We start from the raw sequence: 72,089 nt of genomic DNA on the forward strand, positions 1-72,089 counted from the left end.
ACCCATTTGCTTTCTGTCACCACAAGTGGACCATGGTATCTCCTTTCTTCCAGTTTATAGTGTATACAGATGAGCAGCATTTTATTTTTAAAGGAAAAGTGGGGACTTCCCTGAGGGTCCAGCAGTTAAGAATCTGCCTGCCAATGCAGAGGACATGGGTTTGATCCCTGATCCAGGAAGATTCCACATGCCACAAAGCTGAGCCCACATGCCACAACTACTGAAGCCCGCCCACCCTTAGAACCTACATTCCGCAACAAGAGAAGCCACCAAAAGGAGAAGCCCGTGCACCACAACTAGAGAGTAATTCTCACCCACTGCACCTAGAGTAAAGCCCACACACAACAACGAAGACCCAGCACAGCCAAAAATTAATGAATTAAAAATAAATAAATCTACTTTTTACCTATTAAAAAGTAACAATAAAGGGAAAGTGGTTTGGACCTCTGTTCTTATACCATAATTCTAAATCAAGTCTCTAAATAAATAAATCAAAACTCTAAATAAGTAAAGGAGGTTGACGGCAGTTAGGAGGGAATGTAGCTCTGCTCTCTGTAAGGGGAGGACGCAGAAGAGCAACAGGAGCTGTGGTACCACACACACACATCATGAAGGACCAGGGAGTCTTCACAGTATCCTGATGTTTTCAACTTTTGCCTGGCAGGCAGGGTGATGCAGCATGTAGTAAGTGACATCCTGCTCTATCTCCTGTCTCCCAGCCCATATAAAACACCAACATTCAAGAATGAATATCAGACTGTCCATATTCCCAGAAATACCAGCAGTAAGCTTCTTTTCAATGTAATGCCTATTTTCTACCAGGCTCTATTGCCCTTTCTTTTGTCTGAAAAGTTATTGATTGTTTTCTATGCCGTATGTGTTGGGAATAAAAAAGAAATAAGATACGGATCTGGAGATGAAAGTGCTGGACTCTGAAGCAGCAATAATCATCAGCTGTCATGGCTCTTTTCTCCCTAGTCTTCTTATACACCACAAATCAGTCTCTAGCTTTTGAGAACCAAATGTCACTCTTCTGAGGTACCAGAGAGAAGAAAGGTGTTCCATACAATGAAATGAAGTGAATCAAAAGTGAAGTTATCCCTCAGAGCAAGTGAAACCACACAGGAAGAATGAAATTATTCTACTAAATTATAATCCTTCTCCTAGAGGAAAAGCACTTCTAAATAAAATTAAGTATATCCTCTATTCCACCATCTTACACAAATGTGTTGGAGAATACATAAGTGACAAAGATAATATTCAAAGCTCTATAGTCCAAGATCAACCATCCTAGCAAATTCTCATATGTGACTTTTCACTTAATTTCAATCAGCAGAATAATACAGTATGTATGAGTACTGTATAGCAGAAACTAACACAACATTATAAATCAACTATACTCCAATAAAAATAAAAATCTCACTGTATTATTCAATAGTTGGGTAAGCTGAGTTGTTTATTCTAGTTTAATGGCCGACACATTCACTGGGAATATTCCTTAAGAAACAAAGATCCCAAGTTTGAGGAAGAATGAGCTATGATGTTTCCAGGTGGGTACCTTCAGGCACACCTATACTTCCCACTGTCCCTCACCTTGGCACCATCACGGTAGATCCATCTCCCAGCTGTGGCTCCAGGCAGCTGGTCTGACAGAGATAAGTGATCTTGGAATCTAACTGTCAGAGATGGAGAGCACAGTGAAGTTCAACTGCAGGAGCAAATCTAAAACAGAAGAGCACTTGGAATCACAGCTGTTTATCTTAAACCTTAGAGCCCACCAAATATAAAATTATCCAGTGAGAAAGGGAGGCAATTAATCTTTTTATGTATTTGCTTTCAATTGATGTATCAAAATTTTACCAGTGCTATTTGAGTATTCTAGTTTACTTTGAGATTCACCTCTGTTTGCTTGTAATGAAAGAAGAGTTGTAATTAAAACCTAATCTGCCTGCAAGGCAGGAGACCCTGGTTCAATTCATGTGTTGGGAAGATCCCCTGGAGAAGGGAAAGGCTACCCACTCCAGTATTTTGGCCTGGAGAATTACATAGACTGTAAAGTTCATGGGGTCACAAAGAGTCGGGCACGACTGAGCGACTTTCACATTCAGACAACATATTTTAACTTTTCCAGCTTTATTGAGGTACACGACAAATAAATATTGTATGTATTTAAGGTATACAGTGCAAAGTTTTGATATACATATCCATTGTCATAGCAAACACCCTCTTCCAACAACACAAGAGAACACTCTACACATGGACATCACTAGATGGTCAACACTGAAATTAGATTGATTTTATTCTTTGTAGCCAAAAATGGAGAAGCTCTATACAGTCAGCAAAAATAAGACCAGAAGCTGACTGTGGCTCAGATCATGAACTTCTTATTGCCAAATTCAGACTGAAATTGAAGAAAGTGGAGAAAACCACTAGACCATTCAGGTATGACCTAAATCAAATCCCTTATGACTATACAGTAGAAGTGAGAAATAGATTTAAGGGACTAGATCTGATAGACAGAATGCCTGATGAACTGTGGACAGAGGTTTGTGACATTGTACAGGAGACAGGAATCAAGACCATCCCCAAGAAAAAGAAATGCAAAAAGCAAAATGGCTGTAGGAGGAGGCCTTACAAATAGCTTTGAAAAGAAGGGAAGCAAAAAGCAAAGGAGAAAAGTAAAGATATACCCATTTGAATGCAGAGTTCCAAAGAATAGCAAGGAGAGATAAGAAAGCCTTCCTCAGTGATCAATGCAAAGAAATAGAGGAAAACAACAGAATGGAAAAGACTAGAGATCTCTTCAAGAAAATTAGAGATACCAAGGGAACATTTCATGCAAAGATGGGCTCAACAAAGGATAGAAATGGTATAGACCTAAAAACAGCAGAAGATATTAAGAAGAGGTGGCAAGAATACACAGAAAAAAATGTACAAAAAAGATCTTCACAACCCAGATGATCATGATGGTGTGAACACTCACCTAGAGCCAGACATCCTGGAATGTGAAGTCAAGTGGGCCTTAGAAAGCATCACTATGAATAAAACCTAGTGGAGGTGATAGAATTCCAGTTGAGCTATTTAAAATCCTGGAAGATGATGCTGTGAAAGTGCTACACTCAATATGCCAGCAAAGTTGGAAAACTCAGCAGTGGCCACAGGACTGGAAAAGGTCAGTTTTCATTTCAATCTCAAAGAAAGGCAATGCCAAAGAATGCTCACACTACTGCACATTTGCACTCATCTCACACGCTACTAAAGTGATGCTTAAAATTCTCCAAGCCAGGCTTCAGGAATACGTGAACTGTGAACTTCCAGATGTTCAAGCTGGTTTTAGAAAAGGCAGAGGAACCAGATATCAAATTGCCAACATCCGCTGGATCATTGAAAAAGCAAGAGAGTTCCAGAAAAACATCTACTTCTGCTTTATTGACTATGCCAAAGCCTTTGACTGTGTGGATCACAATAAACTGTGGAAAATTCTGAAAGAGATGGGAGCACCAGACCACCTGACCTGCCTCTTGAGAAATCTGTATGCAGGTCAGGAAGCAACAGTTAAAACTGGACATGGAACAACAGACTGGTTCCAAATAGGAAAAGGAGTTCGTCAAGGTTGTATATTGTCACCCTGCTAATTTCTATGCAGAGTACATCATGAGAAACACTGGGCTGGAAGAAGCACAAGCTGGAATCAGGATTGCCGGGAGAAACATCCATAACCTCAGATATGCAGATGACACCACCTTTATGGCAGAAAGTGAAGAACCAAAGAGCCTCTTGATGAAAGTGAAAGAAGAGAGTGAAAAAGTTGGCTTAAAGCTCAACGTTCAGAAAATGAAGATCATGGCATCCGGTCCCATCACTTCATGGCAAATAGATGGGGAAACAGTGGAAGCAGTGTCAGACTTTATTTTTCCAGGCTCCAAAATCACTGCAGACGGTGATTGCAGCCAGGAAATTAAAAGACGCTTACTCCTTGGGAGGGAAGTTATGACCAACCTAGATAGCACATTCAAAAGCAGAGACATTACTTTGTCAACAAAGGTCTGTCTAGTCAAGGCTATGGTTTTTCCAGCGGTCATGTACGGATGTGAGATTTGGACTATAAAGAAGGCTGAGCGCCGAAGAATTGATGCTTTTGAACTGTGGTGTTCGAGAACTCTTGGGAGTCCCTTGGACTGCAAGGAGAGCCAACCAGTCCGTTCTAAAGGACATCAGTCCTGGGTGTTCATTGGAAGGACTGATGTTGAAGCTGAAACTCCAATACTTTGGCCACCTGATGTGAAGAGCTGACTTGTCTGAAAAGACCCTGATGCTGGGAAAGATTGAGGGCAGAAGAGGGGGCCGACAGAGGATAAGTGGTTGGATGGCATCACCAACTCAATGGACATGGGTTTGGGTGGACTCCAGGAGTTAGTGATGGACAGGAAGGCCTGGCATGCTGCGGTTCATGGGGTCACAAAGAGTTGGACACGACTGAGCAACTGAACTGAACTGAATACGTTGTGAAATGATTACCACAATCAGTCTAATTGCCACATCCATTATCTGACAGCATTATGATTGTATGTGTGTGCATGTGTCACTGAGAACACTTAAGATCAGCTCTCAGCAAATTCCAAGTATATAATGCTATTCCAAGAGTGCTATTAATGGATTTATTTATTCGGTTTCTTTGGCTCTCAGTTGTGGCTCCTGAGATCTTTGTTCCTTCATGTGGGATCTTTCTTTGTGGTGCACGGACTCTTTAGTTGCATATGCTCTGGAGCTCCTGGACTCAGCTTAGTTGCTCTGCAGCATGTGGGATTTTAGTTCCCAGACCAAGGATTGAACCCATATCCCTGCACTGCAAGGCAGATTCTTAACCACTGCACCACCAGGGAAGTCCCTACAATAGAGTATTATTGACTACAGCTGCCATGCCCTACATTTAGACCTTTAGTAATCCCACTTCTAGTAATTCCCACTAAAGGAATAGAATATATCATTTCAAAGAGATATCGGCACTTGGCACGCTCATTCCAGTTTAGCCATGTCAGTCCCGGCCCATCCTCACAGCTTACTGTGCTCCTCCTTTACTTCATGACTATCCTTCCTTCTAGGTTGCTTGCCCAACTGTCTTCAAGTTCTTGCACCAGACAAAGAATAACTTCACCTAGGATGTTTAATTTTTCTCAGTTGCATAAGATCATATCCTGATAATAAATGCCTTCCTATTCTATCCTTCTATCCTCTAGCCCTGACTGCTACAATGATGCTTTAACAGCCTGTATGATAATGCTGGAAAAAAGGACTTGGGCATAATATTAAGTTAAAACCATCAATATGCAAATATTATGCAAATTTAAATTTCAGTAGTTTCAATGTAAATGGATCCAAAATTCACCAAAATAGTAACTGTGATTTTATTTGGATGAGTGGGATAATGTGTAAATTTTTGTTTTCTTTTTATCTTTCATTGTTACCACTTTTAAAAAAGTGAACATGCATTAATTTTTAATTTAATCAGCAACAAAACATAAACTAGTTTTTGTAACAATAAATCTTCAGAGCAAAAAGGGAGTCACCTAACCATGTGATTTTAGGTCCTTTTAATTCAGAGAAATACATCCTTAGGGGCTTTCTAAATGCCGATATTACAAAATACAGGAGTAGAAAGGGTTGTAAACAATTAGAGCTACATTTTCAATATGTTCTGCTAAGACTCAGCCACCACTTTCATGAATGCTAATTTGAAAAATTGGGTCATATTTCCCAGCACAAGCGTATATATATTTTCTTATGTAAAGACTTAGGTTTAAAAGTATGCTTAGTCATTCAATTGTGTCCGACTCTTTGTGACCCCATGGACTGTAGCCTACTAGGCACCTCTGTCCATGGGGATTCTCCAGGCAAGAATACTGGAGTGGGTTGTCATGCCCTCCTCCAGGGGATCTTCCTTACCCAGTGATCAAACCCAGGCCTCCCACATTGCAGGCAAATTCTTTACCATCTGAGTCACTAGGGAAGCCCTAGGTTTAAAAGATTTTTATGCAAATTCATTGAAATTGTATATTCAAAGTATAAATTTAAACTTGTAGCAAATATACACGTCTATCCAATGTCATATACTCAAACACACACACATTCAAAGAAATCCCTATTTCCAATACATAATTTCCAATTTTTAATAAATTTGATGACCTCTTAGGTATGCTTCACTTAAATGTATACATATATAAACATATATGCTTGAACTCACAATTTTTGAATTTTGAAATAGTTACCTTATTTAAGTAAAAATCCTTTATGTTTCTAGCCAGTCACCTTTTAAAAAGAACTTGCATAAAACCATGAAAAGGCATTTTTGTTTAAAGAATGCTCAAACTGCCGCACAATTGCACTCATCTCACATGCTAGTAAAGTGATGCTCAAAATTCTCCAAGCCAGGCTTCAGCAATACATCAACCGTGAACTTCCAGATGTTCAAGCTGGTTTTAGAAAAGGCAGAGGAACCAGAGATCAAATTGCCAACATCCGCTGGATCATCAAAAAAGCAAGAGAGTTCCAGAAAAACATCTACTTCTGCTTTATTGACTATGCCAAAGCCTTTGACTGTGTGGATCACAATAAACTGTGGAAAATTCTGAAAGAGATGGGAATACCAGACCACCTGACCTGCCTCTTGAGAAACCTATATGCAGATGAAACCACCCTTATGGCAGAAAGGGAAGAAGAACCAAAGAGCCTCTTGATGAAAGTGAAAGAAGAGAGTGAAAAAGTTGGCTTAAAGCTCAACATTCAGAAAACAAAGATCATGGCATCCGGTCTCATCACTTCATGGGAAATAGATGGGGAAACAGTGGAAACAGTGTCAGACTTTATTTTGGGAGGCTCCAAAATCACTGCAGATGGTGACTGCAGCCATGAAATTAAAAGATGCTTACACCTTGGGAGGAAAGTTATGATCAACCTAGATAGCATATTCAAAAGCAGAGACATTACTTTGCCAACAAAGGTCTATCTAGTTAAGGCTATGGTTTTTCCTGTGGTCATGTATGAATGTGAGAGTTGGACTGTGAAGAAGGCTGAGTGCTGAAGAATTGATGCTTTTGAACTGTGGTGTTGGAGAAGACTCTTGAGAGTCCCTTGGACTGCAAGGAGATGCAACCAGTCCATTCTGAAGGAGATCAGCCCTGGGATTTCTTTGGAAGTACTGATGCTAAAAGCTGAAACCCCAGTACTCTGGCCACCTCATGCGAAGAGTTGACTCATTGGAAAAGACTCTGATGCTGGGAGGGATTGGGGGCAGGCGGAGAAGGGGACGACAAAGGATGAGATGGCTGGATGGCAACACTGACTCAATGGACTTCTGAGTGAACTCCGGAAATTGCTGATGGACAGGGAGGCCTGGCATGCTGCGATTCATGGGGTTGCAAAGAGTCGGACACGACTGAGAGACTGAACTGAACTGAACTGAGGCTCAAAAAGATTAAGAAATGAAGTTATGATTCTCATCATACATCATTGCCACTATTATTGACTTTATAAAACATTGTCACCAGGTTATTTTCTAAAGTATGTTTCTTTGACATCTCAAAGTAGGTATGCACTTCCTTTAATGAACACACAAAAATCCTGCAACATATTAATTTTGTTGTTATGCAAATCTGCTATTATAGTTATTTGATACATGGGCATAATAGGATGATTTGGACTAATAAATAAATTATTCAATATTGTTAATGGCAATATGAATTAGTCCTTATAAATCAAAATAAATTATGCATTGGTAATTTGAGAGTATATAGACCACAATTATAGACATCTTATCAGATTACATGTATGTAACTTAAAATGATTTAACTATATTTTGTCAAGGAATTACTTTTTCAAGCAGGTGTTAGCATACTGCACTGTTAGTTTTAATGGACGAGTTTGGGAATGCTTTTTCTAAGGGAATGACTAGGATTTTGTTGTTCAGTCACTAAGTCATGTCTGATTCTTTGTGACCCCATGGACTGTAGCACATTAGGCTCATCTGTCCTTCATTATCTCCTGGATCCAGCTCAAACTCATATCCATTGAGTCAGTGATGCCACCCAACCATCTCATCCTCTGTCATTCCCTTCTCCTCCTGCCTTCAGTCTTTCCCAGCATCAGAGTCTTTTCTAATCAATCAGCTCTTCCCATCAGGTGGCCAAAGTATCGGAACTTCAGCATTAGTCCTTCCAATGAATATTCAGGATTTATTTCCTTTAGGATTGACTGGTTTGATCTCCTTTGAGTCCAGGGGACTCTCAAAAGTCTTCTCCAACCGATAAGCAAATGCAACTAAACTTGTACTAACACTTCTACTCCCAAAATAAAGATTATTTATTTTTTAAGTGGTGACAAATGCCTTTTTTAGTGACTGTCAACACATCAGTTATGCTGTTTAGATCCAGCACAGTAGTGAATCATGACTTACTTTCTCCCCCTACTAAGAGGCAGGTTGTTTTAAGCTGTTTTTAAATGTGTTCAAAGTTCACAATATATACTAATAATTATAGCTAATTTTTTTGCCTTCTTACTGTAAGCTATGTCACACACTTCCTTTTCACTATCTCATTTACAACTTAAACAACCTTACAGTGGAGGTGCTGCTATTATTCCCATTTTATGAATGAGAAAACAGAGCCTCACAGAGTCTGGTTTAGCTTAATTAACTCTTTAACAGGTATGTGTGTGCTCAGTCATGTCCAGCTCTTTGCAACCCCATAAACTGTAGCCTGCCAGGCTCCTCTGTCCATGGGATTTTCCAGGTAAGAATACTGGAGTGGGTTGCCATTTGGGTAAAGTAATTATTAGGTATTAGAGTCAACATTGAGCTCCCTTGATGGTTCAGAGGTGAATCCTCCTGCAATGCATAAGATATAGGTTCAATCCCTGGATCGGGAAGATACCCTGGCGAAGGAAATGGCAACTTACTGTAGTATTCTTGCCTGGGAAATCCCATGGACAGAGGAGTCTTGGGGGCTACAGTCCACGAAGTCACAAAGAGGCAGACACAACTGAACGACTAAATCACCACCAGCAGAGTCAAGATTAGAATCTATGCTCACTTAATAACAAAAACTGTGCTCTTATCCACCATCGAACCATCATGTTTTCTGTGCATGGAAACAAACAGATAAGAAAAAAATGCTTGCATAGATTTATTCTAATTTTGTCTGTATATTAATAGACATCAACATTAGTTACAAGTCTGGGAAGGTGACTGTTTTGTGAAGAAGGCAGGGACTTTAGAAGCAGGCTCCTCTGAATCCTCAACTCTAGCCATTTGCTATAAAATATGATACTTGCTTTCTTTTATACCCACTTACTGGTCCGTAAAACAGAGGTGATGGTAACTACTCTGAAGTTTTTGTAAGTGTTATGTAAGGCAATGTATGTATGTATAGTAGCAACCATGAAATAGGCAAAAATTAATTATTTTTCCTTGTCTATGTTTTCAACTATACATAACTTCCTTTCTATGGGAAAGGTGAATTAATATCTTAGTCACCCTTAATGTGATAGTCCAGGTTCTATCTTAAGTTCAGACATAGAATTTTTAAAATATTTATCACATGTTCACTAAACACCAGAGTAAAATTAAAATTGCATTTTTAAAAATCACAGGAAAAGCATTGACCTGAAAACCCTTTAAAGTGGCGAAGCACAGCTCAACTCTTTTGGATGTTTGTTGCAAACAATAGTAATGGTTCTGGCAAAGGGAACCTGAGGAAAAGAACCTGAGCACAGGAATTTGAGAGCAAGGTGATGTGGCAGATGGAGCACAGGGAAGGAGGAAGGAGAGAAAAGAAGCCTCTCAGTGTAGCCCTCCAAGAATTCTGGCTCTGAACCAGACCAGAAAGAACACACTCTACTCTGAGAATTTCTTTTCTTTTCTTTTTTTAACTTATTTTTTTTAATGTTTCCCATAGAGTCTCAAGACTAGCTTTTTATTCTGCCCATGTGGCTTGTGGGATCTTAGTTCCCCAACCAGGGACGGAACTTGCGCCCCTTGCATTGGCAGCGTGGAGTCTTAACCACTGGACCACCAGGGAAGCCCCTCTCTGCTCTATTCTGATATTGATGTTAATGCGTCTCTTTGTCTTATTAAGGTCCTTCCTGGACCTTAAACAGATATCATCCTCTTAGAATATCCTGCTTGACTTTCACATCAAGTTCATAGTCATAGTCAACTATTTCATCATCAACTGTAATATTAAATTTATGCAATACTAAGGTTTCCAATGTAGGAAACAAATAGTAGAATTAGAATTGATTGTTTCTAAGATGATTTTTAATGATAAGAAAATGTGTAAAAGTATAATAGTAACATTCAAACTGGAAATAGCAATATTAACTGGCTATTTGCTATTTTGAAGTTGAAAATGACTTTAGATTACTTTGGCTAATGTTAACAATTTTCAGGTATTGGATTTTTAGCAACATCATATATCCCAAGTCACATAAATTATTTAATTCTGGTTAACATCTTCCATGGTGAAAGAAACATATTTTAAGAAATAAAGCCAATATTACTATTGAAAATATTTTGGATTTCCTGAAATCATCTTAATTTTATATTAAAAATCCCTGGGTCTTATAGAAATCTTTTATCTAAGAAAAAATTTAAAACAGATATTTATGACTAGTTGACTTTGATTATAATCTTTTTAAAAAGACAGGAAGGGGAAGAAAATACATTCTAAATGTTATATGTATATTATGTATATACATATAATGAAAGGGGAAAGAATACATTCCGAATTATATGTATATATATATGTATTGTAGGTATATCCACATATGTGTGTGTTTAATGTACAAACACACGGATTTCCTGATTGAAACAATTTGAAAATCATAGTTAAAACTCTTAGAGAAAGAAATAACCATTTGTTGTGGAGAATTATAAAATCTATTAGCTTTATGATTACTTTTTATATTTAACAGGTGGATGTGAGCAATCTGCTGCCAAAGACATTTGTGATGCTCTGAAAATAGTAGACTTTGGGATTAAACAATGGCGAACCTAAGCTCTCTCCGGCCCTTAAATCTATGGGTCAGACCTTGGCTACAACACTTAACCTGTTTATCGTCCCCTCAACCCCAGTTCTCTCCTGTCCTCTATTCCCTTTCTGTCTCTCTCTCTCTCTCTCTCATATAAATTTTTATATGAGAAAAAGAAGAGAGAATAAGATAAGGTATATAAAATGCCTAACACATAAAAGGCACTAACTATATAAATATGCATAGTCAAGTACTTATAAAAATTGTCATTGGGACTTCATTTGTTCCCCAGTGACCCTGATTAAACTAGAAGAGGAAACTGAAAAGTGAAGAGGCAGAGCTCAGCATCTGACAGACATAAACTAGAGAAGAGCTGCACCTCCATCTTTCCTATTATAATTAAGCAAATTATAGATTATAGATTTATATAACAAAAGACCTGTGACTATATTAAGTGTAAATGTATGAGATACTCCAATGAGAAGAAAATGTCTGGCAGACTCATACAACAATAAAACTCAGCTCCGTGTAGCTTATAAGAAGGTTGATTAGGGACCTAGGCAATGGGAACTCTCATATACCGTTAGTAGGAGTGTAAAAGAGAACAAGGGCTTCACTGGTGGCTCAGAAGGTTTTTTTTTTTTTTTGCCTTCAGCACAGGAGATTGTTCCCCTGGAGAACGGAATGGCAACCCACTCCAGTTTTCTTGGCTGGGAAATCCCACGGACAGAGGAGCCTGGGGGGCTATAGTCCATGGAGTTGCCAAAGAGTCGGACACGGCTTAGTGACTAAACAGTAAAAGAAAACAATGAAAAATGATTTAGTGTTTTGTTTTAAAACTAAGCATAAGCCTATGCTTTGATGCAGCAATTTCCATCCCTTCATTTATACCAACAAAAGTGTGAGTATGCATTTATTCATAACAGCCAAGCACGGGGCGGGGGGGGGGGGAGGGGAACAGACAACAGACTTAGAAATCAAGATCATGCTTACCTGGGGAGTGATTAAATGGAAATGTTCCTTTCAAAATAAGTTATTGAGATATACAGTCAGTGATTCTTTTTCTGCATATCTGTTATTCTTCATTAAAACAACTTTAAAATTAGAATACAATGATTAAATTGATAGTCCTATCCAAAAATGCAGAAATAAAATAAAAATATTACAAATCAGCACATGTATTTGAGTTGCCTAGTGAGAATGGAATGGTGGTCCTTTCTATTCTATTTAGTTTTGTTTCCATGATATAAACTCTCTTGCCCAATATAATGTGACACCTTTGGACAAGAGTAAGATAAGGTTAAAGGTGCAGATAATGGCTCTATGCAACTATATATCCTTTGTGTAGAACTAAGTGGCCTTTGAAGAAATGAAGCTTTAGGCTTGGTCTTAATGGTACTATTTGTGCTAAGTCATGTCCAACTTCTTGCAACCCCATGAACTATAGCCTGCCAGGCTCCTCTGTCCATGGAATTCTCCAGACAAGAATACTGGAGTGGATTACCATGCTCTCCTGCAGGGCATCTTCCCAACCTGGAACTAAACCCACGTCTCTTAGGTCTCCTTCATTGACAGGTGTGTTCTTTACCACTAGCGCCACCTGGGAAGCCCTAATGGTACTATAAAACCAAAGAATAAAATAGGCTGTCTAATAATTACCATTCAGTGTACATCCAATCAGCAGTATTATACACATCATGTATGTATGTCTGATACACTAAAAATCCACATATAAAGCTGGACTTAGATCACAAAAACACACCATAGAGCCATGCTTTATAAGAAGAGATATTTTTGAACAATCAAACTGGGAACTCAGGCATACTTCATTCTTTGGCATTAATAACTAAAATGATACATTTTAAATGGTTAAACCAATTTTGTTTTATTAGAAGAGAGATGCTCTTAAGTATCTCTTTTAAACCTTATCTTTCCCTTAAAACCTATTTTAGCTGCTGTTTTACAGGAATAGGTCTGTCGTTTTTAATTTTAAAAGATATCTATTCACATCACACTCCATAAAAAGCCTCAGGCTTGCAGATGCTCCTGACAATGCTTAGATTATTTCACTACTGAAAACAACTAAAATGTTCATTCCTTCAAAAAAAAGCTCTGTGATCATCTGTGACGACTAATAAGGATCTCAGGATCTCACCAATACACTGTGTGAAAGTCAAAGTCACTCAGTCATGTCCAACTCTGCAACCCCATGGACTGTACAGTCCATGGAATTCTCCATCAGAATACTGATGTGGGTAGATGTTCCCTTCTCCAAGTGATCTTCCCAACCCAGGGATCTAACCCAGGTCTCCCGCATGGTAGGCAGATTCTTTACCAGCTGAGCCACCAGGGAAGCCCACTGTATAACTGGCACAAAGCACTGGTTTAGGAAGTTGTGTGTCCTGGGTGGCCTGACTGTGCGTCAAGTGCCTCTGGTCTGCTGTTCATTATGTCACCAGGCAGGAAACACTGTTGTCTTAAAACCCTGTGGAATTTACATTCATTTTTCTGGGGTTAAAATTAATCGGATGCTTGTGTGTGTGTGTATGCGCACATGCATGTGTGTGTGGCCTTGGTAAAATTATTTAAACTTATATCTTTGGACTATTCTATCTGTAAAATAAAAATAAATACCTCCAAATTCATTATTAAGATTATACAAGAGAGTTCATAAGAACTGTTTAATATGGTTTCAGTTCAGTTCAGTTGCTCAGTCGTGTCCCACTCTTTGTGACCCCGTGGACTGCAGCACACCAGGCCTCCCTGTCCATCACCAACTCCTGGAGCTTACTCAAACTCATGTCCATTGAGTCAGTGATGCCATCCAACCATCTCATCTTCTGTTGTCCCCTTCTCCTCCTGCCTTCAATCATTCCCAGCATCAAGATCTTTTCCAATGAGTCAGTTCTTCCCATCAGGTGGCCAAAGTATTGGAATTTCGGCTTCAGCATCAGTCCTTCCAATGAACATTCAGGACTGATTTCCTTTAGGATGGACTGGTTGGATCTCCTTGCTAACCAAGGGACTCTCAAGAGTCTTCTCCAACACCACAGATCAAAAGCATCAATTCTTGGGTGCTCAGCTTTCTTTATAGTCCAGTTTTCACATCCATACGCAACTACTGGAAAAACCAAAGTTTTGACTAGATGGACCTTTGTTGGCAAAGTAATGTCTCTGCTTTTTAATATGCTGTCTAGTTTGGTCATAATTTTTCTTCCAAGGAACAATATAGGGTCTACCATTTAATAAACACTAAGTATATGTTAAACTGTTATTAGTTTTATATATTAACTTATCATTCTCTATGCATTTTGTTCTCTGGTGGCTAACATGGTAAAGAATATACCTGCAATGCAGGATACCTGGATTCGATCCCTGGGTCAGTAATATAACTTGGATAAGGAAATGGATAACTACCCATTCCAGTATTCTTGCCAGAGAAATACCAGGGACAGAGCAGCCTGGTGGGCTATAGTACACGGGGTCACAAAGAGTCAGACACGACTGAGTGTCTTAGACTAACTAACACATTTTGTTATTTTGTGTTCAAAATTTGAACACATGTTCAAACAAAATTTGAACACAAAATTTGCAGTTCACTAAAATTTATACTTTATTCTGCACTTGTAGATGAATAAAATCTAAAAAAAAAATTGTGTTTCCCTATATGTCAAAAAATCTTTGATTGTTTGCTTCTTATTGTGGAATATAGAATGTAGGCAATCTCAATTGCGTCGTCTTCCTCTGAGTTGTGAGTTTTGTCCAAAAAGAGACTTAAATAGCTGGTGGATCATTTTCATTTTATTAAGCCCAATTTTAGTCTTTGTTAGGGCAAGTCTATTTTATAATTAGTCTTAAGGCATGTCCCTTATTCCAGAGCTTGGCCCTTAGTCTTTGTGGGATTTTAATTGAAAGTACAAAGTGCCTGGTGCAGTTTCTTTGCTCCAGCTAGTTTGGAATTCTGATACCTCTCTGACGTGTGTACCTCTGATATCAAGACTTACCTCTCAGCCATGCTGCAGATAGGTGATCTGTGCCAGTCCTCAGAGTGTAGTCATGTGTGTAGCCAACACAATAACAAATCTTTTGGACATGTTTTCCTTAATTGGGTGGGTGGTTCAAACAATCAATTAAGCTATGTTCCTATTGTTTGGCTAATAAGCAAATCAATATTTGCCTGCAGTATAAATCCCTACAGGACAGACACTCTATTACTCACCTCACCTTCATTCATTCATTTCTTTCTTAGGAAAGTAGCTATTATGAATTATACAGACATTAGTAATAATTATAGAATCAATTGTATTCTTAAGGATCTAACAATCCAGTGGGAGAAGCAAAAATGTATGAAACTAAAGGAAAAGGAAAAGGAATGATGATAGGAACTAATTCATAAGTGACAAATGTCTGGGAGTTGGCCATTTTATGGTTGGATAAAGATGCCAAAATTAAAATCCTTTATTTACAATTACCCTCCTGCTGCTGCTGCTGCTGCTAAGTCGCTTCAGTCGTGTCGGACTCTGTGTGACCCCAGAGACGGCAGCCCACCAGGCTCCCCCTTCCCTGGGATTCTCCAGGCGAGAACACTGGAGTGGGTTGCCATTTCCTTCTCCAATGCATGAAAGTGAAAAGTGAAAGTGAAGTCGCTCAGTCAAGTCCGACTCTTAGCGACCCCATGGACTGCAGCCTACCAGGCTCCTCTGTTCATGGGATTTTCCAGGCAAGAGTACTGGAGTGGGTGCCATTGCCTTACCCTCCTGATCCTCCTCAAAACCCCATGGCACCTCTGCCTATAGTTGACTGAACTCTTACTTTCTGACTTGCCTTTTTAGCTTTTTCCTGTGTCTTCCTTTAGAGACATGGTATAGATAGCATTTGCTACATTTGCTTACTCAGCATCTAGTTCTCTTATTTTTCGAGAACTGTAACTTCCTTTATAGTGAAAAATTGAAACATAAATTTAAATTAGCCCAAGATCTGATTTCCAAAGATGAACCAGAGCTTCTGTATTAGTTATGTTTTTGTTAATAGAATACTTTCAGTGGTGGTAAAATATATGTAACATAAACATATTTTAACCATTTTTAAGTGTACAGTTTTGTGATTTTAGGTACATTCACATTGTTTTGCAACCATCATTACCCATCACCTCCAGGCTTTTTTCATCTTCCCCAGCTGAAACTCTGAACTCATTAAAGACTGCTCCCCACCCCTGGATCCCACCAGCAGCCACCATTCTGCTTTCTGTCTCTACAAGTTTGATTACTATAGATGTCTTATTCTACAAGGAATAAGCCAGATGCAAAAGGACAAACATTGTCCTGGCATCTGGCTTATCCCTTGTAGAATAACATCTACAAGGTTTGTCCATGTCATAGCATGTGTAAAATTCCCATCCTTGTTAAGGCTGAAAAATAGTCCATTGTATGCATGTAACACATTTTGTTTACCTGCTCATCTGTTAATGGACCCCTGGATTTTGTACATGTTTTAGTTATTATAAGTAATGCTGCTAAGAACGTGGGTATACAAATACCTATTTAGTCCCAGCCTTCATTTTGGGCGGGGGGAGTGTATATTCAAATGTGGAATTGCTAGGTCATGAGCTTCCTTGTTGACTCAGATGGTAAAGAATCTGTCTGCAATGCAGGAAATTCAGGTTCAGTCCCTGGATTGGGAAGATTCCCTTGAGAAGGGAATGTCTATCCATTCCAGTATTCTTGCCTGGAGAATTTCACGAACAGAGGGGCCTGGCGAGCTACAGTCTGTGTGGTCATAGAGTAAGACATGACTTACTGACAGAACAACAGCAACAACAATGGTAATTCTGCATTTCCTCTTTTGGAAATAGCCATAGCATTTTCTGCAGTAGCTGCACCGTTTTACATTCCCATCAACAGTACTGCTGCTGCTGCTGCTAAGTCACTTCAGTTGTGTCCGACTCTGTGCGACCCCATAGATGGCAGCCCACCAGGCTCCCCCATCCCTGGGATTCTCCAGGCAAGAACACTGGAGTGGGTTGCCATTTCCTTCTCCAATGCAGGAAAGTGAAAAGTGAAAGTGAAGTCGCTCAGTTGTTTCGACTCTTAGCGACCTCATGGACTGCAGCCTACCAGGCTCCTCTGCCCATGGGATTCTCCAGGCAAGAGTACTGGAGTGGGGTACCATTGCCTTCTCCCATCAACAGTACACACAGGGTTCCAGTTACTCCAACACCCTCATCAACACTTGCTATTTTCTCTCTCTCTCTCTCTCTCTTTTTTTTTTTTGATACTAGGCATCCTCCTGGGTGAATAATCAAATTTTTTCATATAGGGAGAGACACAGTGTAATATGTGCCTCAGAATATATTTGTATAAAGTGACACATAAATACAACAAAACTCAGTAAAACTATATTGTTATTAATGTTTTGTATATATTTTAGTGTCAATATTTTGATAGATTTATGATTGGGTATTAGGTTGCTATTGTTCTTTTATATATTTGGTTTTCTTTTTCACTGAAGATATCTGGAGTCTGTCTAGCTTTAGCATGAAATAAAGTCACAGTTCCCTTTCTATTTCATGGAATCCTGGAACAAGAAGGATCTTAGAAGTTCATATGTTGGTAATTCAACTTGCTCACCTTACAAATGTGATGTTTTGAAATACCCAGGATGAGGTGGGAGCAAAACCAGGAGGCTCCTTATTCTTAGTCTCATTCTTAGGACTTTTTTCTTTCCATCTGTTAGAGGCACTTATACTGCCTCTAAGCATTCATAGTGAAAAATTAACTATAGAGGTACACAAGCTCAAGAAGAAGAAAACACATCTAACTTTGTTAACCTGTTATTTAGCAAATATCTCTATTAAGCAGAAAGAAAACCTCAATGCATAATTAGATCTTCACCTTCCTGGAATGACTAGAGTTGAGATTTGGAAAACCTACATATGCTCTCCATGTGGAGGTTGCTCGTAATAATAAACATTCAATTGATCTGAAAGGTTTCATTAAAATACTGTCTGGGGCTCATCCATAATGTTGCAACTGAGACTGAAGAATGAGTAAGCTTCCTGAAATCCATTCTATTATAACACATATTTCAGTTCATAAATCCCAGCTCCTTCTCAAAATATCCCCCAAAGGCTGCCTTTCACTTCCTCACTAAATTCACTGGAGTGACACTAAACCACCCTATTCATCTTTCACCTGCCTCACCACCAAGATGATAAATCTCCATTTCCTCCAGAGTGTTTGACACTTGGTGGCCCTCCTTCTTCTGCGATTATTATGCTTTCTGAGCCTTTTATGATTAGAACTTTTGATTATGCCCAGATCTGTGCAGCAAACCCCGCATAAAAACTTGCTTATTTTTTTAAGCTCATTATAAGTGGCCCTTGTTTTTAAAAATGAATTAAAGGGACTCATTTTGGAAGGGCAATGCCATGTTCTTTTAATGTTAACAACACACTGATCCCTTGTCCCAATCATGCCCATTTGTATTGAAAATCTGTTTTAACCCCAGGGCGGCTCCCTTGTCTTTGGGGTAAGCACATAACATTTAAGAAGCTTCATAAGGCTTCCCTCAGGATAGTCTTCACTTACCTTTGCTCTACATAAGCGCAATATAGCAATCCAGGCTCAAAACATATGGACTGAATGAAAAAGTGTGTTCCCACAGAGAACAAATGTCAACTTGAAATATAAATTAATTGTCTCATGCTTTATAAGAAAAACAAAGATTACTTAAGTCTTGAGGATCTAAGAGTACATACTGATAACAGAGCTGATAAAAAGATAAATGAGAACCAAGAACCCCAATACTATAATAGTTTCTCTCAAATACTCAACTTTTCTTATGATTTTTCACTAGTATTTTCATGTAACTTGTTTGCATTATTGCTTGATATTCTATTATACTTATAACAACTATTTTCTCTTAACCAATATGAATATCTGGGAAAAGAAAATCATACTGCTTGTTTGCAAAATGCTGGAATTCCAAAAAGCACATTTGTGACTGAATGCTTAAACTAGTATTCAAACTGACTCAAGTTGATTTGAGTATAAGCTTATATTTATACTGGGAAGTACTTTCCAAGCACTATATTGTTAAATCAAACATAATAAAATAGAAATACTTTCAAATTCTTGAACAGATCAAGTTACTTTACTTAAATAAGGTAATCTTCTTTGTCATACAAAAAAGTCTGTTGTTTGAATTTTATATATGTTGTAGGAAAAACAGTCTCTCTAGAATTGAACTTTTGGCATTATCCAATATCCAACTTTCCAGAAAACAAGCATCTTTAATATTTGAGAATAGATCTCGGACTCATTCATAATGCCCAGAGTAATCATTGCCAGATAAAGGTAAAAGACAAAACTCCCATTCTTCCTCCAAATCTCCCAATAGGGAATACACACTAAGAGTGCTCTTAAACACACAGGACATGGTTAATTACAGAACAGTATCTGTGGAGTGCCCTTGCTCATCACAGCAGGGCTCTCACAGACCAGGTAAGTGTAAGTAAGTGTAAGTCGCTCAGTAATGCCTGACTCTTTGCGACCCCATGGACTGCAGCCCACCAGGCTCTTCTGTCCATGAGATTTTCCAGGCAAGGATACTGGAGCAGGTTGCCATTTCCTTCTCCAGGGGATCTTCCTGACCCAGGGATCGAACCTGGATCTCCAGCACTGCAGGCAGATTGTTTACCAACTGAGCTACAGGGGAAGCCTTTACAGGCCAGATAAGAGAGAACAGAAACATAAGTCAACTACAGGATGTTTAAGCATGCTGTGAGACATTAAAGCATCAAAGTCAATGCACAGTCCCTGCTGTCATGGAGCTTACAGTCTTGCAGAGCTTCATCAGGTTTCCAAAGTCTACCCTATCTGGGGTTATTTTTCCCTAACACCATGATGCTGTATCAGAAACATCATTAAATAAATACCATGCCTCCTATGCCAACCTCACTTCTAGCCACAGTGAATTTGAATCATGGTCTGAAGACATGTGTATTGATAAACTTGCATCTCAATGTCATTTAATGTTTTCCCATAATTATATTGCCTTTATCACTTTTTATCCACCTAGTTATTCCTTACATGCATGTGCTAAGTTTCGACTCTTTGAAAACCTATGGACTGTAGCCCGTCATGCTCCTTTGTCCATGGGATTCTCCAGGCAAGAATACTGGAATGGGTTGCTATGTCCTACTCCATGGGATCTTAACCCAGGAATTGAAACCATGTCTCTTACATCACCTGCATTGGCAGGTAGGTTCTTTACCACTAGTGCTACCTGGGAAGCCCATATGCATAGCATTTGAATATAATGTTATTATTGCCATCATCATATTATATTTTAATTACAATAACATGTGTCTATGGAATGCAGGAGATATGGGTTCAAACCCTGGGTCGAGAAGATCCCCTGGAGAAGGAAATGGCACCCACTCCAGTATTCTTGTCTGAGAAATCCCATGGACAGAGCAGAAGCCCGGTGAGCTATAGTCCATAGGGTCGCAAGAGCTGGACATGGCCTAGCAACTAAACCACTACCATGGTCCTCCATTATTAAAACTGTCTGCTTGACCACCAACATATACTTGACTCTAAACTCTGTAAGGGAAAAGATCTTATCTGTCTTGTTCTCCTTCATAGCCCAACTATCTATCACAACGTCTGGCACAAAAGAAGCCATACTATTTTCTTTCATAAGTTTCTGTGGAAGCAAAGTCCACTGTTCAGTCCATGAAACACATCAAGAGCCTACTCTAAGTCAGTTATCCTCAGGAAACACCAGACTGGTGGGGAAGACAGAAATATGAGACACTAAGCATAATACAAGATGACAATTATTCATGACTCCCTATGGTAGAAAGATACTAAAGAAGATTAAAAGAGGTAGAAATGCGTAAAAGGTCTCAACCTAGAGAAGAGTGATCGGTCTAACCTCTTGAGTGGTGCAATCAGTCAATACTGGCAATGAAAGTTGGAAGCCTCCTTTAGGGCCTCCCTGGTGTTCTGTCAGCCTCCTTGATTGAATCCTCTTCATAAAGACTCCCTTCCACATCCTTCTACTTCTTAAACCCATTGATCATCTCTTCTTACCTCCTCCACTGTCCTCAGAGTATCTATAAGTAGTGAAGGGTATTGGTAGCATGAACACAAACTGGGTTATCAGAACCAAGATATTACAGAGCAAATCATTTATTCTTAAGAAAATATTTTCAAGAAAAACAAAAATAAAATCAGTGGGAATTGTCTTTGCTACATATTCTGCAGCCTAGAGCAAAAAAGGAAAAGGAGGAAAGTGCTTTCAAGATCAAGGAAGTAGCATGTGTGAAGACATGGAAGAAGAATTGTGCTAAAGTCTCTAAGAAGTAGTTCATAATGACTGGAATAAAACACAGAAGGATGTTAGGACACAAGCCTGGAAATGCAAGCAGATGATGGAAAAGGTGTTTAGGTTTCATTCAGTTGCCAATGGGATCCATAAAAAGGTTTAGCTAAAGCGGTGATGCCATCTGACTTGTGTTTTGAAATAACAACTCTGGTAGTGGTGTGCAGGGTGGACTGGAAGGAGCATTTGCTGGAGTCAAGGAAAGAGCCCAGAAGATTTTTGGAGGAATTCACATAAAAAATTAATACATTCCGTATCTTTACATACCCTGGTATATTGGAGGCATTCCATAATTATATTTTAGTCAAATAAGAGAAGTGGAACATGAAGTTCACCCACAACAAGGATGTATGAACTGCATTTATATAATTTAAACAATTTAAAACTCTAAAAGGTGATAAGAGTTATTCTTTGGTAAAGAGGGAGTCCAAAACTCTGTTGTGTTTGTATTCCTTTTATACGACCTCCATGCAAAGTAATATCAAATCACCAACTGCAACCCCGTTCTTCATCCACTTTGGGATCCCTGCCTATAATATCTCACCTTACATCTACAATCCCATAACGATTCAGTGTAATGTAAGAAATCTTAAATAATCTTGATATTTAAGGCTTCTACCGACTTTCATGAAGTCTCAACAAAAACATATCTGCAAAATGTCATAGAGTAAGTGTCATCGTTCCTATGGCATTGTTCTGCTTTCCTCTGTAAAATGGGAACATGGGGATTAACTAAATAAAAATTGATATAAACATATATTATCAGAATATTATAAAGCAGATGGATGAACATATGTGCTTAATTTTAATTGCCCTAAAGATAGTACCTAATAAGATGCTTAGAATCAAATGTTATCCTAAAATATCATTGAACATGTTTACATATTTCCCCATTATGTACTTAATTCTACCTTGAATTTCCTACCAATCTGTTGAGAAATTTGATAAATGGTAGCAATAGACATGTCTTCAACTCTTTAATCAGATAATCATAGAACTTCATATTCAAATCCCACCGCATTTCCAATGCAGAAATCTCTGTTTTGCTGACAAAATCATCAGGGTTCTGCTTGGAAGAAGGAAATAGGGACTCACTCTTCCGTGAGGCTACCTGATATTGACCCAGTGCTCTACTGAGTAGCTTGCACGACCAGTCCTCTCACTGCCTTCTGAAGCAACACGGGCTGCAACTCCTACACCACAGTTCTTCAGATATTTAAATATCGCTCTTACGTTTTCCCTCAGTCTGGAAATTGCAACAGTAGTTCAGGGGTGAGTTAACAAGGGTGTGCACCAGAGTGCCTCCTGGGAGGATGGAAATGAGCCATCAGAAAGAATGAACAATTTGTGTTCCCTTCTGGGTTGGAGAGGTGAAGGAGGGTAAAGATAATCCCAGAGGAGAGTTTCAATTGTGAGTGAGCAAATATATATGTGTGTGTGTGTGTGTGTGTGTGTGTGTGTATCAGTTCAGTTCATTTCAGTCACTCAGTCATGTCCAACTCTTTGCGACCCCATTAATTGCAGCACGCCAGGCCTCCCTGTCCATCACCAACTCCCGGAGTTCACTCAGACTCACATCCATAAAGTCAGTGATGCCATCCAGCCATCTCATCCTCTGTCATCCCCTTCTCCTCCTGCCCCCAATCCCTCCCAGCATCAAAGTCTTTTCCAATGAGTCAACTCTTCCCATGAGGTGGCCAGAGTACTGGAGTTTCAGCTTTAGCATCATTCCTTCCAATGAACACCCAAGACTGATCTTCTTTAGAATGGACTGGTTGGATCTCTTTGCAGTCCAAGGGACTCTCAAGAGTCTTCTCCAACACCACAGTTCAAAAGCATCAATTCTTTGACACTCAGCTTTCCTCACAGTCCAACTATCACATTCATACATGACCACTGGAAAAACCATAACCTTGACTAGACGAACCTTTGTTGGCAAAGTAATGTCTCTGCTTTTGAATATTCTACCTAGGTTGGTCATAACTTTCCTCCCAAGGAGTAAGTGTCTTTTAATTTCATGGCTGCAGTCACCATCTGCAGTGATTTTGGAGCCCCAAAAAATAAAGTCTGACACTGTTTCCACTGTTTCCCCATCTATTTCCCATGAAGTGATGGGACCAGATGCTATGATCTTCGTTTTCTGAATGTTGAGCTTTAAGCCAACTTTTCACTCTCCTCTTTCACTTTCATCAAGAGGCTCTTTAGTTCTTCTTCACTTTCTGCCATGAGGGTGGTGTCATCTGCATATCTGAGGTTATTGATATTTCTCCCGGCAATCTTGATTTCAGCTTGTGCTTCTTCCAGCCCAGCGTTTCTCATGATGTACTCTGCACAGAAGTTAAATAAGCAGGGTGACAATATACAGCCTTGATGTACTCCTTTTCCTATTTGGAACCAGTCCGTTGTTCCATGTTCAGTTCTAACTGTAGCTTCCTGACCTGCATATAGGTTTCTCAAGAGGCGGGTCAGGTGGTCTGGTACTCCCATCTCTTTCAGAATTTTCCGCAGTTTATTATGATCCACACGGTCAAAGGCTTTGATGTAATCAATAAAGCAGAAATAGATGTTTTTCTGGAACTCTCTTGCTTTTTCAGTGATCCAGCGGATGTTGGCAATTTGATCTCTGGTTCCTCTGCCTTTTCTAAAACCAGCTTGAACATCTGGAAGTTCATGGTTCACATATTGCTGAAGCCTGGCTTGGAGAATTTTGAACATCACTTTACTAGTGTGTGAGATGAGTGCAATTGTGCAGTAGTTTGAGCATTCTTTGGCATTGCCTTTTTTTGGGATTGGAATGAAAACTAACATTTTCCAGTCCTGTGGCCACTGCTGAGTTTTCCAAATTTTCAGGCATATTGTGTGTAACACTTTCACAGCATCATCTTTCAGGATTTGAAATAGCTCAACTGGCATTCCATCACCTCTACTAGCTTTGTTCGAAGTGATGCTTTCTAAGGCCCACTTGACTTCACACTCCAGGATGACTGGCTCTAGGTGAGTGATCTCATCATCATGATTATCTTGGTCATGAAGATCTTTTTTGTACAGTTCTTCTGTGTATTCTTGCCACGTCTTCTTAATATCTTCTGCTCCTGTTAGGTCCATGCCATTTCTGTCCTTTATCGAGCTCATCTTTGCATGAAATATTCCCTTGGTATCTCTAATTTTCTTGAAGAGATCTCTAGTCTTTCCCGTTCTGTTGTTTTCCTCTATTTCCTTGCACTGATCACTGAGGAAGGCTTTCTTATCTCTTCTTGCTAATCTTTGGAACTCTGCATTCAGATGCTTATATCTTTCCTTTTCTCCTTTGCTTTTTATTTCTCTTCTTTTCACAGCTATTTATAAGGCCTCACCAGATAGCCATTTTGCTTTTTTGCATTTCTTTTAGAGATATAAACTTGGAAGCAAGATAGCATGATGGAAAATCCTCTGTCTTAGGAGACAGTACAGAGTATCCCATGAAACTTATCCTTCCCATGATGGAACTGGTTGAGAAGTGGAATTATTCTTGAAGTAGAAATTATTCTTCTACAGATTGCATAGTCACTTGGGTATGTGTTGTACTCAATATATCTGAACTGCTGTTTCTTGTGTGACTCGAGTCATATGTTCTATGCTGTTCTAAAACCATACTCTGTGGTTTTTTGGAAGCCATGGTGTATGGCAAAATTACCAGTCTCTTGGGACAAGAAACCACAAGTTCCTCAGCAGAGCAGAAAAGCAAAGCACCTGAGCTTGTGTTCTCATTTTAAAAAATTAGTTAATAGACTTTGACTCAAAGTCTACACTATATAAATTCTGAAACATGCTTGATTTGCAATTTCTGAGGCCCTAGAGAACCATCATGTTTTCCTGCCTAGGTGGTTTCACATATTACACTAATCAGCCTCCTAGGGCCATTATAATTAGGCAAAATGAGTTGGTACATTTCTTTCCTGTTCTCGTCCCCTGGAGTCATTTTACTTTGAAGTTTATTGTCTTGCTCTAGCATTAATATTTAAATTATAAATACAAAATTCCTAGGAGAATTCATTAAGAAATGTCTACAAAGTACTTTTAAAAACCTGTGATAAATGCACTCCACAGCACAGAGTGAGGAGAGAGGCACCGGAAGTCAGCAAGATTAGCTGAACCAGGGCTGATGATCAGAAGAGTGACAAGCATAAAAGAAAAAGTTACACTAGTTGTTGTTTAGCTGCTAAGTCATGTCTGACTCTTCGACCCATGTACAGTAGCCTGCCAGGCTCCTCTGTCCATGGGATTTCCCAGTCAAGAATACTGGAGTGGGTTGCCATTTCCTTCTCCAGGGAATCTTCCTGACCCAGAGATTGAACCCACATCTCCTGCACTGGCAGATGGATTCTTTAGCATTGAGCCACCAGGGAAGCCCAATTAAGCCAGCAGTACTTTATAAATGCATCTAATAATGATCTTTGCCAAAATTCCAGCTTGAAACCCCGTGACTATCTCCTCTGAACCCTCCTTAATACATTATAAGACTCTTCAGTAACTTTCTGGGTCTCCCATCTCACTTCTTGCCACTGCATAAACATTGTGCTGGAGCGAAGTTAACCTTGTGGTCCAATGTCCCTTGTTCTCCAGGCTTCTTAAGCTACGCTACACCCACTCTCCTCACGCTCCTCCCACGCCCATTTTGGACCTGCTATCAGACGCTCCTCCTTTAGATCTCAGGTTATATTTTTTCTTGATAAAGTTTCTCTTTGCATTTCTTTATATTCAGTTCAGTTCAGTTCAGTCACTCAGTCATGTCCAAATCTTTGCGACCCCAAGAATCGCAGCATGCCAGGCCTCCCTGTCCATCACCAACTCCCAGAGTTCACTCAGACTCACATCCATCGAGTCGGTGATGCCATCCAGCCATCTCATCCTCTGTCATCCCCTTCTCCTCCTGCCCCCAATCCCTCCCAGCATCAGAGTCTTTTCCAATGAGTCAACTCTTCGCATGAGGTGGCCAGAGTACTGGGGTTTCAGCTTTAGCATCATTCCTTCCAAAGAAATCCCAGGGCTGATCTCCTTCAGAATGGACTGGTTGCATCTCCTTGCAGTCCAAGGGACTCTCAAGAGTCTTCTCCAACACCACAGTTCAAAAGCATCAATTCTTCGGCACTCAGCTTTCTTCACAGTCCAACTCTCTAATCCATACATGACCACAGGAAAAACCATAGCCTTGACTAGACGAACATTTGTTGGCAAAGTAATGTCTCTGCTTTTGAATATGCTATCTAGGTTGGTCATAACTTTTCTTCCAAGGAGTAAGCGTCTTTTAATTTCATGGCTGCAGTCATCATCTGCAATGATTTTGGAGCCCAAAAAAATAAAGTCTGACACTGTTTCCACTGTTTCCCCATCTATTTCCCATGAAGTGATGGGACCAGATGCCATGATCTTCTTTTTCTGAATGTTGAGCTTTAAGCCAACTTTTTCACTCTCCACTTTCACTTTCATCAAGAGGCTTTTTAGTTCCTCTTCACTTGCTGCCATAAGGATGGTGTCATCTGCATATCTGAGGTTATTGATATTTCTCCCGGCAATCTTGATTCCAGCTTGTGCTTCTTCCAGCCCAGCATTTCTCATGATGTACTCTGCATATAAGTTAAATAAGCAGGGTGACAATATACAGCCTTGACGTACTCCTTTTCTTTATATTAGACTAGCTATTTTTCTGTTCTAATGCTTCTAATATAATAGTCATGTCCGACTCTCTGTGACCCCAGAGACGGCAGCCCACCAGGCTCCCCCGTCCTTGGGATTCTCCAGGCAAGAACACTGGAGTGGGTTGCCATTGCCTTCTCCAATGCATGAAAGTGAAAATGAAGTCGCTCAGTCTTGTCCAACTCTTAGCGACCCCAGGGACTGCAGCCCACCAGGCTCCTCCATCCATGGAATTTTCCAGGCAAGAGTACTGGAGTGGGGTGCCATTGCCTTAGAGCTCCATGCTGCCATTTCTGTTTAAATTGTCTGCCTCTTACCTATGCTAGACTGGAAGCCTTGAAAAGTTCTCTCTCCATCTTTATATCCTAAGAATTTATCCTACTGCCTGGCAAAAAGTGAGGTTCCAGTAAATATGTGGTACATGAACAAATGAGTGAACCAGTAAGTGAATAAATGAATTGCTAGCAGAATGGCATTTAAAAAAAAATCAATCTGTGCCTTAGAAAGAAAACACAAATGTACACACTCACTTAAATATTTTCTTGACAGTTGCAAGACATCTCTCTGCCATTAGAAATTAAGATTTATTCCTATGTAGGAACTAATTTATGTAAATAGTGTCCAATTCTGACATTCACTATTGAAATAGTCGGATCATGAAAAACATCAGCCAACTAATCAACACTTATGGAGATTCTATTAAATGCTTAACTCTGTGAACTAAACATTTTCTGGCTCTAAGCTGGTGAGAGTGAACAGTTGAGCATTCCTAGTGATGTCTTATGGCACCCCACTCCAGTACTCTTGCCTGGAAAATCCCATGGACGGAACAGCCTGGTGGGCTGCATCCATGGGGTCGCTAAGAGTCAGACACGACTGAGCGACTTCACTTTCACTTTTCACTTTCATGCGTTGGAGAAGGAAATGGCAACCCACTCCAGTGTTCTTGCCTGGAGAATCCCAGGGACAGGGGAGCCTGGTGGGCTGCCATCTATGGGGTCGCACAGAGTCGGACACAACTGAAGTGACTTAGCAGTAGTAGCAGCAGTGCTTCTAAAACTACTTGTATATCATTAAGCATGGCATCCACATATGTACATGTGAAAAATGATTCAGATACACATCTATGAAGACAGTGTACAGTATACATGCTTCAGAGTTCACGGGATCTATACAGTTACTCCACCAGGGTCTGTTTCTAGCTGTTAGGGAATGACTGTACTGTATTAAGCTCAATTTGATATCCCAATTGAATTATTTAAGGAGATCAGAGAAGGTGCCCCAAATTGCAGGACATTTAAATTGATCCTTGAATAATAAGAGTTTTTTATTCTCTATCCCTTCTTTCATAATTTTTAGGTATTCTAAAATTTGATTGTACAAATGCTTCCTATTATTTGGTTTCTTTAAATGTCTCTCTTGTTTTGTTTTTGTTGTTGCTTCTGTTGTTGTTGTTGTTTTTCTTAGCTGGAATTGTTTAAAAGTATTTTCAGAATTTCACTTTTTAATGATGCTCCAATCTCTGTTCCCACACAAAAATCATATTTGTGTGTATCTTTCTACAGTAAGTCGTCTGTAATATGCCAACTTTTTGGTTGTTTGCTTAGTTAATTTCTTCTCTTCTTTCAAAGCCATCCTCAAAATATGCCTCCCCTGACTTCCTAGTCTCCAACTAGGTCAAACAGCCCATTAAGTGCAGGTACTTTCCTCCTAGCATTTATCAGTATTAGAACCAAATGTGTAATGGAATAAATTTTGGTTGTTTTCTGTCATGACCTCTACTGTCTTCCCAGCACCAAATATGCTTGTTTGCATAGAGCAGGCATGCAAAAGATAATTATTGGAGCAGTGAACAGATATAAGACTGAATAAGGGGAAAGCTATTCATCCACTAAGAAGTATATCTTTTAGTGAAAAGATTACAAAGTCATTTTAGAAAACTGCAACATTTTTGTTAATAAAAACAAAAATTAAATGTTAAAATATCCACAAAATGTTAAAAATGATTATTTCCAAGGGATAAAATTAAAGGGGATATGTGAAGAAAGCTGAGCGCCAAAGAATTGATGTTTTTGAGATGTGGTGTTGGAGAAGACTCTTGAAAGTCCCTTGGACTGCAAGGAGATCCAACCAGTCCATTCTGAAGGAGATCAGCCCTGGGATTTCTTTGGAAGGAATGATGCTAAAGCTGAAACTCCAGTACTTTGGCCACCTCATGCAAAGAGCTGACTCATTGGAAAAGACTCTGATGCTGGGAGGGATTGGGGGCAGGAGGAGAAGGGGATGACAGAGGATGAGATGGCTGGATGGCATCACCGACTCGATGGACATGGGTTTGGGTGAACTCTGGGAGTTGGTGATGGACAGGGAGGCCTAGCGTGCTGCGATTCATGGGGTCGCAAAGAGTCGGACACGACTGAGAGACTGAACTGAACTTATTTTTAAAATCTTAATTCCATATATGTTTCTACAGTTAACATTTATTACTTCAGAATTAAAATAAAGTGCTTCAATCTGGTTGGTTTTTATATGTATTTTTAGAAACCCTTTTCCTTTTTGGTCCTATCTATTACTTGGGCTTCCCTGATGGCTCAGTTGGTAAAGAATCCACCTGTAATGATATTACTTACTTAATATGTGAAATATCCTCTCCCTAAACTGGCATACTACTGTCTTATAGTTGTATAAGCAAACTCCAGGAGATAATGAAGGACAGGGGAACCTGGTGTGCTGCAGTCCATGGGTTCGAAGAGGCGGACAGGACTTAGCAACTGAACAAAAACAAGTTGTAAGGCTTTACAATTTTCCAAGCTTTCTTACCTATTTTAGCTTATATGACCTTCAAAAGAACTCCATAATATATGCAGACAGGCTTTGTTCCCATTCTGCAGAGGATTCTGTCATCACACTTTCATACCTATGTTTGATAATCTCTTGTTTTTCTACTACTCTATTCTCCAAGATCTTTATCACTAAAAATGTAATTACTTGTAATATCTAAATTTAAAAAGGCAGATACCTATGCTGTTTCATCTACTCCTTGAGGAATGAAGTCATCAAAAAAGTGAGTCAAGGTTTTATTCTTTGGTCCATCTTAACCACTTTACAAGAACTAGAGAACTGAAATTTCCAAGACTATTAACTTTTTCATTTATTCAATAAATACTTACTAAGCAATTACAGTACATTAGGCACTACAGTTATAAGGGTAAAATGTTTCCTCTGGCTTCATGGAATCTGCAACTTAAAGGAAGATAAACACACAAGGAAATACATGATAAACTTCTTAAAAAGCTAAAGTGGAAAAGAAAACATGCAATGAAAGAAAATAGTAAGAAGGGCTCCACTCAGTTGAAATGGTGAGTTAACAGGCTTTCTGAAGTGTGAATGAGAATTTTCCAGGTGAAGTGTGGGGAGGAAGAGGGTTTTGGTCAGAGGGAACAGAATGTGCAAACACCCTGAGGCAAGGAAGAGCTTGGACCCTCTGAGGATGTGCGGAAAGGAATTGCTGGAGCAGAGAACTTCAGAGCAAGAGTGTCCCAAGATGAAGAAGGTGAGATCAAATACAGCCCTTCCCTTCTCATTAAATGAGATTTATTACATTCACAGGAATCAGCTTATGATTTCTCAGTCTTCATTATACTGAATCAATTTTTATCATGGTGTTGATTTTTAGTTGCTGTCTGCCCTACTCTTTTTTTTTTATTTTAATTGGAGGCTAATTACTTTACAATATTGTGGTGGTTTTTGCCATACATTGACATGAATCAGCCATGAGTGTACACATGTCCCCCATCCTGAAGCCCCCTCCCACATCTCTCCCCATCCCATCCCTCAGGGTTGTCCCAGTGCACCGGCTTTGAGTGCCCTATTTCATGAATTGAACTTGGACTGGTCATCTGTTTCACATATCATAATATACATGTTTAAGTACTATTCTTTCAAATCATCCCACCCTTGCCTTCTCCCACAGAGTCCAAAAGTCTGTTCTTTCTATCTGTGTCTCTTTTGCTGTCTCACATATAGGGTCATCATTACCATCTTTCTAAATTCCACATATATGCGTTAGTATACTGTATTGGTGTTTTTCTTTCTGGCTTACTTCACTCTGTATAATAGGCTCCACTTTCATCCACCTCATTAGAGTTAATTCAAATGTGTTCTTTTTAATAGCTGAGTAGTATTCCATTGTGTATATGTACCACAGCTTTCTTATCCATTCATCTGCCAATGGACATCTAGGTTGCTTCCATGTCCTGGCTATTGTAAACAGTGCTGCAACGAACATTGGGGTACACATGTCTCTTTCAATTCTGGTTTCCTCGGTGTGTATGCTCAGCAGTGGTATTGCTGGGTAATATGGCAGTTCTATTTCCAGTTTTTTAAGGAATCTCCACACTGTTCTCCATAGTGGCTGTACTAGTCCAACTCTTTTTTGATCCAATAGACTGACTGCAGTCTGCTAGGCTCCTCAGTCCATGGGATTTCCCAGGCAAGAATACTGGAGTGGTTACCATTTCCTTCTCCAAGGGATCTTCTCAACCCAGGGGTCTAATCCACCTGGATTGGCAGGTGTATTCTCTACCAATGAGACACCAGGGAAGCCCAGTCTTTACTGTAGGTCCTTTCTATCAATTCCCAATAATAACTTCAAGACATGAGTTACCTTCTTACATTTAAAAAAAAAAGAACCTCACTTTGTTTATTATGCTCATTTTGTGCACTGCACAGAAGAAATTGAATGTCACTGTGATGTAGGATAGTACTTCTTAATTAGCAAATTTTTGCTATTTTTACATAATTATTATTTACCTTTAATTTTTACAAATTCTTAGAACCTTATATATATGATTCGATATAGAAAGCTGGTGATAAGTAACTTCCTAATTAACATGCAAACAGTTTATTTATGAAATAATAGAAATGAAAACTTAAACTACCATAGAAATTCCACAAAGAATCCTGCAGCAGATTTTTGAAATACAAGAAATATTAATCAATGATTTGTTGTAAGTTTAGATTTTCTTTTATTGGAATTGTATTACATATTGTCAATATGACTTTTCCAACTACAGCCAAAGGTGTAAGCATGTTTCCCTCTTGGCTCAGACAGGGCCATATATGTGCAAAATTTATGGCTCATAAGAGAGTGTAGCTCATCAAGATGATAGATCTAGATGAAGGAATCATTTCTATATAATGCAATCCGAGTAAGACATGAGGTTTCAAAGGGAGGGAATGCAGAGGCCACCTAACCTAGGGGAAAAGAAACCTCTTACTGTTCACTCAGGAAAGAAGAAACAAGGATGGAGAGAGGTACAAATGCAATCACAGAAATGAGGGTATCACTGGCTGCTAGTGTGAAGGTTGACCATCAAGACAACAGTGATACGCTGAAGAGAACAGTCAATACTGCTGCAGTCAGTGTAGGCACTTTTTTGTTGTTAATGGAGGAATTAACTGAAAAATTCTCATTAGATTGGATTTAAAGACAATATTTTGTGATCTTATAAACATAATTTTCCAGGGAAAAAAACCAAAATTTAGATATATGTATATTTGAGTATTTATTTAACTTGATCAGTTCTATAACTGATATATCTTACACGTGTTAGCTCCATCGTGTCTTCTGAAATTCTGATTATGAACATTTCTGTGACAGTGGAAACTTACTTGCACACACTAGAAAAGTAGAACTCTGTGTCATAAAGGTGAACTTTTAATAAACCTATACTTTTTAACACTTTACTTTTCTACTCTCAATTCAGGAAAGACAAACATTTCCAGTAACTTTGAACATATTAATCATGCCTTAAATTAGAGGTCTCGATACAGTCTGCTTAACATCGCTTTGCCTTTTGAGTTTGGTATTTTAACTAACAAGACATTTTCTCGTGAATCCTAGTGTGTTAGCTATGTACACAAAACCCTCAGATCATTAGCTTAGTTGGTTCAGTTGATTAGAGAACACATTTCTAATGCAAATAAGGTCATTAAATCCCCCAGAAGCCAGTTACCTTTGTCCTTAGGGCACAGTCTACACTGAAAATAATAGCCAGTTTTCTTATCATGCGTACCTTTAGCCTCAAGGTAAACCAGATGAGAAAATGAGGATGACAGAGCTCAAATCTATATGCAGTGAAAAAAGCAACTCTGTTCATTCTTCTAACAATGTATGGAAATGCTATCTTCTTGTAGGGAAAAAATAAGCAATTTTTGATGTGACAGTCTCTTGTAATTGAATCAATGATCATCATTGCTTCTGCGTGTATACTTACAAATCTACAAAAGTATCTTTGTGCAGAAGAAGGCTAGAAAAGTGAGAAAGACATTACATTAGGGAAAGGGATATACTGAGATTGGAATAGAGGGAACTTAGAAATCATCTCTTTTCATTTTACAAAAAGGAAGACTGAGGACTGGAAAGAATGAAGGAGTGACTTATCCACTGTCATTAGGATTATAGGGGAAAAAAACTCTGAGTATCAGAGATGGTTAATTTTATATATCAAGTTGGCTGAGCCACCGTACACAGATATGTGGATAAACATTCTTCTGAGCGCTTCTGTAAGGGTGTATTTGGATGAATCTCTTGCAGTAGGGAATGGCAACCCACGCCAAAATTCTTTCTTGGGAAATTCTATGGACTGGAGAGGCTAGCAGGCTACAGTCCATGGGGCTGCAAAGAGTCAGACAAGACTGAGTGACTGAGCACAGAAAATGATGCACATACAGCATTTAAACTAGTGGGATTGGTGTAAAACATAAAGCAGATTGCCTTGCACATCATGTAATCAGACAAAAGCGGAGTGGGAGACAGTTGGTCAAGTTAAAGACTGGCCCCATACATTCTAAGAGCTCTTAGGAAGCTGAGGCAGTCTAGAGAGTCATCTTCAGTTTTTCCGTTTTTTAGAAAAAGTCCTCTTTTTGAGACAGAACTCTTTCAAAGCCTAGCGCTGCTTTCCAGCTTTGTGATTTCAGCTGTTTCTAGTGCATTATTTGATAGCAAAATCTTCATATACCCAGGATTTTCTTTCCTTAATTTTAGGAAAAAACAGGTTTCTCTCATTGCTGCTCCCCGTCTCTCCTTGAGGAAATGAGGCATGATTACTGAAGTGCTTCTGGAAGAATTGCATCATCTTGCATGTAGAAGTCCTTTGGGTGAAATTCACTAAGATGTATGCAAGAGAAAGCTCACTTTCCAAAATGTGCCTTGTTTTTTTTTTAATGATTCTCATTTAGCATCAGTTATCCTATTAGCCACAGATGTTCATTCCGCATTATATACATGCCATATCAAGAAACAACGCCTAGCAACTTGCTCTCTGGTTTTGCTCTTTTGGATAATTTGTTATGAAGTGACAGATACCTCGGACAGGGGGTGTGGCTCTTCTTCAGTCTATGATTGTGGGGTTCAAAGTTGTGGCAGGAGTGAAGGCAACATGCAACTACCCCTCAAACACAGAAATGTATTCTTCTGAAGCACAACAAGACGTTGTGTCTGGAGGCCTCAGTATATCTCCAGTTTACTCCAGTTTACTCCCTGTTCCTCTTCTCCAAGACACATACTTAACATACTCCATAAAACTTAGATATAGGCAATGTAGCATTTGAAAAATAAATGCTAATGTTCATCAAGTTTCTGGGGGGAAATAAGATTAAGAAAAGTTTTAAAAAATTGTAAAGAACATGAAACATCTGATTTCATATAACTAGCAAAAGATTTCTCAAGTTTGACAACTTAAATAATACTGAGTACAAATGTATATAGATCTTTTTATTTTCATTGAGACTGTGACTTTCAGTCCACAGCCAGAAAAAAACTAAACTCCTAAGTCAAAGAGCCTGTAATGAACTGAGTTCTACCAAAACCACAGACAGAATTTGTAAGCAGATCCTGCAACAACAGAATCTTGAGATGACTGTGGTCGTAGCCTATGCCTGCCTGGGAACTTTGTAAGTGACTTTGACTTGAACTGAAGTCAAAGTCAACTTAATTATGCTTAAATTCCTGACCCACAGAAACTGTAAGATAATAAGGGTTGTTTTAAGCCTCTAAGTCTTGGAGTAATTTGTTACACAGCAATAGATAATTTATACACACTTCATAAATGTTCCTGCTGCTGCTGCTGCTAAGTCGCTTCAGTCGTGTCCGACTCTGCTCGACCCATAGACAGCAGCCCACCAGGCTCCCCCGTCCCTGGGTGGATATTAATCTCCTTCATTGCTGAATGATACCATCATTTTGGAATTTCATCACAAGTTATTTTGCATTGTATGCATGTATGCTCAGTCACTCAGTAATGTCTGATTCTTCACGATCCCATAGACTGTAGCCTGCTATGCTGCTCTGTCCATGGGATTTCCCAGGCAAGAATACTGGAGTGGGTTGCCATTTCCTTCTGTAGGGGATCTTCCTAACCCCATGTGTCCTGCATTGGCAGGTGGGCTCTTTTTACTGCTGAGATTGGCCACTTTTTTTTTTTAATTTTATTTTATTTTTAAACTTTACATAATTGTATTAGTTTTGCCAAATATCAAAATGAATCCATCACAGGTATACATGTGCTCCCCATCCTGAACCCTCCTCCCTCCTCCATCCCCATACCATCCCTCTGGGTCGTCCCAGTGCACTAGCCCCAAGCATCCAGTATCGTGCATTGAACCTGGCCACTTTTAAATGCTGTTCTTCAGGGCCCTAATGGGTGCTGCTGCTGCTGCTAAGTTGCTTCAGTCGTGTCCGACTCTGCGACCCCATAGACAGAAGCCCACCAGGCTCCCCTGTCCCTGAGATTCTCCAGGCAAGAGTATTGGAGTGGGTTGCCATTTCTTCCTCCAATGCATGAAAGTGAAAAGTGTAAGTGAAGTCGCTCAATTGTGTCCAACTCTTCAACTCATGGACTACAGCCCACCAGGCTCCTCCATCCATGGGATTTTCCAGGCAAGAGTACTGGGGTGGGGTGCCATTGCCTTCTCCAGCCCTAATGGGTAGGTATGTATAAATATGCACGTGTTTTTGTGTGTGTAGTGTGGTTTTGTGTTTAAGAGGAAAGTCTAAATGATAAAGTTAAGTGAGCAGGACTCTAGGCCCATTTCCCCTGACTAGAACACTTCCTCTTTTACCTTCTAAATATATTAGGGTATAAGTTTAACTGGGGAGTGTTTAAAGTTTTAAAATTATTGACAAATATTTCATGTATTATGTCTTATCTACCACTAAACTTAATACAATATAAGCTTTTTAAAAACCAGAAACAAGGAACAATTAAATACTTTTAGGCAGCCTGGAATTTTCTTTTAGGTATTCAAATCTAAAGTTTTTAACCTAGAACTCTGAAGTTGCACTTTATAAAATATAATATACTCAGTCAGGTACAATAAAACTAGAGAGTCTATAAATCAGGCAACAGTATTACCACTTTACAGTTTGAGAATGTGATTAGCATGACAATAAATTTAGGGAACAAAATTGATTCTATGCCTGAATGACCATTTAAGCCATAAAACAATAGATTCTTAGAATTGAAAAAGATCATAAAGGAGATCATTACTTAAAATACACACCCAATACCTTAACCTCCTTATAAGCTCTTATCATGTGGTTAGTCTGTTCTGCAAAAATGTGATACCAAACTGGAGGCTTAAAGAATAAGTTCACAACTTGGACTGAGGATATCTTCCCTGGAAATCCAGAATTTGAGTACACACATTCTCAGTAAGAATTAGATATTCTTATTGTAATTGTAAAATCAGTGCCCATGGAAGTAAACTATTCTATAACTGTAAGAAGATACAACACAGTACATCCATTTATTCATTCATTTATACTTTCATTTGTTCTCTACTGCACACACAACTTTTCAAAAATGTTTTCTACATTCATCTACTCTTCTCCATTTGCTCACCCTTCCATGCATTACATAATTCTCTGTACTATGTCATCCACTTATACCACCCAACTGAAATTGCTCTTGCTAAGGTTAACTATGATTTTATATGACAGTATTTCTTCCTGAGACTCTGTAACACAGGATTAGAATGCCAATTCATCAAGATGTTGTACTTCATTGGATACTGAAGATAAGAGGAAATGAGGGCCAAAGATGATTCCTAAATCAGTCTTAATAACCAGGTTACTGCATCTGCAATCTATATCCCAAGGATATTTCTGGAGTGCTTGCTCAGACTCACCCGACCCCCAACCCTTAACATCTCTTAGACTTTGTTGTGATCATGTCAGTACTCTTTAAAGAGAGTACCAAAAAAGGGAGAAGGTCAATGAGGAGAGAGAAAAATCATGAGGAAAGAATAAAAGTGGAAATAAAAGGAGGAGCTCTTGATTGTGAGTTGGAAGTGAGGCATGACAACAGAAAGTTTTGGGTGCAGCTGTGGCATGTAAGCGACTTGATTAGCAGTTGGAACAAGCAAAGCGATGTTAAGAGATGTTGTGTTTATCTTTTAAAAATACCCCAAAAAAATTTAATAACTATTTAACACAGTAGCTCAGCAGTAAAGAATCCACCTGAAATATAGGAGATGAGGGTACGATCCCTGGGTCAGGAAGATACCCTGGAGAAGGAAATGACAACTCACTCCAGTATTCTTGCCTGGGAAGTCCCATGGACAGAGGAGCCTGGAAGGCTACAGTCGATGGGGTCATAAAAGAGTTGCATACAATTTAGAGACTAAACAACAAAAACGACAATATGACATTTAGGCCTCCATTTCACTTTTTCCCTAGAGCCTACAATTGCTAAGGTTAGATTTTGTATTATTATTATGTTTTGAATGGTGTGAGAGAGGTGAACAAGATGGAAAAGACATTTGAGGGAGAATTTTACATACATAGAGCTGTAAAACAGGCTAGCATATTTGTCTAGCCTTACAGTTTCTGCCTTTTGATGGATTAGTCTATTTGTATTTAATGCTATTATAGATATATTTGGATTTATATCTGCCATTTTATTTTTTGTTTTCTATGTATTTCTCTTTTCTTTGAGCTTCTATTCCTCATTTACCACCTTCTTTGCATTAAGTAAATATTTTCTAATGTGTCATTTAAAAAATTTTTACACTATATATTTTTGAAGTTTTTAATTTTAGGTATTTCTTTTTTTTTTTTAGTTATTACTATAAAGTTTGCCACATACATCTTAACTTAGACTCAGCTTTAGATTTATACTCATGAAATTACAATGACACATAGAAACATTTTTCCTATATGTTTCTATTTTTTCCTTTTTGTGGTATTACTATTATATACATCCATTAATGTATAAGCCTAGTCATACATTGTTCTAATGACAGTCGACCCTTGAATTAACCATCCATGTAGTCAAAAATCCACATAAAACTTCACAGTTGGCCCTTCATATCCATAGTTCTGCATCTGTGAATTCAACCAAACTCGGATGGTGTAGTACTGTTGTAAGAATTCAGTAAAAAAAATCTGCAAGTAAGTGGATCTGCACAGTTCATCTGTTGTCATTTTTGTAGCCAATTGCAGCTTTGCTTCTACCCACCTCCTTCTGCTATTACTGGCAAATATATTACATTTTTATATGGTAAACACTCAAAAATATATTATATACACATTATTTTATATAATTGCTTTTAAAATCAGTTGAGAGAAGAAAGGAAAAAAAATCCATTTATGCTGTCTTTTATAATTATAGTTACCTTTCTCTATTTTTTGGATTTTTGTCAGTGGATTCAAATTACCATCTGGAATCCCCCACTTTTATCCTAAAGAACCTCCTTTAGTATGCCTCATAAAGCAATTCTGCCTGTCAAAAATTCTGTTTTGTTTTTCTGAGACTGTCTTTGTTTAGCCTTCAGCTTTAAAAGATAGCCTTGCTGGATATAGGACTCTTGGGCGGGGTTTTTTGAGCACTTTGAGTACACTATTCCACTGCCTTCAGTCATCCATTATCTATGCTAGAAAATTGGCTGTTAATTTTATCGACTTCCCTTGCAAGTGATGGGCTTCCCAGGTGACTCACTGGTAAAGAATCTGCCTGCTAATGCAGGTGATGCAAGTTCAATCCCTGGGTCAAGAAGATCACCTGCAGAAGGAAATAACAACCCACTCTAGTATTCTTGCCCAGGAAAGCCCACAGACAGACAGACGAGCTTGGCAAGCTACAATCTATGGGGGTTACAAAAAGTCGGACACAACTTAGCAGCTAAACATCAACAACTTGTAAGTGATGAATCATTTTTCTTTTTCTGCTTTCAAGATTTTCTCCATTCTTGACTTTCAGTGATTTAATGTAATGTGTCTGTTTATAGATCCTACTTGGAGTTTGTTGAGTTTCTTGGATTTGTGATAGTGAAAGTGTTAGTCACTCAGTTGTGTCCAACTGTGACAATATGGACTGTAACCTGCCAGGTTCCTCTGATCCATGGAATTCTCCAGGGAAGAATACTGGAGTGGTAGCCATTTCCTTATTCAGCAGATCTTCCCGACCCAGGGATAAAACCTGGATCTCCTGCATTTCAGGCAGATTCTTTACCATCTGAGCCACCAGGGAAGCCCCCTTGAGTGTGTAGATTAGTGTTTTTCAAAAAAAAAAAAATTAGGGGTGTTACCAGCCATTATTTCTTAGAATAATTTTTCTGCCTCTTTCTCTGAATGACGTCCCCACTTTAGGACCTGAGCACTTAATGGAGAGGTGTAGTATCCTGAGGATCTCTTCTCAGCCTGCCTTTCCTCATGAGCCAGGGAAAGAGTGGTAAAGACCCCAATATTATCAGCAGTTCTTTGCCCTAAGTAGAGTCTTCAATCCATGAGTAATGGTTTGGCAAAAGGAAACTCCCACCTCACAACCAGATTCATCTGAAACATAATCTCAGCAATAGGTAGCTGGGGACAGGATAAGAAATGATGATGCCCTATTGCTCTCAAAAAGAAATCCCTTTTCTGTGGCTGGAGTGAGAGAGAGAATTTTGTTCTTGACTGTGCAAGTCTGCCCCAGAATAGTATAAGTCTGCCCCCAGTGGGGCAGAATAGTGTCCCACTGAGTTCAATGGAAGAAGAAGGGAGCCATCTTGGCTCGAATACCACATATTCATGCTTTTCTTATTGAAATTTCACGAATAAATGTTTCTTCATTTGCTGTGTACTTCAATATTGTTTTTAGAAGCTTTAAAATGCCTTTTTTAAAAGAAACAATTGTACCATTTTCATAGGCCAGTTAGTCTACAAAGCTCCTTACACTGTCTTGCCAGCATAGTCTGGCATGTTTGGCCAATTAGGTGATTTGCAAGCTGTGTAGTGCTGCTGGAGCATTTGGGACATGAGAGTTTTTGTGATAGATGAGTTCGGAAAGGTAAGAAGTAGACATAGAATTTTTTTTAGCAATGAATTGTTACTGAGGAGTTTTAAGCAGAAGAGAAATAGGAGCAAATATACATTATAGAGCAATGATTTTTTTAAAAAGAAAACGAAGCCAGTGTGACTTTTCAGGGTGCTTTAGTAACTATTTGTGTGTCTCTATCACTGTACTGACTTCCACTGATGAACCAGATGATGATTTAATACAAGAGAAGGAAAAGAATAAAGAAGAATAAAGAGAGACAAGCGATATCATTGCTACATTATATACTAATGCTGTTACTTGAATATTATACACTTTATGAAGGATGGAGGATAATTGTAAAAAAAAAAAGAGGGGATCTAGATTGCTTGCCTGACCTAGGAAATGTTATGTATTATATTGGTCTTGGATATTCATAGTGCATATTAGCATATAAAAGACTCTCAGAAGTACTGACACAAAGAAATTTGTTTAACTTTGTTTATCTACAGTTCTCAAAATTATTTACCATTAGGGCTCTTTTTCATGTATCAGCTAAAATACAGTTCTGAAATACTGAAAATATTAAAAGATTTTTAAAGGTGAGTGACAAGTTTCTAACTCATAAAATATTCATGAAGTGAAATAGCTCATAAAAACAAGTGGATAATTATGTCTAATGTTAAATTTTAAGGGAAACCATTGTACCCTTGGGGACAATTAAAATGCATATATATACCTTTAGAACTGTGTATGGAAAAAGCAAGGAAGAAATCTACTTGAGACATTTATTTGGAAATCTTTAATAGTGTTAAGTTTTCAGTGTTTGGTAATTAAATGAACATTCAAATATGATCCAGAATTATTCAGTGACTGAAGAGTAAGTTGGGTGATTAATTGGGGGTTATTTTACATCAAAAAATGCAATGTAACTATGATAATTTTTTTTTATACATCACAAAAGTGATGTGGATTTTTTATACATCACAAAAGTTAACCTTGAACTGTTTGCAAAGGAGAGATTTTTTCCAAAAAGCCTTTGCAAAATATCAACATCATTAGTATTAGCATATTCTCTCTTAAAGTATTGATTTTGAAAGGCAATATGTACATTTTGCTCATTTGAAATGAACCCAGGAGATTTCAGAATCAAAAGAAGACAATAAATGTAGACTAACCTATTCTTCTCAACCTAGGATAAAACACAGAGTATAAGAAAATGAAGAAAAAGATACTACAGATAAGGTTCATGTCTCATTTCAGTTCAGTTCAGTTGCTCAGTCGTGTCCAACTCTTTGTGACCCCATGGACTGTAGCACTCCAGGCTTCCCTGTCCATCACCAACTCCCAAAGCTTGCTCAAACTCTTGTCCATCGAGCTGGTGATACCATCTCATCCTCTGTCGTCCCCTTCTCCTCCTGCCTTCAATCTTTCCCAGCATCAGGGTCTTTTTCAATGAGTCAGTTCTTTGCATCAGGTGGCCAAAGTAATGAAGCTTCAGCTTCAGCATCAGTTCTTGCAATGAATATTCAGGACTGATTTTCTTTAAAATTGACTAGTTTGATCTCCTTGCAGTCCCAGGGACTCTCAGGAGTCTTCTCCAACATCACAGTTCAAAAGCATCAATTCTTCTGCGCTCAGCTTTCTTTATAGTCCAATTCTCACATCCATACATAACTACTGGAGAAATCATAGCCTTGACTAGATGGACCTTTGTTGACAAAGTAATGTCTCTGCTTTCTAATATGCTGTCTATGTTGGTCATAACTTTCCTTCTAAGGAGTAAGCATCTTTTAATTTCATGGCTGCAGTCACCATCTGCAGTGATTTTGGAGCCCCCCAAAATAAAGTATTTCCTGCCATATCAGTAAATAAGAATGTCACAGCCATCAGGAGTTGCAGCCCTTCAAATATGAATTTCTGAGCCCATGAAGAAGAATGCCTGCTATCCAGCAGCCATTGAGCTGCCACCCTACAGTGAGTAAGGGACTAAGATTTGAGTAATCAAATTGCAGGATGCTAGCCCCAGATAGCTGAGATGCATGAGAAAGGAATGATTTCAGTAAGCCTGGACTCTTCCATCTTCACATACATAGAAAAGTGCTAAATTCCTTAACTTGAGATATCTGAAAGTAAAAGTGTTAGTCATTCAATCCTGTCTGATTCTTTGCGACTCCATGGACTATAACCCACCAGGCTCCTCAGTCCATGGATTCTCCAAGCAAGAATACTGGAGTGGGTAGCCATTCCCTTCCCCAGGGGATCTTCCTGATCCAGCAATCGAACCAGGATCTCCTGCATTGCAGGCAGATGCTTTACCATCTGAGCCACCAGGGAAGCCCAGAAATATCTGGTTTTCCTTAATTAACAATAATCTTTTGACGTCATACTACCCACCCCTTGTTGCAAGCTTCTGTATAACCTGACTCCTCCCCCAAGCTCCTGGGAACGGTTCTCTCTTGGTCACTTGAGATGCTATCTCCTTGGCTTAAAGTCCTAAAAATTCCCACCAAATAAAATATAACTCTCAATGTCTAGGTTGGGACTACTTTTTAAGTCAACACATTCTATCTCAGTCTTTTACTTTCTCCTATCCACAGTACCTGGACAATGAGTTCTTTTCTCCAATTTGTAGAACCTGGACAGTGAGTTCTCTTCATATAAGTGTTGGTAAGTATTTGTGGCATGAACTGCTCTCCTGTAACTGAAAAGATGATTCAAATGATTGGCATGTGGCCCACAGTCACTTTCTTGCTTTGTTTTCACATTGTTCCTTATTCACTTTGCTGCCTTGAAGACCTTTTTTATTTATGGTTTTGTTGCTTCAGCACTGAGGTGTTTGGATAAAGATAAAAGCATACATGTAGATTTTTATTATATATCCTCTAAAGCACTCTCCTCAGAATTTCTCATGGATAGCTTTCTAAAGAATGTGATTATTTTGGGACCCAGACTGAAAGCCACTTCTTTTTAAAGGACTGACTTAGCTTTGAAATCTTTTTAAAGAAATATTTTTTGTACAAATTATTTTAGAGTGAGTAAGACTATAGTTTCAAAGAACCTTAAAATGATATTTAAGTCCTGAAAGAGAACCACAATCAATTAATTTCCCCCCCAAATCAGTACTTAGCTGTGTGCAAAAACAGGTACTTAATTTTCTTTGATAGGAAAGAGGTCACCAAACTCAATGTACAAGAAACAATCAGGGAACAACTAAGTAATAGTTTGTGAGTTTCTGTCTTTACTGGTAAACCAACTTTAAAGGAGGAAGAAACTGAGATGAACTTAAATAGTCAGGGAAATTGCATCAAAGACAAGCAACTGACCTGATAATTGATCTGGCCCCAAACTAAGTCATGATGTTTGTATAGCAGAGGGGGAAAAGAGGCTACTTCCAGACTACCAGCAGTGTGAATCAATACACAGAGGGAGAGAAAGCTGAGGGTGGCTTGTATAAGAGAAGGAGTAGGATGGTTTGACTTGGATAGGTGAGCATTCATGTGTGTGAGCATGGTGGCCTGGGGCTGGGAGTAAATTGAGTTGATAGATTGAGTGGAAACAAGAATAGACAACCCTGAAAATCAGACAAAGGAATCTGAGTTCATGGATTAAGTAACAGAATTACTAAATGCTTAAGTACAGCAGGCTGAAGAACATGTCTTCAAAGGATCCACCTTACTATTGTCTGATGGATTGGAGGTAGGGGAGGCTTAAAGTCATTGGAAAAATGGGCTAAATCTGAAAGACATTCCAAGAACCAGGAAGAAGGAAGTAGCAAAGAGGAATTCAAATTTTCTGGCCTGTGAAAACAACGATTCTTTTGACAAAGTGAATAATTAAGATGAAGAGTCAGAGTTGCATTTTTTGGTTGCTGTTGTTTTCTTTAGAAAGAGAAATATGAAGATTCCATTTTAGACAGATAAACATTGGAATAGTTATAGAATACTGAGTAGAGAAACCCAAAAAACAGGAGTAAGAAATACAATTGAGAGTTGACATACTATGTCATATCTAGAAATTCATGTTTGGAGACTTTGAGTGATGGCTTAGAAGCTATCACTTCATATAAGCTATCACTTCATATCACTTTATATAACTCCATAAAGGTGAACTAGAGGTATGACAGTTGCAGTTTATTCTGAAATAAAACAATGAAAACATCAACTTCTGCAAACTAACCCTGTGGTTGGTTCCTGTCCTCAAACTACCATAGTTAGATAGTCCTGTGCAAACTAGTATACTCTAAAAGTGACAAGTATTTAAAGCAGACACAAGAGTGTCCAGAGTTAGGGGGTACACTTTCTAATTTTTATCTCTTTAGCAATATTATGGAAGAGGTGAACCCACACATCACATGGAAATGGAATTAGTAAGAAAACACTTAAGAAAAATCCCACTGTACAATGGAGTTAGAGTCTGATGACTTTAGAAAAGAGCTTGACTTAGCAATATCCAAACAAAATCTAATCAAACCCCAAACCTTCACCTTAAATATGTCCTACCACTTTAGCAGCCTAAAACATTCTAAAAATAAAAGCTCATTTTCAAATGTTTTTTCATATCTCAAAAGCTGAGGGCAAAAATCAGAAACTCCTAAAAAAGTGTCTTTGATGCCATTAATGAAATGTAAAGCAGATGCATTTGTGTATTACTAACTACAAGTCTTCAAAGAATGTGACTTCTGTTCTTTTAATAAAACAAGCTTAAAGCATGCCTTTTGGATTCATTCTAATATCTACGAACTTTAATGTTAGCAACAGAACAAAAAAATCTCCATGGCATAAAGGCAGCTTATCCTTTTAAACTTTTAACTAAAATAATTGAGAAGAGCTTAGTTTTGAAAAGATGGTTCATTATTCAAGTTGTGCCAACTTTTTAGAATAAGAATAAATGCCAGTCATTTATTTATCAACTGTAAGCCCTCCAACTTTGGATCCCATGGTCATTCTGCACTATCCCATCTCTCTGAACATCTGCTTCATTTCTCTCTCCAGATTTCTACCCTTCAAGGTTTAGGAAGAATCTCAACTGGTTCCTAAATAAGTATATGTTATACTTCTGTGGCACTATCTCTCCTTTCTTTAAGCCTGTAAAACTTACTATTTAATACTACTGTATAATTATTTAATATGTCATATATGCAGAGAATGCACTGGTGACCCACTCCAGTACTCTTGCCTGGTAGGCTGCAGTCCATGGAGTTGTGAAGAGTCGGACATGACTGAGCGACTTCACTTTCCTTTTTCCCTTTCATGCATTGGAGAAGGAAATGGCAACCCACTCCAGTGTTCTTGCCTGGAGAATCCCAGGGACGGGGGAGCCTGGTGGGCTGCCATCTATGAGGTCGCACAGAGTCAGACATGACTGAAGCAACTTAGCAGCAGCAGTAGCAGCAACATGTCATATATGTATATATACATTACACACATAAATGCACTTATGTGTATGATGTGTATGTATATATACATACACACCTATACATAGAAGATATATATATATACTTGTAGTGTGTGTACATATAATATGTATTACACATAGTATGTAGTATATACTATGTAGTATATATAATATGTATATACTGTGTATATATCACCTTTATATATATATGACTCATATATGCACATATATAAAAAGTATATACGGTGTCATATATGTATAAATACATGATACTATATACAATATGTATATACCACATATACATTGTCATATGTATATATATATATATATATATATACATTTTTGTAGAGAGAAAGTTTCCATTTGTTAAGGGGTTTCTATGTTCTAGGCATAAACAAATAATGTTGTTCAATAATTTGCATAACCCTATAAATTGGCTATTAACGTTATTTCCACTTACATTAGAGGCAACAGATTTAAAGAAGCTAAGTGAGTTTTATGCAATTTCACAACTGATACTGAGTCTTGAAGTTGGAATTAGAAATCCAGACACAGGACATCTGGGTCAGGCAGGCAGGATAAAGTCATGTATTGAGTCCCCCTGGGGACATTCACCTGCACAGCACAGAATGGAACAAAAAGAACGGAAGAGAGGATGTTTCATAAGACACAGCAGAAGAGGAATGATCTGGGGATTTTGCGTGCTCTGGACAGTCAAAGGGTGGCAGTTCACAATGCTACACTATTTTCCCTACAGTGAGCGCTCTCGCTGTCAAACCCCAGCAGCCAGGCTACAGGGCCTCCTACTCACCACGAGCTCCTGCGCTTAATATGTCAAAACCCACCCAGCATATGGAAGTCAAGAAGTAGCAAGCTTTTGGCTTCCTAGGAACAATTAAATACAGCGCTATCAATTTTTTTTTCCAAATAAAGATGACAGAAGAAAAAAACCTACCATACAGCAGCATGATTATTTCCTAAAACTAGATATTTTAATATAAGAAAAATAGAAAGGAGCTCATCTCAGGAAAAAGGACTATATTTCAAACTGAGATAATTTAAAATATTAATTTTCTTCTATTTTATTAAGATTTCATTTATCCTTGGATGGATTAAAAAAAAAAAAACCTCAGCTGTGAATGGACACAACTCTTTAGATAGTTTTAGACAAGCACTACTCTAAGCCATGTGGATTCAGATAGCAGCAAGCATAGAATAATACTTTCCCACATTATCTGTTAATTTTATGTATTAACCTTTTAGAGAGGAATGCTTGGAAATAGAATGTCAGTTCACAATAGAATCTTTCCTCTCTAACTATGTCACACAATCCATCAGGAATCATGTTTTATTTTATTAATTCAATCAATGCATGCTCCCATCATTGTACTTTAGACCAAGGGCTTTTTTAGTATACATGTGCACTTCTGCTTATAGAAAAGGCCAGTTCTGCCAAAGTAGCTCCTGGGAGCCACTTAAGGCCATCATTTGCTCAGTTTATGTTGCCAAAAACACACTCAGGAGTTAAAAGCATAACTAAAAAATTCTCACTAGAGGGTCTCCATTTTTTTTATTTTTTACTTTTCAGGAAGAAAACAGTGGAATAGAACTGGAATATCTCCAAAGTCTGTTGCAATTCTAAAATAACATGGTTCTGTAAACACACAGGCCACCAGAACTTGGCATTTAAGTACATTGTCGGAGTTGTCTCAGTAGGCACAGATGTATAGCTGCTCACTTTAAGAAGCATACCTTCATTCATTAATTTTGCAATATCAGAATATATGACAAGGATCCCAGGGAAAAAAATTAAGGCAGAGAATTAAAAACCCTAACAAATTTTGAAGATTTAAGACAATGTAAACCATATAGTATGAGGTGGGCGGGGGGTGCTCTAGAAATTACCTCCATCCTTTTCATTTTCCCCTCAATCTAGGCAAGCCCTATTTTTTGCCTGCCTTTGTTTGTTCAAGGAGGTGTCCTCTTGCCTTTAATTGTGTTTGCTATGGGTGGCAAAGCTTTAAACCTTTTACAGTAAAAGGGCACACATAAATAACCATGTATTCATAATGAAGCATAAATGCCCTTCATAAGCAGAATAAAAAGCCTCATTCCTCATTTGGAGGACAGGGCATTGTCTTTTCAACAAGCTTTACTGTCGAGCCCAGGAGACACCATTAGAACAGTTTTTTTTTTTCCCTTCTTACCAATAAAGCCACTGTGACTGCAGTGGCAAATGTGAGTGTCTCGAAATTGTCGTGCATTAGAGAAATGGAAAGGGTCTCTCGCCACCCCCGCCTCCGACATGTGCTTTCACCTTTTCTATGGCTTACAATTAAGCAAAGGGATAAAAGCAGCTTCAAGACAAATTCTGTTTTCATCTTCAGCCCTTTATTGTGGCTATATTGTGGGAAAATGAAAGCATTTCTTCCAATTTAATAGAGACCACAGTCTGTTGAACTGGAAATAGAGGGAGAATGTGCATGACAGATCTTACCTGCAGGGTGGGCCTTTTGTGTCTGACACATGTTGTATATTTCACTTAACTATATGTAGGATAATAATTATGTCCACTGCTGCTTTGTTGCCTGGAGAGCCATGGGAGAAAGAACTGTTTTTGAATAAAGAGAGTGAAAAAGTGGAGAATCATTTAAAATATATCAGATTTTTAAGAAAAAATTTTCTTGGATATGGAAAATAGCATTTGTCTGATAACTGTTTATATTAAATGTCAAAATCTAGGTTAGCAAAGATATTAATACTTTTCCCTTAAACTGCTTTTCCCTTTGGGAATTACCCAAACAATCAAGAACCTAATCAGATGCTTTTTCAAAAAGTACTGAACTTGAAATAAGATGGTTTTTCTAATAGAGAACATTCCATTTCTAATGAATCAAGGATTCAATATTTGTTAAAGTTCTATTGTCTCAAATTGCTGCTATGAGTCTCCTTTTATTCCTGAGCCATGAGCCCTGTAACAAGCACCTAAGTGAAAAGTTCAGAGGGATAGGTCGAAACATTAAAAATTATAACCTGCAGAAGATTATTATGCCACACTACTCTGAGTTTCTGGGGAGTGCCCTGCCTTTTTTAAAAGGGACCCAGTAGTTACTAGCTAAATCATTAAACTCAGACAAAAAAGGAATCCAAACTCCTAAAACAGTCACATTGAGCCAGAAGATAAGTACTAAGAGTGAGAATATTTCTTGAATTCTCTTTCTGAGTCCAACTCTCTAATCAAGGGGAGAAAACATATCTTGCAACTTATATATTAACCTGACAACTACGAGTTTAGAAGACAGGATCTCCCTGTGTAATAAAATTGCGAGAGATAGTGGTTTAAGAAGTGGCCACCATTCTGACAGGAAATGCAGCTTGCAGTGCACTTTTAAAGAACAGTGTAATTACATGTTCATTGCCAAAGCAGTGATGCATTGGGAAGGCTTGTCATTTTCCTTACATAGAATAGTCTGAAGCTTTCTTTATATTTATAATCATCTTGGTTTGCTCAGATGCACAAAACCCAAGTCCTTGTTGCCTTACATCGCTTTTTCAACAAAATAATTGTGAAGCAATTAATGAGGCTTTCCCCCTTTTTATCCACTTTCAGAACAAACTAAGATCAGTGTAAATTTCTTCCCACCTTATGTGTCCTCAGGCCCTACCACATCCTCAATACGTTTAAATCATTCCTTCTTTCAGACAGTAAAGAATCTGCCTGCAATGCAGGAGAATCAAGAGATGTGGGTTTAATTCCTGGGTCAGAAGATCTCCTGGAATGGAAAATGGCAACCCACTCCAGTATTCTTGCCAGGAAAACTCCACAGACAAAGGAGACTGGTGGGCTACAGTCCATGGGGTCGAAAAGAGTTCGACATGACTGAGCAACTGAGCACACACATTTTCAGAATTAAAATATTGCTGGGCACTGCCATCTGTGATGCCTGTATGCTAGACATTTACACATTGTCACAGCACAACCTGATGTTTTTTGCTTCTTTTTATCTTATTTTAAAAAATTGGACTATGACTGTTTTGGGGTCTCCCAGGTGCCAATGCAGGTGACATAAGAGACATGGATTCGATCCCTGGGTCAGGAAGATCCTTTGAAAAAGGAAGTGGCAATACACTCCAGTATTCTTGCCTACAGAGTTCCATGGACAGAGGATCCTGGTGGGCTACAGTCAATGGAGTTGCAAAGAGTCAGGCAGTTACACTTTCACTTTCCTGAAATATATCTCTGGTGTCTATATCACAAGTGGAGTGAGATTATTAATTTACAGGTAAATGCATAGCATCTCAAATTTCTAACTGTGGCTACTTTTTGAAATATGAGAAATTGTCTAGAAGAGTTTAATATGGTTTAGTTCTGCTGAACTTGCACAGTTTGTACAGTCTAGCCCTTTCAATTTGACACCAGAATAACTACTATGTTAATAACTTGTAATGTATCATTTATGATTTGTGAATGAGAGTAGAAACCTCTGGAATATTAAAATCACCTAGATAGATTTTAAAAGAGTAATGTCGGGACTCCACCCCAGGCCAATTAAATCAGAATCTTTGGAGGGCAGAGTAATCCAAAGTATTAGTACTGTTAGAAAGCATCCCTGGTGACATAAACGTGCAGTTGAGAGCCACTGTTCTAGGATATATAAGGTTATTGGTGCAGCAATGATTCTTACTTTTAAGGAGGGGAGTAATAATGTATGTTGTACTCACTCTTCTCATTTGGTTAGAAAGTCATACTTAGTACATTAAAAGAAAGCTTCCTCAATGTGAGGGATCATTTATGTTATAAATCCTTCCAACATATCTATGAATAACTATGGTTTTCCCTATATAAAATCAAGAAGGCAAATTTCTAAGGGTAGATTTACAAGAATCAGTTTCATATTGTTAGGTCATGAGCCTCCGCCTTCCAGACTTAAACAGGCACTGTGCACTAGACCACATTTGCTAATGGGCATCATAAACAGACACTGTGGTAGGCAGAATGGGTGCGTGTGTGCTCAGTCACTTTAGTCATATCTGAATTTTTGCCATCCCATGGACTGTAACCCACCAGGCTCCACTGTCCATGGGATTTTCCAGGCAAAATATTGGAGAGGGTTGCCATGCCCTCCTCCAGGGGATCTTCCTAAACCCAAAATCAAACCTGCTTCTCTTATTTCACCTGCATTGGCAAGTGGGTTCTTTACCACTAGCACCACCTAGGAAGCCTGGTAGGCAGAATAATACTCCCCACCAAGATGCCCAGTTCCTAATCCCCAAATCCTATGGCTATGCTTCTTCAGATAACAAAGAGAATTTGCAGATGTGATTAAGGATCTTGAAATGGAAAGTTATCTTGTATTATCTAAGTGGCTCCAATATAATCAGAAATGTGTATATGTGGCAGAAGGAGTCCAGAATCTGAGAGGTTTGATGATGTAACATTGCTGACTTTGAAGATGAAAAAGGGCCAAAAGCTAAGGAAGTAGGCAGACTCTAAGGATGTGGAAGAGGCAAGGAAACATTGTTTCCTTGAACTTCTGTAAGAAATGCAGCCCTGCTAACACTTGATTTTAGGACTTTTAACCTCCAGAGCTATAAGGTAATAAATTTGTGTTGTTTTGAGCCACTAAATTTATAGCAAGTTGTTATAACAGCAATAGGAACTTAACACAGATGTGTTGAATTACCTCTAACTTTGCCTGCCCTGAAGATCCCCTTCCACTTGTTTCTAAGTGTAGCACTCAGTCATTTATTTATTCAAAAAGCTGAATTAGATATTGAATATACGGCACCCCACTCCAGTGCTCTTGCCTGGAGAATCCCATGGACGGAGGAGCCTCGTGGGCTGCAGTCCATGGGGTCGCTGGGAGTCGGACACGACTGAGCGACTTCACTTTCACTTTTCACTTTCATGCATTGGAGAGGGAGGTGATGACCCACTCCAGTATTCTTGCCTGGAGAATCCCAGGGACGGGGGAGCCTGGCGGGCTGCCGTCTATGGGGTCGCACAGAGTCGGACACGACTGAAGCGACTTAGCAGCAGCAGCAGCATACAGAGGTATAATCATGGTCCTTGCTCTCAAGGAGTTCAGAGATAGTGTGGTATAGAAACCATCATCAAATGACTTAGTAAAGAACATGAAAGAGATTTGCAGAGTGCCATAAAGTGTCTTGTCCAGACTAATGAGGTTGTAAAAGATTGCTGGAGGAGGTGACACTTGACCTGTTTCTTAAAGAGTAAGCAGTGGAAATATTAGGCGGTAGATGCATGAGGTGGGGAAGTTGGAATATTACAGGTAAAAGCATAGATAAACAGTATAAGCAAAGAATTGATATGCATAGGCAGAAAGAATAAGTAATTAGTATATAGATCTGTAGTATAAAGAATGAAGGGCTTCCCTCTTGGTTCAGACAGTGAAGAATCTGAATGCAATGCAAGAGACCTGGGTTCGATCCCCAGGTCAGGAAGATCTCCGGGAGAAGGGAATGGTTACCCACTCCAGTATTCTTGCCTGGAGAATCCCATGGACAGAAGAGCCTGGTGGGCTATAGACCACCTGGTCACAAAGAGTCAGACACGACTGAGTAAAACTAAATAGTATGTGTGGCTAGAACCCCAGTACAAATTACGCAGTGTTGAAATATGAAACATTCAAGCTATTTAGTTTCGTATCTACTTAGATATCATTCAGCAGCACTTCACACGGATATAGCACATGCATTCTGCTTAGAGTGACTCATTCAAAAAAAAAAAGATGTTCTTGGAACCTTGGTCCTCCTGAAAATTAGGCTTCCCATAGACTAAATTTCCTAACATTCCAGACATGTTCAGGTAGAGCTGGTTCCAAATTCAACCCAAGCTGGGAAAGTTGAAAATTCTGTTCCAAATATCCTGGTCTCATCTGTCATCATATGATGATATGAGGAGCAAATGCATCTTATATCATTTAAGCCAAAGTAGAAAACTCTCTCACTGCCACTCCATCAATGCCAGAAAAATAGTAATGGGACTAAGATTTGAGGACGGGATTCTGAAGTAATAATCGATGCAGCATTTCAAATAAGAATAAAAAGATTTAGAATGCGTGTATTCAGTGTGTGTGTGTGTGTGTATATGTGTCTGTGTAATTTTGCTTCTACCTCTTCTAAGCAGGCAAAAATCTTCTCGGGAGAGGGTCTCTTATGTTGTCTCCCACTGTTTCTTTCCTCCAGTTTACCTGTCCCCTGCCTCTAGACTCAGGTGGAATTCTACCATCAAACTTGCAGCTGGAGTAAAAGTTAAACATGGTCCACATAGATCCTCAGTCGAAACTCTGAATTTGTTATTTTTGAAAGTGTAAAAATTATCTCCAAATTGTTTTATTTTACTTATTTATTTATTCATCAGCCACAGCCCTCAGTATGTGGGATCCTTGTTCCTCAACCCAGAATCGAACACACCCCTGCATTGGAAGCACAGTCTTAACCACTGGACTGCGCAGGAAGTCCCAAGGTGATTATTTTTTATAACTGACCATTATCAGCATCTCCCACCTTACTTTTCTTCGTTATTATTACATATACTTCTTATAAGGTCTTCCCTGGTGGTTCTGTTGGTACAGTCTGCCTGCAGCGCAGGAAACCGGGGTTCAAATCTGGGTCGGGAAGGTTCCCTGGAGAAGAAAATGGCAACCCACTCTAGTATTCTTGCCTGGAGAATTCCATGGACAGAGGAGCCTGGTGGGCTACAGTCCGTGGAGTCACAAAGAGCCAGACACTGCTGACTAACACTTTTCTTTCTTTCAAACTTCTTACACACATGTCTCTCCTGAGGGATTATAAACAACTAGAAAGGAAAGTACATGTCTTAATGCATTTACCAGTCACATTCAGTGATTGTAAGTCCCCATTTCATGAAACAAATTCGAAGTCCTCAGAATTTGATGTTTAAATGGTTCTTAATTCAGGAAGCATTAGGCAACATGGAATTTCAAATTTCCTTCAGCAAATGAATATTTGAGTTAATCACGGGTTTTGTGCTTCTTTTTTTTGTTTGTTTGTTTTAGAAAGTTGTCGATGAAGCATTTAGACTTTTGAGACAAAAGTACATGTGGTATCTGAGTTCTTTGTAGCAGAGAATTTCATCATAGCTTCATTATGGAAAAATTTATGAAACATAGGTTTGCTGATCCTGCATGAATCCAAGTTTCCTGATACTAAGGTATTATGGCCTGGCGTGCTGCATTTCATGGGGTCACAAAGAGTTGGACATGAGTGAGCAACAGAACTGAACTGAACTGAACTGAAGGTATTATGATTCAGCAAAATACCTTCCTTCCATATGGCTGCTCTCTTGACATAGCCAAAAAACATTTCAGAGGTATTATATGAAAGAGTCAAGTCATTTTCAGTGGGGCTCATAACTTTCTTATTTCCTCTCCTCTTACTCATGATAGAACTTAAGAACCTACAGGAGTTAGGAAGTGGAGACAACCAAGAACTGCTAGTTACTGATTTCAAGTTACTAATTCATAGGATTTTAGGGTTCCACAATACTTTAAAAATCATTTTGTTTCGCTCCTTCATTTGACAGATGGTGAAACCAAGACCCAGAGAGGTTAAGTGATTTATTCAAGTGCAAACACCTTGAAGCTGTAGAGCCAGGGCTAGATGCTGGGTCCCCTGATCCCACTCCAGAAATCTTCCTCTTCACCAGGACTATATAGTTAAAGGATGCTTTATGTTCCTGCTATGAAACTGGTAAGGTGACTCTGGGCTGATTCTTTTCAGTCATAACCTAGGTGTATCAAATACTTATTTACCGCTGTTTAAAAGTTACTGCAAAATTTAGTAGCCTCGTTATTTAACACTCATGGTTCTGTGGTTGGATGTGCTCAGCTTGGGGAGTCCCTCATAATGTTGCAGCCATATTCCAGCTGAAGCTGAAAGCATGTCATCTGGAGGCTTCTTTACTCACATTTGGTACCTGGGCTTAGATAGGTGAACAGATGGAGGCTGGTCAGCCATCTGGTTCTCTTCATGTGGCTAGCTTGGGCTTTCTCTCAACATGGAGTCTTAGGGTTGCACTTTTTACATGGAGGTTGGCTTCCCCCAGAATGAGGGTTCCACAAGACCAAAGCAAAAGCTGCAGGAGTTTTTCTAGCCTCCAATGCCCCAGAATGTTCCATGTCTTACATTTTTTCTTGTACTCTATTCTATTAATGAAGCAACAGATTCAGCCCAAATTCAACCTTTCAAATGATGAAGTAGCAAAGAATATGTAGCCATGTTTAATCTACTTACCTCTTTGTATATTTCACATACATCATCTTACACAATGAATGCCTTTTTGTATCCATAATTTAAAATTCCTGGAATATAAAAATGCAATCATTATTCAGATAAAATTGGGAGAAATATCCATCTGTTTATATATGGGAACTATTTCCTACCCCAGAATTATTCAAAGACCAGTGAATAAGGGTCCTCAACACTGCTAACTTGTTTACAATTATTTCTACAGGTATTTCCAATCTATGTAGGCAAAGAGTATAGTTTATCTATGTTTTTAAAATGGATTCATCTCTCATAATTGCAAACACATTAGTTTACTAGACAAGTAATATTCAATATATGCTGTTCTCTCCTTGAAAAATTGAAAAGCTAAAGTTTCTCCAATCAATGGTCTGCCCTGGGACCTGGAAAATTATAAGTACTGTATCTGTCTATTGAAATATGCTGTATTTTTAACAATCATGGAAAATCTGCAACACAAAAAACTAGTTGACACATTTTTTTCTTCTTTCCAGCATTTGATTCAGTGAACAGAAATAAGTTGTGAAGTATAAATTAAATATATACAAAATGCCTAGAAGGAAGCAGACAAAAATATAAGTGGTTTTCTATAGTTGATATAAATAAAATAAAAATACTTTGCTTTTACTCATATGTTTATCTACCAAGAATATGAGTGATTTCAATACTAAATTTAAAAAGAAAAATTAAAAAGATAAATTTTCAGGAAAAAAATTCTGTAGGATTCCTTCTCAACTGCTATCTTCATTTTTAAGCATTTGTTTTATGACTAATAAGTCTAAAATAAACTACATTTAGAAACTGCAGCTGAAATTTAGATATCATAACCTATTTATCTAGGAAATTAGAGGACAAATTGCATGCTTCAGCATCAAATATGCTACGAATATTTTACTAAACAGAAAATCATAATTAATATGTCCATTAAATTATAGGCATTTAAAAATATTCCAAGCTAAAATAATTATAGCTAGATTGTAGCATAAAAACTTGAAACCATGAGCACTTCACTGAAAATACGTTATTAGACGAACTTATGGTTACCAGGGGAGAGGTTGCAGGGGAAGGAATAGTTCGGGAATTTGGTATTGATATGTATACACTGCTATGTTTAAAGTGGATAGCCAACAAAGACCTACTGCATAGCACAGGGAACTCTGCTCAATATTATGTCACAACATAAATGTGAAAAGTATTTGAAAAAAAATAGATACATGTGTCTGTATAACTGGATCACTTTGCTATACACTTGAAATGAACACAACTTTGTTAATCAACTATACTCCAAGATAAAAATAAAAAGTTAGAAAAACAAAACAAGAAAATATGTTATTGGAATATATCCAAAATTATCTCTTAAGAAGTATTTTGGTGTTGTAGATAAATAACTTTCAGCTTGAGCCTACACAGAAGGGTGCAGCTTTCTAGTAAGGCTTACCCCATGGAGAACAAATCCAAAAGACTGAAATCTTATAGCTTTCCCTTAACTGGCAACACTGAGTCACTGAACTCAGGATATTCATTAATTAGAGGGTGTGATCTTAGAGCTACTCTGACCTAGGTCTTATCAGAAATATCATTAAGAGAAATAGGACTCTTGAGCCTGATTCTCCCACAGGCCAACATCCATCCTTGAAAGATCACAGTGCCAGAGATTACCCCTACCCCATCGTCTGTCCTGTCCTTCCAAACAGCAAAACGCTTTTACTCAATGAGTTTCGAATGATCTTGTCATAGATCATAGGATCTGATAAGAAAGCTCTCTATGCAGGTCATTATTTTATTTATTCTAAAGTGTTAATGAAGTCATCATTTAATATGGTACATTTTATCCCTCATGAAGAGATTTATCTCTGTTCTTAATGTAGATGTGCTTTCCCAGAATATCTGGGCTTATGCTACAGTCATTATACTTCATGTAATTTTTGTGTTTCCCTCCCCTACTTTATGGGTACTAGAAGATGAAAATCAAATTTCTGCAAAATTTATCATTCCTGGTCTTTAATCATACTTTCAATATTTAGGTGGTAAGATGAACAATATTGATTAATGGATGACTAGAAATCAGCCATATTTAACTTGAATTGCATGCCATTTTTAGGTATTTTTTAATTTGGAAAGACCATGGAGCTGGAAGGAAGGAGCACAAGAAAATTCTGGAGACTTTGATTACTAAAAATAGTTCCAAGTTTCTTATCTTGGTGAGGACTTTTAATGAATAAAGGGAGATGAGCTAATCAAGTATTTATCAGTGATTGTATCAAAACTAATCAAAAAGTTGAAAATCATCTGTTAAGATTAAAGATCCTGTGGCCTCACTTCCATCATTCATTTGCCACCCTGAGAGAATCTTCATATAAAATGAAATCAATTTAGTCAGTTTTCCTACCAGTGAGAGATTAAACCACAGAATCTCTTTTTATGGAATTTTAATTCCAGAGAAAACCATGTGTGGAATGTTTTAATGGACTTTACTTAATCACATCAGGAAGGGTATTTTTTAGCCTCTGAAGGCACAGTGAGAAGAGTCCCTGTACATATTTCACCTTCTGAAAATATATATTTAGTATATCTCATACACAAGGATGTGGGTCACAGAGCTTCATAAAATAAAATATAAATTAACATCTCACTTGTTCTATCTTGCTTTGGCCCTGATTTAAGATCACAGACCATGTATTGACAGTATGATTATTTTTTATTCCAGCATACTGCCAGAAAAGATACTCAACTGAACAGAGCAGGAAAAAATATTATTTTTATTTATTAACTGAGCAGTCTTTTTCCAATTTCCAGAAGCTAAGTAGTGGTTACCATACAGAACAAGACAAATTAAAAGGCAGAAATTTATCGGAAGCCTCACTGCTATCTGGGAGAAATAGGAATCTCTCTGGGCTCCCCAGAGAATACCTCCTACAGAGAAAATGACATTTTCAGGATAAAAGCCTGATATTTTCAAGGTCTTGTCCTATGCTTCTTATCCACCTAGGATTCTCAGTATACAAACTGATCTTAACCAAAAGAAAGGAACACCGCTGACACCCTCTTCTTCACTTAGCTGCATATGTGTTAAGAAAATGAGCAGAGTTCATTTAATTATTCTTCCTTTCTTGTACAGATAGCTTCTCATTCTTTTTCCAACACAAGTTCTTAGGAGAAATGAAGAGTCCCAATATCTTGTTTCTTTTTCAGTGATTATTTTTCTTCCTTTAATTTTTTTTTTAAATTACAGATTATCAAATTCTTATTTAACTTGATCTAATTAATAGACTGTATCACTCAGTTTGGTGACTAGAAGTGTAATGTACAATGCAATACAAATGGACACATGATTGTTCATTCCCTGACAATTCTGACTACTCCATCAGTCATTTGCTGTCTCAGGTGATATAATTTTCATTTTTATCACCAATTAAAAACATTATGAGAGATTTGGAGACACTACTTGAGTCAGAAAAAATTTTAAAAACTAAAAAACAATTAAAAATTTGTATCCTTAATTGAAAATGAAAATGTTACCTTAAAAGGTTAATCCTCTATTTTGCTTACAAACTAATTATTTTGGAGTGGTTTATTAATTGATCAAGGTTTACAATGATTAAGGCTTGCAACAAATTAATTTTTCTGATTAAATAAAAGAGAGGATAAAGGACACAAGTACAATTTGGAGTTCCTGTTTGGATTATGTTTCTACAAATGAGACATTTCCAGGAATACGTGATATGGTCCATGGACCTATGGCTTCCCAGGTGGCTCAGATGGTAAGAGAATCTGCCTGAAATCCAGGGGTCTGGGTTCAGTCCCTGGATTGGGAAGATCCTCTAGAGAAGGGAATGTCTATCCTCTCCAGTATTCTTGCCTGAAGAATTCCATGGATGGAGGAACCTGGAGGGCTACAGTCCGTAGGGGGTCACAAACAGTCGGACACGACTGAGTGACTAAGCATGCATGTAGACATTTTTTAGAGAGACAAAGATACAGTGACAACTGTCAAATCTATATTTCCAACCTTGCTATCTCCTCTAAGTTTCATAGACCAGGACACCAACGAAAAATCCTTCATTGACCTTGTGACACAGGAAAAGAAGAGGAAAAAGAAATTGTAGGAAGAAGAAGTGATTTTAGGGGGATTTAATAAGTTCAGGTTTGGACATGTTGGATTCTAGATTTGGATATGATGTGTTCAAGGATTAAAATCCCTTGCCTCTTGTTCAGTTGCTCAGTGGACTGAACTGTCAGACTCTTTGCGACCCCGTGGACTACAGCACACCAGGCTTCCATGTCCTTCACCACCTCCTGGAGCTTGCTCAGACTCATGTCCATTGAGTTGGTGATGCCATCCAGCCATCTTATCCTCTGTCATCCCCTTCTCCTCCTGCCTTCAACCTTTCCCAGCATCAGGGTCTTTTCTAATGAGTTGACTCTTCACATCCAATACTTCATTACTAAAGAATTGGAACTTCAGCATCAATCCTTCCAATGCATATACAGGACTGATTTCCTTTAGGATTGACTGGTTTGATCTCCTTGCTGTCCAAGGGACTCTCAAGAGTCTTCTCCAACACTACACTTCCAAAGCATCAATTCTTTGGCGCTCAACCTTCTTTATAGTCCAACTCTTACATCCATACATGACTACTGGAAAAACCATATTCTGGCTAGCAGGAACTGGATTGTTTCTCTGCTTTTGTGTTCCAATATGCTCTATTTTTGTTGCTGTTGTTGTTGTTTAGTCACTAAGTCATATTTGACTTTTTGCAACCCTATAGACTGTAACAAGATAGTCACAATGGTGTGATCACTGACCTAGAGCCAGACATCCTGGAATGTGAAGTCAAGTGGGCCTTAGAAAGCATCACTATGAACAAAGCTAGTGGAGGTGATGGAATTCCAGTTGAGCTATTTCAAATCCTGAAAAATGATGCTGTGAAAGTGCTACACTCAATATGCCAGCAAATGTGGAAAACTCAGCAATGGCCACAGGACTGGAAAAGGTCAGTTTTCATTTCAATCCCAAAGAAAGGCAATGCCAAAGAATGCTCAAACTACCACACAATTGCACTCATCTCACATGCTAGTAAAGTAATGCTCAAAATTCTCCAAGCCAGGCTTCAGCAATACATGAACCATGAACTTCCGGATGTTCAAGCTGGTTTTGGAAAAGTCAGAGGAACCAGAGATCAAATTGCCAACATCTGCTGGATCATCAAAAAAGCAAGAGAGTTCCAGAAGAACATCTATTTCTGCTTTATTGACTATGCCAAAGCCTTTGACTGTGTGGATCACAATAAACTGTGGAAAATTCTCAAAGAGATGGGAATACCAGACCACCTGACCTGCCTCTTGAGAAACCTATATGCAGGTCAGGTAGCAACAGTTAGAACTGGACATGGAACAACAGTCTGGTTCCAAATAGGAAAACGAGTACATCAAGGCTGTATATTGTCACCCTGCTTATTTAACTTCTATGCAGAGTACATCATGAGAAACGTTGGGCTAGAGGAAGCACAAGCTGGAATCAAGATTGCCGGGAGAAATATCAATAACCTCAGATATGCAGATGATACCACCCTCATGGCAGAAAGTGAAGAGGAACTAAAAAGCCTCTTGATGAAAGTGAAAGAGGAGAGTGAAAAGTTGGCTTAAAGCTCAACATTCAGAAAACGATCATGGCATCCAGTCCCATCACTTCATGGGAAATAGATGGGGAAACAGTGGAAACAGTGTCAGACTTTATTTTTGGGGGCTCCAAAATCACTGCTGATGGCAACTGCAGCCATGAAATTAAAAGACACTTACTCCTTGGAAGAAAAGTTATGACCAATCTAGGTAGCATATTGAAAAGCAGAGACATAACTTTGCCAACAAAGGTTCGTCTAGTCAAGGCTATGGTTTTTCCAGTGGTCATGTATGGATGTGAGAGTTGGACTGTAAAAAAAGCTGAGCGCCAAAGAATTGATGCTTTTGAACTGTGGTGTTGGAGAAGACTCTTGAGAGTCCCTTGGACTGCAAGGAGATCCAACCAGTCCATTCTGGAGGAGATCAGCCCTGGGTGTTCTTTGGAAGGAATGATGCTAAAGCTGAAACTCCAGTACTTTGGCCACCTCATGCGAAGAGTTGACTCATTGGAAAAGACTCTGATGCTGGGAGGGATTGGGGGCAGGAGGAGAAGGGGACAACAGAGGATGAGATGGCTGGATGGCATCATTGACTTGATGGACATGAGTCTGAGTGAACTCCGGGAGTTGGTGATGGACAGGGAGGCCTGGTGTGCTGCGATTCATGGGGTCACAAAGCATTGGACACAATGGAGCGACTGAACTGAACTGAAACTTAGACTGTAACTTGTCAGCTTCCTCTGTCCATGGAATTCTCCAGGCAAGAATATTGGAGTGCATTGCCATCCCCTTCTTCAAGGGATTTTCCCAACTCAGGGACTGAACCTGCATCTCCTGCATTGGCAGGCAAGTTCTTACCACGGAGCCACTAGGGAAGCCTAACATGCTCTATACATATCCCAGGTGTAGCACTTTTCAAGCTACTGTCTCCTCTTTCTTATTTGCTCTTTGTTCTGTTTTCCTTTCTAGAATTCCCTTACATTCAAGAAGCAAATCTTCTTGCATGTTGTACTTCCTGCCACCAGCACTTACCACAATGGTTGACACAGAAGTATTTAGAAAATATATTGAATTGATAAAATAATAAATGTCCCTTTCTCTGAAATTTTCTGAAATTATTAGAAGGAAAAAAACTATTGGATTTTATTGTTAACCTTCACTTTTCTCCTCCACCTTAAGATCCCAAGCCTTTGTGGAATAAAAAAAAAAAAAAAAATCTCTTCACTAAACTGTTGGAACTCCCTGCTTTTTATTTCACTCTTTAAAAAGATTAAAAATTGAACATGATCCCAAAAGCTTTCAAGTGCACAAAGAGAGAAACATATTAAAACCAAAGCTGCTATTTAGCAATTTGTTTAAATTATAAAATAACCAAATTCTGCCTAAGCTTTGCTGGTAAAACAAAAGCTCCTTGTTCTTTTCTGTGTCACTAGGAACTCTTGCATTATTTAGTGAAAAAGAATCCTCTCACCAACTTAAGCCAAGTAACGGGCACTCATTGAGCAAAACCAAAAAAGGCGGGGAGTGATATTTCATCCATAATTTCAGCATATATTATAGTAAAAAGAGATGAGCACAACTCAATCGTGTAACAGAAGACCTGAGACCTGTTCATCGTATTGCAAGCTCTTCATTGTTCCATTATCAGAATAGAAGTCATTTAACCTCTTGGTGCTTTTTAACATACAGAATTTGATACATTATCCATCTGCCTCTGATGCTGTCAAGGTGATAAATAAAATAGTAAGTTGAAAGTGCTTTTAAAATTGCATAACAATGATAAGGAACTGTAAATTTGATTTCAGTTTCCACACTTTCATTCAATTATGTTAACTTTAGGTAGAATCATAAAGAATGGACACTTCATACTATCAAGGGTCTCTTAATTGTTTCTTTTCTATTTTTCCTATGTGCTCCATATCATTGACAAAATATCTTACTGATTTGTCTTTCAAATAGAGAAAAAAAATTGAGTGATTTAAACAAATTTAAATGTAAATATACAGAATAAATCCTTTAAGCAAGGTAAATTTTATATTTAGTACATTAAAGCAACTTTTCTGAAATAAGCCTTCATGTTTTGTTTTTTATTAAAAACAAAGCTAAACAAAATAAAAATGTTCCCTAAATTTAGACATTGTTTAGGTCAGCATTCCATATTGCTTAAGTACAATTTTCAAATAGTACATCATGACTCTCATACAAATATAAAATGAGCATATGTCAAAGATTTTATTTGATTCATTAATTAGTAAGGAAATGAGTAAGATGTTGGAACCTGTTTAAAGAGAATTTGAAGATCAGACATATGTGTATAGTACAGGCAACTGGAAACACTGAAATACATTTGCTAATAAATGCAAAGCAGTTTAATATCCCATAGAGTAATCAAATGCAGAGCTTTGGGTCATCTTTTCTACAGAGTATAAATCACCCTTGACAAGGATAATTTGCATTACTCTCAGTTTCCTACAACCTAATGTTTTACTCCTGTGTGTGCTCAGTCGTGTCCGACTCTTTGCAACCTCATGGACTGTAGACTGCTAGGCTCCCTGTCCAGGGAATTTTCCAGGCAACAATATTGGACTGGGCTGCCATTTTATCCCTACAGAGCTGTAAATCACTGAGGAGAAAGACAATCAAAAGGGCATATCCCTGCAGAATCAGATATTTCCCCAGAGATACACTGGTGATATCCAGCAGGCCTCTGAAAGGACACCCAGGAATCTCTTTGCCCATGTCTAAATCTAACAAGCTTTCCTGACAATATCTATGGAAAAAAAAAGATAGAAAGTTATGGCTAGTAGAAAGCTTTCCTTTCTTAACACATTTTTGTCCTTAAATAATCACAAGTTTAAATCTAAGTGATCAATGGCACCCCACTCCAGTACTCTTGCCTGGAATATCCCATGGATGGAGGAGCCTGGTGGGCTGCAGTCCATGGAGTCGAGAAGAGTTGGACATGACTGAGCGACTTCACTTTCACTTTTCACTTTCCTGCATTGGAGAAGGAAATGGCAACCCACTCCAGTGTTCTTGCCTGGAGAATCCCAGGGATGGTGGAGCCTGGTGGCTGCCATCTATGGGGTCACACAGAGTCGGACAGGACTGAAGTGACTTAGCAGTAGCAGCAGCAGATCATTAAGTTAGAATCTTCAGTTGCTCCAAAAGAGACACCCAAATTTCCAGGACTAGAATGGTTTAAGAACTAATTATTTTGGTTGTTTGTTTTTGAAGTATAGTTGATTTACAATGTTGTATTTATTTCTGGTGTACAGCAAAGTGATTCAGATATGTATATATATATATATATGTGTGTGTGTGTGTGTGTGTGTGTACACATATATACTCTTTTTCATATTCTTTTCCATTATGGTTTATTACAGGATATTGGATATAGTTCACTGTGCTATACAGTAAGACTTTGTTGTCTTTTATACACAGTAGTTTGTATATGCTAATCCCAAACTCTTAATACTTCCGTCTCTGGTGGCTTCCCTGGTGGCTCAGATGGTAAAGAATCTGCCTGCAATGCAGGAGACTCAGGTTTGATCCCTGGGTTGGGATGACTCCCTGGAGAGGGGAAGGGCTATCTACTCCACTATTCTTGCCTGGAGAATCTCCACAGACAGAGGACCCCTACAGTCCATGGGGTCGCAAAGAGTTGGGCATGAATGAGTGACTAACACACCCCCTTACTCCTTTGGTAGTCGTAAGTTTGTTTTCTATGTCTGTGAGTCTGCTTCTGTTTTGTAAATAAATATGAAAGTCCCTATAATGACACCATCTTTAATACAACTGTAACTGGACCTTTCAAAGAAATAGCTCATAAAATAAAACACTTTAACACAAGACATCATCCCCCCAAGTAGTGGTGGTGGTGTTTGATTTTAAATCTGCGTTTCCCTAGATTGCCACATAATCTTTGGTTGCATTTAAACAACATCAATAATTTGTGCTTCCAGCTACCTCAAACAACACAATTAATTGGTTGGCTTCTCTCCTGCTGAAAAGTAAGCTCCATGCAACAGGGGCATTCTCCTATTCATCAAGGCTGCAAGCCGGTGCACTGTCTAAGGAGGAAGGGCTCGATAAACATCTGTTAAATGAATGACTTGTTGGCTGAACTGCAATCTCAATAGTCTCTTATGAAAAGCAGGAATACAGAATTGACTTTCCACATTCAAGTTTTTTAATACACAATTTTTAGTATTTTAACCTAAAATTTTTATCAGAAACATACATATAGCTCATAAATAAATGAGCATCAAGTTAAGCATATGAAGACAAAGCAGTAATTTCCATCCTATGAGCACAAGATTAACTTTGATACTCAGAAATATAATATTTAAAAAATTATTCTTTGTTATTTTTTATAGATTCATAACAAGTCATTGTGTGGATGTATAATTTTCTAACACAAGCCAAAAAATAAATGAATTACTGAAAAATAATGAAATGGAATTCATCTTACTAATATCCTATTTTCTTTTTAAGAATTTAGCTAATTTTTTAAAATGAGATGTGCTATACATAAAATGCATGATTCTTTAAAAAAAATTCTTATGCTCAGAATATACCTAGACCAAATGAATCAGAATCTCTGGGGTGGACCAGGTATTGGTATTTTAAAAAGTGGATCCAAGCCCAATTCACAACAGATCTGAGTGATTTGACAGGGGAAAAAGTATTATGAATTATCTATTTTACAAGTACCAAGTCATCACCAATAAAGAACTTGCTATTTCTTAAAAAAAAAAAAAAAGAATTCAGCTTAACAAAGAAAGAAAATATCTATCTATCTATCTATCTATCTATAAAAAGTGAGGTCATTTTGCTTTTCATCACATCCAAAAAATGTTCTGGAAGCAGGGTAAAGTCAGATCAATACTTAACAATTTTACATCAAGCATATTATCTTTGAGAATTTGAACTCATAATGAGAACACTTTAACTGCTATAAGACTCTCAGACTTTAAAGAGAAAATAAAGTGAAACTTAATTGATTAGAGCTACAAAGATTGAAAAATAAACTAATATTTTAGGAACACAAAGATACTTGCTTTAATTGTTTTGAGATACCAAGAATAGTATAATAGTATCATATAATATACATATGTATATATATATATATCCCATTTCTTTACCTTCTTTGATATATAATACTTTCTATATATAGCAAAGAATAAATGTTCTTTGTAGTTAACACTATTTTTAAATGCAAAAATCATGTATATTTTTCATGTTAGAAAGGATAATGTCATTATTCTTGTAAAAATGATCCATGTTCTTTATAAGGAAAAAAGCGAAATATCCAAATCCACCACTCAGAAATAATCTCCATTAACATTGGATAATCATAATTTTCTTACACATATATATGTAGAAAGCAGAGAAAGATAGAAATAATATTATAAGGCTGTTATCATAATATAAATACTACTTGGTAATTAAAAGCAACCATTTTAATACTGAAGTGAATAGTAGGGGAAGAAAAACACAAATAAAGCAAAATCAAACTGAAAGAATTCTGGATGTTACGTAAATGTTTTCTGTTTTACTACAGGAGATATTATTTCTTAAAAGGCACTCTAAGAGGAAAAAAATCTATAAAGAAGAGTATTTTTATGCTTAAGGCTTAATAGTCTTGGCATCTGTAGGTCTGAGTACATTTTTCTAGAACAGGTTGCAATTTCATCTCTTAATTTTAAAGAACATTGCTTTGCTATATTTTTGACTAATACTTTTTCTGCCCCAGTCCCTAGGTTCTTAACTTCTGAGATGCCATTTAGCCTTCATTAGACTGTCTCTGTCCTCCACATTTTTCACAGAAAGTAACAGAATACAGTGAAGAGTGAAGGCATTCAGAATGACTAGATTAAAATTCTAGCTTGTCGACTTCCTACTTGTTTGACTTAGCCAAGTGGTCTTCTTCAGACTTCTTCCTCTGAGAAATGCAGACAAAGGATGACAAAAATAACTCCCTTTCTTGTGTTTATATCTGGTGAAGAAATATGTAAGGCACATTAAAAGCACCTGGCTCATAGTAATTTCTTAATAATATTACATTTTAATCTATTAGTATCTCTATTACATTAATATCATTATGTTGTCTCAAGTCTTTGCTCTGTGTCAGTGTTACCAGTCAGGAAATGGAACTATCCAATTGGGTAATTTGAGAAGAGTCTAATAATAAATAAATGGTTCATAAATGCAGGGGCAGATTGTAAGAAAACCACAAGGGATAACGCTGTAATAGGGAACTTAGTAATAGGGTGGTGGAGGTGGGGAGAACAATTACCTGCCCTGGGCCTGAAATTGGGAGAGGAAAGTGGTTAGAGAAACTCAGAGAGAGAGAGAGAGAGAATATTCACTTTGGAGAGAGTCTATGGCTTGGTACAAGGAAGCAACTAGCCCACCCTGGTCCTTTAAGGAGTCGTCCAGGAGTAACATCCTCAAACCTCCTTCTGTCTTTCTCCAATCTCTGCTGTTGCTTTCCAGTGACTGCACACAACTGGAATCCTCAGAACAAGGCATCACTTTGATGCATGTAGCTTATTCTGGTTGGCCCATGGGGACACAGCACAATGGAAGCCAACTCGAAAATACACAGTGTGGAGAGAAATTTTCTGCCAGATCTCCTCTGTCCTGTGCTGTCTAATTGTTAGTTCTACCTTGGCACAGTTTTGGGTCTCAATGTGTTTCCTTGACTCTACCATCTCCCTTTTACCCCCAGGACTTGTTTTGTCATCTAATCTCTGATCTTAAGATTTGTTATATTTAAATTGATCATGAAATTTATGTTGCATTAAAATAATTTATGGTGCTATGGAGTTTTTTTTAAAAACAAAAACAAAAACTTCCAGGTATAAAATGAATAATTTCTGAGACTCTAATCTATAGCATGGGGACTATTGTTAACAGTACTGTATTGTATACTGGAAAGTTGCTTAACAGAGTAGCTCTCAAATGTCTTATCACACACACAAAAGAGAAAAAGATAATTATGGGAGGGGATGAGATCATAAGTCAATTTATTGTTGTAATCATCTAGTAATACATACATGTATCAACTCATCACACTGCACCACTTTATTTCGTTGTTGTTCAGTCATGAAGTCGTGTCTGACTCTTTATGACCCCCATGGACTGTAGCCCACCAGACTCCTCTGTCCATGGGATTTTTCAGGCAAGAATACTGGAGTGGGTTGCTCTTTCCTTCTCCAGGGGATCTTCCTGATCCAGGGATCAAACCAGTGTCTCCTGCATTGGCAGACAAGTTCTTTATCACTGAGCCACCAGTGAAGCCCAACCCTTATACTTATAAAATGGTATATGTTGATTATATTAATAAAACTGAAAAAAAATAAAAACAAATAAATATATACTCTTCATGTTGCTTTTCATTTAGAAAGTTCTACACCCTTCTTTTGCACGTAGAATGTGCTTCTTTGTTATCATTTATCTCCACAATTAACAAACCATTTGTTTTCATCTTGTCCACACTTAATACAGAATTCTTTCTCAAAATTTCTGTGTGCTCTGATATATAGGTAGATTCTCTTTGATAGCCCCCTAGGCTGTAATATCCCTAAAGCCTTGTATTCTATACTTCCACAAACCGAGAGAAGGGATGAGGAAGAAGAAAAGGCAGTTCTGACGCTTTGTGAGTCTTTTGTTAATAGAGCTTGCATCTCTCCAACTCTGTCTGCATGCCAAGTCTCTTCAATCGTGTTTGACTCTTTATGCCCCCATGGACCACAGACCACTATGCTCCTCTGCTCATGGGATTCTCCAGGCATGAATGCTAGAGTGGGTTGCCATGCCCTCCTCTCATGGATCCTCCCAACCCAGGATTGATTCCTCATCTCTTATGTTTCCTGCTTTGGCAGGTGGGTTCTTTACCACTAGCACCACCTGGGAAGCTCATCTCTCCTCTCTAGCATGGGTGAAATGTCCAGGGTACTCTGGTAGCTCAAATCTTGCCCCCAAAATAACTATAGAGTTTTTTTGTGAGAGATCTTTAGCCCTGATTGCTTCATCCCCATCTTCCCACAAGCTACTTCTGCTCTCCCTAATCTAAAATGGGAAAACATTGAGAAAAATCAGCACTGTCACTTTTCTGCAAATTTTGCACTATTCATGAGAATTTTCAGAATGCACCCACAGTGCTTCTTACAGGTGGTAATGGAAGTGGGGCTAGGATTCTCCCCTGAATATGTGGACTCTGTTCCCATGACCATCACTTGAGGTTTAAGATAAGAACCTTCCAGTGTTTTGTCATTGCTGGTAACTTTTCTACTCATTTTCACTATTTCCAAGTGTTTTTCATTTCATTAGATATTGTCATTGTATGTATAACATATATTTGTATGTATATATGTATATAGCATCACCGACTTGATAGATATGAGTTTGGGTGAATTTCGGGAGTTGGACAAGGAGGCCTGGCGTGCTGCAATTCATGGGGTCACAAAGAGTCGTACATGACTGAGCAACTGAACTGAACTGAACTCTTTAAGAAAAGAGAAATTAAACATGAATATGTCATAATGGTTAATAAAAATCCATTGTCTATTCTCCATCACACTTAAAGTAACTGTCAGAATGTGTGCTTGTGTGTATGAAAGATCTCTGTTCATTTCCAAGGCAAACCACTCAATATCACAGTAATCTAAGTCTATGTCCCAACCAGTAAAGCTGAAGAAGCTGAAGTTGAACAGTTCTGTGAAGACCTACAAGACCTTCTAGACCTAACACCCATAAAAGATGTCCTCTTCATTATAGTAGACTGGAATGCAAAAGTAGCAAGTCAAGAAACACCTGGAGTAACAGGGAAATTTGGCCTTGGAGTACAGTATGAAGCAAGGAAAAGGCTAATAGAGTTTTGCCAAGAGAATGCACTGGTCATAGCAAATACCCTTTTCCAACAACACAAGAGAAGACTCTACACATGAACATCATCAGATGGTCAAAAATGAAATCAGACTGATTATATTCTTTGCAGCCAAGATAGAGAAGCTCTCTACAATCAGCAAAAACAAGACTGGGAGCTGACTGGCTCAGATCATGAACTCCTTATTGCCAAATTCAGATTAAATTGAAGAAAGTAGGGAAAATGACTAGACCACTCAGGTATGACATAAATCAAATCCCTAACAATTATATGGTAGAAGTGAGAAATAGATTTAAGAGACTAGATATGATAGACAGCGTGCCTGATGAACTATGGATGGAGGTTCATGACATTGTACAGGAGACAGGGATCAAGACCATTCCCAAGAAAAAGAAAAGCAAAAAAGCAAAATGACTGTCTGAGGAGGCCTTACAAATAACTGTGAAAAGAAGAGAAGCCAAAAGCAAAGGAGAAAAGGAAAGATATACCCATTTGAATGCAGAGTTCCAAAGAATAGCAAGAAGAGATAAGAAAGCCTTCCTCAGTGATCAGTGCAAAGAAATAGAGGAAAACAATAGAATGGGAAAGACTAGAGATCTCTTCAAGAAAATTAGATATACCAAGGGAACATTTCATGCAAAGATGGGCTCAACAAAGGACAGAAATGATATGAACCTAAGAGAAGCAGAAGATATTAAGAAAAGGTGGCAAGAATACACAGAAAAACTACAAAAAAGATCTTCATGACCCAGATGATCATGATGGTGTGATCACTCCCCTAGAGCCAGACATCCTGGAATGTGACGTCAAGTGGGCCTTAGGAAGCCTCATTATGAATAAAAGCTAGTGGAGGTGGTGGAATTCCAGTTGAGCTATTTCAAATCCTAAAAGATGATGCTGTGGAAGTGTTGCATGCAATACACCAGCAAATTTGGAAAACTCAGCAGTGACCACAGTGACTGAACTGACTGACTGACTTATATATATATATTTACATATAATTCTTTTTTCATCAAATAATTATATATTTTGAGAATGATTTGGATAAAAAAGGAGGAAAATATTAATATAATTAGAATTATTTTATATCTAGAAGTGCTAGATTTTTTTCATTTTTATCAAGTATAAAGATGAAATAATTATCATAGTTAGTACAGGAGACTTTATGGAAGGGAGACCATTCCTTGACATGAGCTTAGTTTCAGACCCAGAACAGGAGAGAGGGTACTCCTTTTGAATGAGTTGTTGAGGCACTTCACAAGTAGGAAAAACTCAACAAATATTTGCTGATTGATTAAAGTTCAAAATATTAATTCCTGCCTCTTTGTAAAGACTAAAACTCAAAATATTCTAATTATGTTTTTCAAGTCAGTGAAAAATATTTAAGTTGCAAATAATCCTGTTTTGATGTGACACGGAAGTTATTTTACCCAATTATTATTATTGGAATTTTTCTGTTGCCCTGGGCATACTTGGCATGTTCTATTCATCACAGCAGCCAAATAATAAACAGGTTCCCTGCAGTTTATCAGAGAAGTGCTGGCCATGTTCAGGGGCTAGAGACAAAGAGGAGATGGTGATGGTAATTTTTAATAATAATTAATTATTTATACAGTACTGACAGACAGTTCACTAATGGTACAGAATCATAGATATACTCTTCTCCACCTCAAGGACAGAATTCTAAGAGAGATGAGCAATTCAAAAGTGAAAGAAGCCTTGTCAAGCTGAGGTTGCAGCTTATAATTTCAGAACTGCTTTGGTGTAAGTTTCATTCTAAAAAGTTACTGAGGGTATAATCTATAGTGGTGACGAATGGCCTTGCAATATTATACAATTTCCTCTTCTTTATCTTTACCTCAGTTTTGTCAAAGCAACAATTAAGTCATACTAAGTCATACTGTGGAGAAGGCAATGGCACCCCACTCCAGTACTCTTGCCTGGAAAATCCCATGGACGGAGGAGCCTGGTGGGCTGCAGTCCATGGGGTCTCGAAGAGTCGGACATGACTAAGCAGCTTCACTTTCTCTTTTCACTTTCATGCATTGGAGAAGGAAATGGCAACCCACTCCAGTGTTCTTGCCTGGAGAATCCCATGGACAGAGGAGCCTGGTGGGCTGCCATCTATGGGGTCGCACAGAGTCGGACACGACTGAAGCGACTCAGCAGCAGTAGCAGCAGCAAGTCATACTGTGATTCTGTTTCTTTAAAACAGGTCTGTTTCTTGATCCTTCAGTACTTTCATAGTATCATAATTACTATAGTACTTACAACACATCACTTTATCTATTGGAAATCCTTCCTCTTGTCTTCCACCTCCTCCTCCTTCTCCTCTTTCTTTTTCTTCTTGAAGTTACACACTGAAATGATAACCCATGCTTCGTTGCTCAGTCTTGTCTGACTCTTTGCAATCCGATGGATCTCAGCCCACCAGGCTCCTCTGTTCACTCAATTTTCCAGGCACGAATACTGGAGTGGGTTGCCATTTCCTTCTCCTGGGGATCT

At 38.3% G+C, this 72,089-nt stretch overlaps 1 long non-coding RNA gene across 1 annotated transcript; it reads left to right on the forward strand.

Annotated features, from left to right (window-relative positions):
• The first annotated feature begins 39,166 nt into the window (after positions 1–39,166).
• Positions 39,167–58,250, forward strand: LOC147373884 (uncharacterized). Its single transcript, XR_015163056.1, has 4 exons — positions 39,167–39,286; positions 53,164–53,268; positions 54,349–54,515; positions 57,172–58,250. It is a non-coding gene; the product is annotated as an uncharacterized LOC147373884 (long non-coding RNA).
• Positions 58,251–72,089: the final 13,839 nt, after the last annotated feature.

This window comes from Bos grunniens, chromosome 4, assembly GCF_055505025.1.
Source record: "Bos grunniens cultivar Pamir isolate PY7600 chromosome 4, Bosgru_T2T1.0, whole genome shotgun sequence".
NCBI classification, from domain to species: Eukaryota; Metazoa; Chordata; class Mammalia; order Artiodactyla; family Bovidae; genus Bos; species Bos grunniens.